Source organism: Mus musculus, chromosome 11 (assembly GCF_000001635.26).
Source record: "Mus musculus strain C57BL/6J chromosome 11, GRCm38.p6 C57BL/6J".
In the NCBI taxonomy this organism is placed as follows: domain Eukaryota; kingdom Metazoa; phylum Chordata; class Mammalia; order Rodentia; family Muridae; genus Mus; species Mus musculus.
In genome coordinates, this window is record NC_000077.6 from 24,221,753 (window position 1) to 24,293,841 (window position 72,089).

The 72,089-nt window shown below is 45.6% G+C and overlaps 2 long non-coding RNA genes across 4 annotated transcripts; both read left to right on the top strand.

Annotated features, from left to right (window-relative positions):
- Positions 1-456: 456 nt before the first annotated feature.
- On the top strand, positions 457-36,886 carry Gm33440. 3 transcript variants are annotated; one of them, XR_381110.2, is made up of 4 exons: positions 457-601; positions 1,394-1,495; positions 35,809-36,226; positions 36,699-36,886. It is a non-coding gene; the product is annotated as a predicted gene, 33440 (long non-coding RNA). The 3 variants fall into 3 exon arrangements; XR_381109.3 differs by having other exon boundaries at positions 35,809-35,910; positions 36,105-36,886; XR_381108.3 differs by having other exon boundaries at positions 35,809-36,886.
- Positions 9,558-12,611, top strand: Gm33379. Its single transcript, XR_381107.2, has 3 exons — positions 9,558-9,705; positions 11,701-11,817; positions 12,482-12,611. It is a non-coding gene; the product is annotated as a predicted gene, 33379 (long non-coding RNA).
- Positions 36,887-72,089: the final 35,203 nt, after the last annotated feature.

A 72,089-nucleotide genomic window follows, 5' to 3' on the forward strand; every position in this document is an offset into this window, starting at 1 on the left:
GGAGATCTTTCAGGCTTCAGGAGGCCATATGGTCTCTGTCACAATTACTCAATTCTGCTCTCTTAGCATGAAACCCATTGGAGAGGATTCATAAATGATTGTGGCTGCCATCCAGCAAAACTTTACATAGAAAGCAGGCAGCAGGCAGACTTAGTCTCTGAGCTGTAGCTTTCTGACCCCCAGCTTGGACCAAGAATCTTTTTGGCTTCAGGGAAGCCCTTCCTGATGGGCAGAGCTGATAAGTCAGCTGATAAGATCGGGCCTGGTAAGTCAAGGTCCCTGAGCTGACACCCCCGGCACTAACTCTGCCTCAGCTGTCTCAGCTTGGGTGCTGCCCTTTAAGCTTCAGCAGAACAAGAGAGCACAGTCAGTCTCGTCTGGAGGCTCTATCATTCCATGGTGTTTTCACAAACCATTGGAACTTTTGTGTCCCTGTAGTTGAATGCTTCAAATTTGTGAGAATGATGTCACAATGCCATCACTTTAGGTGACGGGGGAGGGATTGGTTATTGGAAGGACACACTGGAAATCCCAGCATCCACAGCAGACATTTGCAGAGAGCTAGAACATCAGCTGTGGCCATACGGGACCTAGCAGGAAGGTGTGTGATCTAACGACACAATTTTTTATTATTAAACTGTCTGGGCTCAAATCCCAGTCCTGCCACCCATCACCCTGCCACCCAATTTGGCCTTAGCTTCCCTCCCCACTGTCTTAGTGATGTGATAGTAACTGTGGGGTCTGTGTTTGGGGAGTAATGATGAATCATCAGGATCACATACAATCAGGGTCTACCTCTTTCAGGCACAAGGCCATGCTCAGTCAGGACAATCAATGGTCGCTCCACAGCCCTGCTATTCCAGTGAATAGAGATTACCTGGGCTCCACTCCCCCACCTCCCCCCATCAGCAGCTTCTTTTTGTCTCAGCTGGGAGACTCTTCTGTGGGACTTGCTCCATCAGTTTTCACACACATGGCCATCTTTAGCCCCCTCTCAGCTTCAGAATAAAGCGCTTGTCCAGCTAGCTTGTCCAGGACAGCTCAGAACTCTCTCAGAATGTGGGCAGAAAGAAATTTCCGGATGGAAGTATCCGCAATGGGAGAGTCTTGGGAGCCCTGGTAGCAAGGAGCCTCTCTCTGTCCTCCACTGCAAGGATCTCTTCCTGTTCTCCATCGATTTTGTTTCAGATGACTTCTCGCAGCCTAGAGTAGACATTATCTGTGCTAACTGAAAGTGTTGCTCTCAAAGCAAATGCTGTGGTGCTGACAATGCCACTTGGGGTCTCCTTATGGTAACACTGTAGAGCAATGGGTAAAGATGGAGAAATGTCCCTGTTACCTCCTTAAGGTAGCCTTGACACAAACACCTTCTCTCTGCAAATATCTCCCACAGGAACAGAGGTGAAAAGCTTTTACAGTTTTCCGGACTGGCCTCTTGAAGATGCTTTTGGGAGCTACTTCTGGAAGCTGCGCAGAGGCTCTGGGTGGATTTGAGGTAAGCCATCAGTCAAGGTGCCAGAATCCTTTCCTTGATTCCTTCACAGAGTCCCAGGCCATTGACCCTCGAGTCCCACTGCTGAGCCTGCCTCTGGATTTATCTACCCCACTGGGACCAAATGGCTGACTTGTTAGCCATGCTGAATGCTTTTATTTGTTTTTGTTGTGCATTTCTATCATTTTCCTTCATGTGTCTGGAGGCTTCCCTTACAAAATGATGGATGCGTTTTCATAAATCAAAACATAAATGAGAAAGTATATAAAGGCATAAAATAGACCCATGCCTGGGACTTGCCACTAGGAGCTGCTAGCCATTTTCCAAGGAGAGGACACTTTCTGATTTTACAAGGTCAGATCATGGCTTACTTCACAGAACACAGGTTTTGGAGCATTTCTTAACCATGGTGGTCACAGTGGTGGGGATAACAGTTTCAGCCATGCCTACTGCCAGCCAAAGTACCTCTAATTCATCATCAGATTTAGCTCTGCAATAGTCCGGTGAACCAGAGTCTGTTAGTATCTCCACTGCACAGATGAATAAAGAAAGCTTTAAATGCGTCTGTACTGAAAGTCCATTTCCAGGGTTGTAGGGTATGGGATTCAAATACAGAATGCAAATATGGTTGTTGTTGTTGCTGTTGTTGATGATGTAATGATGATGATGTTCCCCTTCCTCTTCCTCTTCCTCTTCCTCTTCCTCTTCCTCTTCCTCCTCCTCCTCCTCCTCCTCCTCCTCCTCCTCCTCCTCCTCCTCTTCTTCTGCTGCTGCTGCTGCTGCTGCTGCTGCTGCTGCTCCTACTCCTGCTCCTGCTGTTGCGACATTTGGAAAGACAGAGCAGACTCAGGTTTCAGTGCTTACTGTAGGTGCTGAAGTATAGCAGGCATCTCACAGCCTCTGCAGCATGGCAGCTCCAGTTGGAGGGACTGTAGGAGAGAATCTGCTCTTGCCAGCTCTGTTTGAAGACACCTTCTGAGCCAGGACACCAGCCATGTAGGTTGTTGCTTTGGAAAAGGTTTCTCACAGTGTCATGGACAATGTCAGTGTCATCACAGAGATCCCTGCTTTTAGCCTGCTTTCCCTTAGAGTATCCTCCTGGACCTAGCTACAGGGTGGGAGACAGAAACTAACCAGGAGACAACTGATTGAAGTTCATATGTCCCTGATATTAGTTGCAAATCTCCTGGTTGTCAGTGCTAGAATGGCCCCTGGGACGGGCTTAGGAGGAAAGGGGGTTGGGGTGGGGTATTTACTGGTTCACACAGTAGTTCTTCCTCAGGGGAAAGGCTCCTGGCTTCCCTTCTTAGGGATCCCATGTTGATCCTTTAACCAGTCAGAGGGACAAGTAGACTGATGAGCCTAGGCCAGTAGCTCCTCTCTCTACTTGGAAGAGGATGGGTTACTAGGAATGGCAATGGAAGCATGGCATCAGTGCGGGAGAGCAGGCTGCCCGCAGAGAAGGACGCTGCTGTCCTCATGGAGAGCATCTCTCGGCCATTCTTCTTTCCTTCTGGTCTGTCTGCTGTGGTTGGATCTTGAAAGTTTCAGAGGCATTACCTGGAGGTAGTGGAACCTTGATGGGGTGTGGTCTACTGGAAGCAAGTCTGGTCACTGAGCATGCTCTTGAAGGAGTTATTTGGATCCCAGCCCCTTCCTTGTCCTGATTTTGCTCACCATGAGGTGAACAGGTTTCCTCTCCCATATGCTCCTCCCTGTGTTATACAGTGCTCCTTCCCATTCTGTGCAGTGCTCCCCCATGCTGTGCAGTGCTCCTCCCCATTCTGTGCAGTGCTGTGCTGCTGACGGCTCAGAGAAATAGGGCAGGTGACAGTGAATGGAAACCTCCCGACTGAGGGTTAAAATACATGTCTTGGCACATGCCAAGACGCTCAGGGGGCAGATATAGGTGGATTTCTGTGAATATGAGGTCAGAATACTCTACACAGTTAGCTCTGGGCCAGCCAAGGATGTATAGTGAGACCATGTCTTGAAGCAAAACAAAATGATATAAAACCCCCAAACAATCCAATCAAATAATCAACCAACAAAATAAAAAGCCCTCCAAGCCTCCCAAAACAAAATCACCACCACAAAACCCATCTCTTTCTTTGAGTTGGCCACCACAAGAATTTTGTCACAGTGATAGAATCAACACACACCTCCTCTCTGTCTGGGCTAAGCCAAGGCTGATGCACATCTCTGCTGAGCTTCTGAACAATTCCACTCCTGTTCTTTCCCCAAGTTGTCTTCTTTTTGGATGCATCATTCATCCAGCTGTTTCTGCAGTAGGTCCTTGTGTCTAAATGCCCAGTCACTGTATTTTGCACAAGCTTGAGATCCCAAGGGGTGTCCTTAGTGCCATGCCTGTTGGAGAGGGGCTTGAAGCCCAGAGAGTGCTAACTGGTTATGTCGGGAATGTTCCATTTGGCAGACATCTACTATGAACCTCTGGTTGGATCTGCATCTGCCCTGATTTTGTGTCCCTTTTCAGACTTTTGAACAGCTACAGCGTTTGTAGTTTGAGTGCGTAGAAATGGGCTAATTAGCCCACTTGCCTACTAGTTCTCTGTTTGTGTGGCACCACCTGGCCCAGAGTGTGTCACCCCTTCAGAGTTCCAGACAATGAGACAGGGCAAATGATTACATACCAAGACTTGCAATTAGAAATTTCAAAATGTTGCCCTGGAGCTGGCAAGTAACCCTCTGCTTGACAGGAAAAGTGAAGGCCCCGGGAATTTCCTAAGTAAAATATATTTTTTTAAGGCAACTCCAAAAGAGCAACTTCCAGAACCCAGCATGTATTTTTATGGTCAATGATCATCACACTTCCTACCTGGTGACCCCATAACTCAGTGGTCTATCGGCTCTCCTTTCTACCCCCAAAGCTGTTCAGCCTTTGCCAGAGCCCCTCTTGTGTTGTTCCAATTTGTTTCTCATGGTTGAACTTACCTCGCTAATGTCATAAACTCTGAGGATAGGAAGCTGGACTATCTTTGTATTTCTTTGCCAGGCATGTGGTAGATGTTGCTAAGTTTTTCTTTGCTGAGGTGTTCATGTGTGCGTGTGCGTGCGTGCGTGTGTGTGTGTGTGTGTGTGTGTGTGTGTGTCTGTTCAGGGTGTGGATGGGGTGGCAAGAACATATGAGGCCTCTGAGGGCTTTGTGACTCTGCTGGGGACACCTTAATGGCATGTACAAAAATTTTTATTCTTGAAGTTGCTGCTTTTTTACGGTTCCAATTTCTGACTGACACTTTCCCTTGATTGCTGGATCAATGCATGCTCTTAGCTGTAAGTTGGAGATGTCACCATTTTCTGTTAGAATTACACATTTACATGGGACAGACCTGAAGGCCACACACTTCCAGTACTTATTCAAAACCCCAGAAGCTCCCAGGGGCCTCCTGAGGTAAGGGATACCTAGAATGTTCTGGCTTTTCTGGAGACACGTTGGCTACTCTTCTGTTTATTTGGAATCCATCTGCTGATGGCTGTTGCAGGGAGTGTGTGAGGAGGGCTAGGGGCAGGGTTAGGGAAGGAGGCAGAAGGGAAGGGGAGGGATCTTGCCCTGACAGTGCTCCAGCCAGCTTTCTTCTGAGACTGAATGGGTTTCTGGAATCTGATGTGGCTACATGAATAACTTGTCTTCAGAAGCAAACACCATCAGCCTTTTGAGACTTCCGTTGAGGAGGGTGGGAAAGCCGTGGTCACTGGCTGTTCTTAGCTCAGGCAGGGGGAAAGGGAAGCACATGTGAACCTCTGATAATTCTCCTTGCTTTCTTCCCTTCTGTTCTTCAATAAATCACTCAGGACAACCTGTTTCTCTTTAGTGGTGTGTTTTTCTAGGGTTCAGCCTTTGTTCGAAATTCTAGACTGAGAATATTCCAGTAAACATGGTCAACCTATGTGTAATTATACTGGTATGTCAACTTTGTCCCTCAGAACTGGGCTTGCTCTGGTTAACCAGAGCTCCCCCACCCCCACTCAGAAATAAGACCTCCTGAGGAACCTAGTGGAGGGCCTACCAGCCAAAGCCCTGCATCTGAAGGGAGTAAAAAGCCCATAATTACTCCTTGTTTAGGTCGGCGCTCAGGAGGGTTTACATTCAAGACCTCAGCTGGCTCACACAGCACACCAGTCTACGGAAAAATGAGCCTGCTCCTGGGTTCCAATGTTGCTTGTCCAAGGGTTTTTGGTTTCACAGGCGTCTTCTGGGACTCAACTTTGTGACTACTGATTAGAGAGTGGGGTTCCTCAGTTGTGAGAGGTGTCTCAGCCCTGAGGTTTGGAAGTTGTACCTTTTGAGAAACACAGAGTGTAGGTCTCTGGAAGGATCTAGAGACGTTGGGCAGAGAGTGTTTTGTGAATCACATTCCCAGGAACCATCTGGGCATCTTGTCCTGATGCAGAACTGAATGTAGCGGCTGTCATGGGCCCAAAGCACATTTCTAAAACACTCCCAGAAGGTGTTCTTGCCATAGTCATTGGGCCACACCCTAAGCAGCAAGATTCTACACCAAACTTTATTTTGTGAAGAGTAAAAGGGAGACCCAACTGTTGGAGAGCCTGCTGGGTAGAATAGAGATAGCCTTCTTGGCTGTGGTGTTGTCTTGGCTGTGCCAGTGTTGTTAACAGGAATGATGTGAGTCTCTTTGGAGGCAATCCTCTTGTGAACACATCTACAATCCTGGAGTAGGTAACTCTTTCCCTGACACTCAGGGGTGGACTTGGAACCCCAGAGGCCTTAGGAGAAATCCATAGGTGTCCATAGATTGGAGTCTGGATGAGAATTTCTTTCTTACAATCACTAAAGGGTGGAGGGAAGAAAGGATATATATTGAGCCACTGACTGCCTATTGAGAGACACAGATAGTTCCTAACCCCAGCCTAATAGGTGATCAGTTTGTGGAAACATTCAGGAAGACAAGTAGGATTTGGGGTCAATATATGGGGCACCGTGTGTGTTCTTAGTAAGAAGCATAGGCTCCCAGGTTTTCTCCTTAGCCTGTACTCACCTTCATGAAACTTTTGACAAATTTTCTAGACCCTAAGTGAAACAAGTACAGAATATTATCTAACTGAACACAGGGATTAAGCCATATGGCCCTTTTACATTTATTTTTACACTGTTAGAAGTTTGTCTTTTTCTCTTCCGGGAGCCAGGACCACAGGGCAGTCAAACAATATGACTAATGACAGGCGCTTTTGAATACACATTGGTTATATGTTTTGGAGGAACTGGGGACCAAGAGTATTGGCCTGAATCTCCATTGCCAGTTGGAGACTAAAAGGCAAGCATTTGGGTTCTCCCAGATTTAGCCCCAATCAAATCTCTGGTGCCTGAAGACGTGCATGAGCCTCCGTGATTGGCAGCCATACATTTTGGTGAGGAGTAGCTGACATATGATGGCCTGGGCAGAATGAAGCCAAGAACCTGCCAGCTAGAACCTGCCAGCTAGAACCTGCCAGCTAGAACCTGCCAGCTAGAACCTACCAGCTAGTCTCCCTGACCCTTCCTGGCTCTTCCCTTGGATGATTCATATTCACATTATTTTGCTATACTAAAACTTACCCTAACTATAGTGCTTTCTTGAGGTCTGTGTGCATCTAGTGAATTACTAAAGTATTTGTGGGGAGCCTCCAAATTTGTAGCCACTTGTGATATGTGATCGTCCTACATGTCCCTACGTATGCTGTTAATGTGTGAAGCCAGGGTGATCTTGTGGAGACTCTTCCCACAGACTTTGAAGTTAGCTGAACTCATAACAGCAATAGCATGCTGATTTAGCAAATAATCTTAGGTAAATAAGAAAAACAGCTCCTTTGATGTAAGCCTTCTGGGTGGTAGAGTAGATTAAAGTCCAGGGCAGGATTTAAGAGTGCATTTTGGAGAAAGACATGTCTCATGATGGAGTCAGGCACCACTACTTTCTGACCAGTTTGTTCATGCTGCTTACCACTTTCTCAAAGCATAAGACATTTGTATGATGTGCTAGCCTTGAATGTGAGCAGAGAAACTAGCATGGTGTCACATGTGCAAAGCACAGGCATAGCGCACACATTCTGTACATTGCTGCCTGGCTGTTGCTGTTCTCATCATCTGTGGCTTTGTTGTTAGTGTTCTTTCTCTACTTACTTACTTTAATACTTTGTCTTTTTCAAATAGGCCTTTTAGTGGTCCAGACTAATGTGACTATAATAGTCTACTAAAATAAACTGCCAGGAGCAGGGACTTTAGGATTGGGTGTTAGGCAACGCTAGAAGAGGAATGACTGGGGTGCCCTGTCTCCAGAGTCTCTGTGGGGCTGCTGTGGCAAAGAGAAAGGTAGAAAGATTGGGCTGGGTCATCTATAGTTAAGAGAACTGTTACTGCTATGTGATGCCTTTATACTGGGATAAGAAATAGTCTAGGGAGAGGGCGAAGAGATAAAAAGGACAGCAACTTGCAGGCCCGAGCAGAGGAGAGGCAGGCCTTGATCTCTGGGTGTGATTCACTCATCGCTACATCCTCACTGGTCCCTACTTAGCAGAATGTTCACTCATGGAATGTGTCCCACACTGGAAAGCGCTGGGGCAGGAGTGCAGGTGGAATCTGTTCTGCTCTTCCATCCACACATGCTCTCCCTCTTAGTGCCTCCGAGGTTTTCCGAGGTGCTCCTGAGCCAGCTGTCCTCTGTGTCTCCTCTTTTCTGCTAGCACTTTAATAATAATAAGTGTTATAGATGTTGCACTCAAAGAAGACTATCTTTTCACTATAGAGCCTTCTGGAGCTCTGAGAACAAAGCTGTATTGATGAGCTATGGTGCTGAACAACATAATAAGCAATGACACTTTAAAAATATCATACAGAACAAACAATGTCTTGTCTTCCAACCTCCAGTGAGATACTTACATTCTTGTCACCTACCTTTGAGCACTCCAGCATCCCAAGCTCAAAGCAGGAAACCAAATTGTATCTTCAAGTCCAAATCATGGTTCTGACTTTGACCTCAGTTTCTTCAAGTCCCCAGGCATTAGCAGGGTTCTCTATCAGGCAGGGATACCTATGGTTCTTACCTCGTGGGGATCTAGCAAAGAGTGAATTGCTTCCAAATATAAAAAATCATGAGACAAATAGACTTCGTGTTAGGGCACCCACGCTCCTGATCCCATAGTGCTTGGATTGCACAAGCTGACCACTGGCATCTTGGGATTCCTCAGAGTTTAAACTAGTGGTCTGAGAATCAGGCAGAACAGATAAAGACATGGAAAACAATCGTTTTTCATGATTCACCAAATCTGATTTATGGTTGGAATGTGCATGGCACAGATCCTCTTTGGCTAAATAATGAAAACCAACATTCTCTTGAGCTTGAAGCATTTTTTGAACTTGATCTTCTATGGCTGGATCTTGAACCAGAACACATTTGAAAGAATGTAGTGGAGAAAGCTGGGATCAACCAAGTTATGGGACTTTAGATTCCTTATAACTATGGTGAGCCTCGGTTTCTCCATTTTTTGTTTGTTCTCAAGACAAGGTTTTTCTGTGTAGCCTTGGCTGCCCTGGAACTCACCATGTATACTAGGTTGGCCTCAAACTTACAGAGCTCCGCCTGCCTCTGCCTTCTGAGTGCTGGGACTAAAGGCATGCACCACCACTGCCTACATGTATGTATTGTCATAGTGCTTCCAAGTGAACTGAGTGTTGTGATGCATTTGAAATGTTTTGGAAATGCGTGGAGTCAGACCATTGTTTCTAGAGGATGTGATAGGTTCAACACCTTGCCTGAGGTGAATTAGAGGAAGCATGTGAGTGCCTCGGGGCTACTAGTGAACTAGCTCATCAAGCACCCCTACCCTCGCAGGTCCAATTGTCTTTGGAGCAGGAGCAGACATGTGTCTTTAGCGTGTGGATTTTTGTTTTCTCTGCTTGGTCAAGTCTAAGGCTCCGGGCTGCAGGCTGGCTTTGGTGCAGTTCCACGTTCAGTAAATAAAGGATTGGTTTTGTGACTCAAGCCAAGCACATCTCATGTATTTGAGAAATGGGTATTCTATAATTTGTCTGGAAGGAAATTTTGAAAATCAAGACTACTAAAGGCTTGAGAACAAAGCAGGACAGCAGGGGACAAAGACCGCTCACTCCTGGGCTGACAGCTACACCAGCCAACGCCTTCATCACCACTACCCTCAGTGACACCAGCACCAGCCAAGGCCTCCAGCACCACTGGCCTCAGGTGAGATCACATAAGGAAGCTGATTGCTTGGCTCCATTTCCCTCTTCTGTAAATGGAGGGACAATAAGGAGTTGAGATTCCTGTAAGGATTAGATGAGTTAGGTTAGTAACACAGAGAGCTTCAAAGGTACCCAGTCCTTTTGCTCGGCAGGTGCTTTGACAGGTGATATTCTGGATGTGGCCTTGTATGTAAAGATCTAGTAGGGGAAAGTAGGTGGGCTGTTTGGGATCCTGTCCCCCATCTCTTCTGTATATTTCCTGTAAGTCACTGACTAAGGGACAATTGTCCAAACACCACTAAATTTTTTTAAGTAGCAATTAGACAATAAATACTGGGGAGGATGTGGGTTAGGGTTAAGCCTTAGTCATTGCTGGAAGTAGTAAAGATGAACACAGCCATTGCAGAAGTCAGTTTGGAGGTTTCTCACAAAAGAAGATCGTGTAACCAAATGATCCACAGCTGGGTATATTCCCAGAGAGCTCCATGAGTGGAACCAACATAGATGTCCATCAACAGGTGGACACTGGGTGCATAGATAAAATGGTATATTATTCAGCTCTTTTTTTTAAAAAGTGGAATCATGAAATTTGGAGGAAAATAAGTGTAGTTAAAATATATAACCTTAAGAAATGGTACCCAGTCTCTCTTTCTTCTTCATATATGACTGCAATGTATACATGTAAGCAGACATATAGTATAAAATTTACAAAGGATGATTGTAAATGACAAGGACTGTAGAGTGAGGACAGGTGACCCAGCAGCAATGGTTTTCTAATGTTGATTCAGCCATAGGTTTTGTTTTGTTTTTCAGTCAGTCAGTGTATAAAAATGTAATGGTTAAGGAGGGTGAAAATTCCTGAGTGAAGATCACAGTACAGTGATTTTATTAAGAAAAGCAGTGATGAAGGTGTTCAAGAATACCTCTCCTGGGTATGTATCCAGAAGATGTGTAAGAAGGACACATGCTCCACTATGTTCATAGCAGCCTTATTTATAATAGCCAGAAGCTGGAAAGAACCCAGATGCCCCTCAACAGAGGAATGGATACCAAAAAATGTGGTACATTTACACAATGGAGTATTACTCAGCTATTAAAAAGAATGAATTTATGAAATTCCTAGGCCAATGGATGGACCTGGAGGGCATCATCCTGAGTGAGGTAACCCAATCACAAAAGAACTCACACAATATGTACTCTCTGATAAGTGGATATTAATTAGCCCATAAACTTAGAATACCCAAGATATAAGGTGCAATTTGCAAAACACATGAAACTCAAGAATAATGAAGACCGAAGTGTGGACACTTTGCCCCTTCTTAGAATTGGGAACAAAACACCCATGGAAGGAGTTACAAAGTTTGGAGCTGAGATGAAAGGATGGACCATCTAGAAACTGTCTTATCTGGGGATCCATCCCATAATCAGCTTTCAAACGCTGACACCATTGCATACACTAGCAAGATTTTGCTGAAAGGACCCAGATATAGCTGTCTCTTGTGAGACTATACCGGGGCCTAGCAAACACAGAAGTGGATGCTCACAGTCAGCTATTGGATGGATCACAGGGCCCCCAATGGAGGAGCTAGAGAAAGTAACCAAGGAACTAAAGGGATCTGCAACCCTATAGGTGGAACAACAATATGAACTAACCAGTCCCGTCCCCCCCCCCCCGCCCCCCCGGAGCTTGTGTCTCTAGCTGCATATGTATCAGAAGATGGCCTAATTGGCCATCAGTGGAAAGAGAAGCCCATTGTTCGTGCAAACTTTATATATCGCAGTACAGGGGAACTCCAGGGCCAAGAAGTGGGAGTGGGTGGGTGGGGGAGTGGGTGGGGGAGCATGTGGGAGACTTTTGGGATAGCATTGGAAATGTAAATGAAATAAATACCTAAATAAAAAAAAGAAAGAAAATTACAGCAACAACAATAACAACAACAACAACAAAAGAATAATTTCCGAAACAACTGTTTTCTTCTGGCTGCCTCTTCCCAAGGTCAGGTTGCAGGTCTCAGAGCCCATTAGGTGTGAGTGAACACGTGACTCATTCTTGCGCTGTCAGCATCCGGGTCTCGGCTGTGTTCTAGGGCACAAGGCCACACTGTGCGTCAAGGTGCGTCAAGTGGCTCAGACTTTGTCTCTACTCCACCTTCTCAGTACTGTAGGGAACTTGCCTCTCTTCTGTCTTGTTCTTCAGAGCTCACTATAGGCCAGTAGCTTCCGGTTTCTCTTAGATTGACACCCCGGCCCCAGCCCTGTTTGTTTATTGATCATTATCATCGCTGATACCAATAACGGCTTGCACTATGTTGAGAGCAGGCAGAGCAATCTTGCGGTCTTCTTGCTTTGGTGATCCCACTTGGAAAGACTTTGGAGGGTTTCCCAGGAAAGCATGTTGGTCTAGTTTGGAAAGTTCGGCTATTGCTTATTATGATTCATTTGCCGGACAATTCAATCATCGTGGCACTTCAGACACAGCATTCCGCCTCCCAATCAGTACTGATGTTAGATTCCGAGGCATTGGATTTCAAGAGCTTAGTGTAGATGCCCGGAGGCCCAGCCTTTGCTGGAACTGAGCATCCTGACTGACCCGGGAGCCATGCCTCAGAGCCCTGGGTCTGTGCAGCTGCTGCCAGTGCCCCGAAGGTGTGACCTAACAGCAGCGAGGTTTCTAGGAAAGCTTTGCTCTGTACTCTCCTCTCTCTCAGAACTGTTTTTATAGTACTTCACTAAGAAAATAAAGATTGTTTTGTTTTTCCCTCTCTCCAAACACGCAGCTGAGGTTTGTCCAGTGGAGTTCCACCCCCATGCCAGAGAGAAGGGAAATGCCATCCTAGTGACTTCGTATTGGCAACTGCAGTGGGTTGGATGAGGTTGCTCAGGTATAGTACAGCATATTCTTAAAAGCTGGGGACATTCAGTCTGAGTCTCAGCATTTCAGACGTGGAAGCTGTGTCAACATTGAGGTGGCTTTTGACAAGTCTCCCAGCCCCTTTGCTTCTCAAACTTTCTAGAAAAGATGTATTTTCTGAGACAATGTTCAAACTGTCTGAGGACCCTGTAGTATAAACAGCACTCAGCTCCCCCACTTCAAGATTCAGATACTCACACCTAGCCAGCAGTGCTGCTGCCAACCACTCCTGCTGTGCTTTCCCCACAACCAGCCCTGGCAGAGGGAAGTGGCCTGAACCGATCGTGCGCCCTCTGCTAGAAGGCAAGCTGTATCCAATTGATGTGGATACAGGAAAGCAGGCTCCATGGCCTTTATGTGGGGCAGTTTAGGAGGACATCTCCCTTGCAATCCCAGTGGGACTGTCTGAAGCCTTTGTTACAAAGTTACCACACAGTTCACCTTCCCTGCCCTGCCCTTCCTGCAAGCCCGTCTTCTCACGGAGCTTTCCCAAAGAGTGCTGCTTCCTCACTCCCGTGGGACACTGAAGTGACAGTCCCGAACAGAGGCTGGAGGGGCAAGGGGAGACATTTGACTAGTGAGACCAAAGGTAAGTTCTTGTGTTTTGCCCCTATCTACTGCTCTTTGGGGTTCAACTGGGAGGCTAATGGATGTGACTGTGTAGAGTAGAATGGATGTTAATTTAAAATAACAAGAAATAAAAAATATCATTTACTTACTTTAAATAAACAACTTCTTGGAGGTCAGATGCTATAATGGAACCATCCTGTGATAGGATTTAGAGCGCTGTTTCCAGAATGCTCTGGAAAATGCTACATGTAAAATATGATGCTTTGAAAATAAAGCTTTAAGCATGTGTGCATGTTCATGTGTGTGCATTTATGTGTGTTTGTGTGTGTGCACTTGTGCGTGTTTGCATGTGTGTTTATATGATACGGTAGTTTGGGGAGAAAGTCATGCTTATTTGAGCAAGGAAGGCAGTGAGAGTGAGTTTCTAAGAAGAAAGATTACATAATTTTTCTTGTCTTGTGACAAAGTATCTGGCAGAAGCAACTCAAGGAAGGATTTGTTTTGGCATGTGCTTTCTGAAGTTTTGTCCATCATCAGGCTGAAGGTGTGCTCAGTGGCTTCATCTGTGGTAGTGAGTGAAGCAGAGCTTGTCACGTGGCAGCATACAGGAAGCAGACAGCACAGGATGTAACAGACACTTAACAGGTAACACATTCGAACACACAGACACACACAGACAGACACACACAGAAACACAGACACACACACGTACACACAGACACACACACAGACACATACACATACACGCACACACAGACACACACAGACACACAGACACACACAGACATACACAAACAGACACACACAGAAGCACAGACACAGACACACACACAGACACATACACAGACACACACACACAGACACACAAAGACACACAGACACACACAGACAGACACACTCATGTGAATTCTGGCTGTATTTTCTAGGAACAAGGATACTTTCTTACATAATGACAACATACTTATTATCATGCCTCAAGAAATTAGCATATGCTTTATATCTGAAATTCACTACCTACTGTATTTACAATTCTTCCAAAATTTCTTTGCATTCTTTCTCTCCCTGTCCCCTGCCCTTCCTTTCTTTTCTTTCCTGAAACTCCACCTCCCATCACCCTCTCATTCTGGCATGTCCCTGTTAATTTGATTCCTGCCTTACCCCCTAGTTCACTCTGTTCCACTATTAGACTGTTAGTTCTGGGTCTCAGATCTAGGGCTACCCACACCTTCTCAGGAACCACCCCTCCCCCCATGTCACCATGCTACACTCCAGGTGAACACCATTCGATTAGGTTTGGGTTCTTGTCCTCTCCTGTTTAGTGAGTCGAGTCCTGTGCTTGGGCTTCAGACAAAGTCTTGGGAACACCCAGGGACTTTCTGCCAGATATTTAGAGGTGCAGTTTGCTCCATGGAAAAGAATTTTGTCAGTACAACCCCTGGTCATGCCTGGGGGCATTTGGTAAGGAGCAAGTAGCCTAGGGCAACAGGCTATAGGAAGTTTTTGGAAAGTTTTGTACCTAAACACTTCAACCCCGCCCAGACAAACTGTTGTTTAGGCTACTACTGATGTCATTTCTTAACAGTATGTGTTTGGATGGCTTCGTCTCCTGCTTCCAGTAAGTCCTATAAAGAACAGCTTGAGACTTTACGAGGCTATCAGCCATGAGTTCAGATGTTGTTCAGAAGGAAGAACAAGTTTTCCCTTTAGAGTCTCTAAGACAGCCAACAGCCTCTAAGACCCAAGAACACATTCCAAGCGAAGGGAACTCAGCAGCGAACCCTGAGAACCATGGTGCCTTATGTACCTGTTTCCTTGTAGTCACTGAAATGTCCCTCAGTGGTTTCTTTTGAGAGCTGTCCTTTGAAAGAACACCAGAGATGGGACAGATTTTGTACACACTATCAAGAAGCCAGAGGGTTAAGCAAGCTGGCAGAGCAGGCTGGGGACCCTGGGCAGCCAGTCCAGTCTCACTAGGAATGCCCCAGGAGAGGCCTTGGGTGGCCATGGATAGTGTAGCCCTGGAAGCGGCACTTCTGAGGTCTTCTTAGTGTTGTAGGACAGGAGAAACTGCTCCTAGATTCTGTCACAGAGACTCTCTGACTCCGAGCAGCCGAGAGGAGCCCTCTCATCAGAAGCAGGTGCTCCTTTGTCTTTCCTGGACAAGTGGCTGAGGCAGGACTAGGAAAACTGAGTTCTCCTTACCTGTAAGTCAGAAAGCAGAAGGCTCATTTTCGTGCCCCATATCCGCATTGTGAAAGCAGTGAAACAAAGCATGCCGTGGGATTCCAGTCAGACAGGAGGGCAACTCCTCCTCTTGAAGAAGAGTGGAGCCCCCAACCTTCTTAGAAGCCCCACTCCCACTTCCTTTACCCCTCAATGGCCCTCAAAGGGAGCCTGGTGTTCTACAAATTCCATCTGGAACATGAAAACAAAGGAGTGAAACACTAAACACTCAAACTCAGGCAGAAAATTGATGATTTGGAATCTAGGATAGAAGGCGTTTTGTGAACGCTGGTCAGCAATCAGAGGAAGTGATGTCAGTATCCTGTGTTTGGATAGCTGGGAGCTGAGCCACAGAAAGACCCTGAAATTATGAGGTCTGTTGGGTCTGACTAGGGCTAAGGGGCCTAGAGAAACCTGCGTTCCCTGGTCGTCTGCCTTGACTACGGGAAGACAACGGAGCCAGCGACACCAAGTTGAACACATCCCCTGTGCCTTCTAAAAGGCTTGTTTCTGTTCGGTTTCTATAGGATGCATATGCTTCCTAGAAATCTGTGATTCTGGTTGTTGTGAGAAGTTTCATGCTGTCCAGTTCTCATTTAGAGGACGATCTGCTTGTGCTGTTTCCATGCACATTGTACAAGGAGTGCATGAATATTTGATAGGGCCCAAGACCAGTGGAGAAATTCCTTTGAACTAAAATCAGAAAGATAGGCAGAGTAGATATTGGACTTATTTTTGAGAAGCCTGAGAGATGGCAAGGTTGGAATTTTTATTCACTTATTTATTTTTTTAATCCAGTTGACAGTTTTGTCTGCATAGTGGGCTAGATGCAGCTGTTTCAAGGAATTTTGCTGTTGTGCCTTCTGTGGGCAAAGCTATAGGTGGGGTTGTACAGAATTGGGTTTCTTCTCTGACTTCACCAATGCCTGTTGCAGGTTCCAAATTTCCCTACATAGCTTGAGGCATCCCATCCCATCCAGGCTAACTGGTTTTCTTACAGTTTCATGGTGCAGCAGGATGTAGCGAGAGTCCATAGACATGAACACAACTCATCTCTGTTGCCAATGGGATATGTGTTTTGGGCAATTTTATGGAGTCTCTGCAGCTATTAGATTATATCAGTGCCTTTTCAAAGTGATCTGATAGGACCACTTGTGACATGATAGTGTGTGTGTGTGTGTGTGTGTGTGTGTGTGTTTGTGTGTTTATGCTTTCCATTGATAATCTAAAAACATACTCAGGGTTGGCCACCACTAAATTAGAGACTTCAGTGTCCAAACAACTCCATACCTCCTTTCAACATTCTTGGCCCTGAGTAAGCTTAACTTTTCATAGAGAGGGCTAGCTCTTTATTGGACAATTTAAAATAATTGTGTGGGGGACATGGCAGGTCCATTGGAATCATGAATTAATAGCAGCTGTGGTTACCTGCATAAGATCTGTGCAAGGTGAAGCCAATCAGCATTCCTGTGTAGATGAGGGCAGACACATGAGCTTCCACCCCTAGGAGAGAAGCTGTTGACAGGTGAATGCATAGCCCCATGCCTATGCACGTATGAGGAGCACTAGATAGAGTGAGCAAGCTATTAAATAAAATTAGATGGCTGGGCATGGTGGCGCACACCTTTAATCCCAGCACTCGGGAGGCAGAGGCAGGCAGATTTCTGAGTTGGAGGTCAACCTGGTCTACAGAATGAGTTCCAGGACAGCCAGAGTTATACAGAGAAACTCTGTCTCGAAAAACAGAAACAAACAAAAATTAGATGAAGTTGGGTGGAGTTGGAGTGGGAGAGCAGGTAGACAGGATGACTAAGTATATTATATACATGTGAGAAAGTCTCAAAGAATAAAAAAAATATTTAAAATAAGATTGTTTAGCCTGAGCCTTGTGAAACCATGAGAGTCCAAGAGAGATTTCAGTGTAGGTGGTGCAGGCTCATATAAAAGTGATGTGGTCGTGCATGTTTTTAATTCCAGCACCTGGGAGGAAGCAACAGGTGGATCTCTGTGGTTGGAGGCCAGCCTGGCTACATAGCAAGTTCCAGGACAGCAAGAGCTACAGAGAGAAAGAGCTTGTCTCAAAAACTCCAACAAATGAAAAGCCATCCTGTGCACCAGTTCCTCAAAATGTCATCTCTTGCTTTCGTGTGACACTGGGGATCCAATCCAGGGTTTGGTCTCTGCTAGGCAAGTGCTGAAACACTGAGCGGGGTTCCCAGCCATTGGATGTCAGTTCTTGTCAAACAAAAGTGTGATGACTGGCGACCGTCTGAGAACAATTTTTACCTTTGTTAACGACAAAACACATCGCCGTTTCAGGGAGACAACTCCTTCTGTTTATTTTCCTCTGTCTAGTTCTCCATGATGTAAGCATGGTCTAGATCTTTCTCTCAGGGGGAACTTCTCTCTTCCATTTACCTGAGAAGAATATGGCTGAGACAGTTTACACTGCCCACCAAAGAACTAAAGAGCGAAAGCCCTGAGATTGGAGAGAGGACAGAAAAAGTCGTGCTTGAAAACCTGTGCTGTGCTTCAAATAATTGTGTTGTGCTAAGATATTTCACTTTACTATGTAAAGTGTACGTTCCAAACCGAATGCTATTGTGGTAGTGTTCTGTACTCAGGTTGCTTATCAAAATAGTTTCAAGTACTTTTGCTGGGAGAAGCCATGTGAGCCAGTGCTGGACGATGTATGCCTATGAGCTGGAATGTCAGGGCTGATAACGTCAGTAAGTGTTCCATAGTAGAAAACCTGTTCCTAAGAGGAAGTTACTGCCTTCAGAATTATTAGCATTTATAACAAGCTAGGACTATAATTTCTGGTCATCCAAGGCCACAGGGAAGATGGTTTTGTGATACAGAAAGTTGGAACCTGAAATTTTTCCTGTGAAGCCCAGAAAGTGCTGCCGAGTGAGTGGGACACCTGTGGGAGCGACTGTTGGTGGCCCCCAAGTCTCTGTGTCTGACTGTGACATTTACCTGAGAGTGAGCCTCTGCAAGTTATCACCGTAAAAGCCAGTTTTAGGTCAATCTTTCTATGCAGGCTCCAAAGACAATGGCTTAGAGGTCGGTTCTGGCCAAGAAATGAAAGTGTTCTGCCTAGACAATGGGAGACACTTTGGAATGACGAAACAAAATTGCTTTTCAACAATGTCTCCAGTTTTATTGACATCTGTGAATTGTACAAGTTTGATGATGTTCAGTGAGCTATTACCACACATGTACACAGAGTACACTGATCAAATCTAAATTATTTTTTTTTACCTTCCTTCCCCTTTCCAACCTCTAGAAATTACGATTTTATTTTCACATCTACTTTTGTGAATGTCTACTTGCCTTTCAGTGTCTAGTTTATTTAACTCAGTGTGATATCCTTTAGTTCCATCCATTTTGCCTCAAATGACGGGATCTTATTCTTTATGGCTAGATAATTGCCCTTACAGATACAGCACATTTTCCTTCTCCATTTACGGTTGATGGACATCTAGGCAGAGTATGCAGCTTAGCTATTGTGTAACCCCCAATGTCCTGATTCTTTTCTTCCCATTCTAGTTTTACATTCATTGACTTACATATTGATTTAGACATTTATTTATTTATTTATTTATTTATTATGTGCATGAGTGTGCACATACCGTGGAATATATGTGGAGGTCGGAGGACAATTACAGAAGTCGGTTCTCCCCCTCAGTGTGGGTTGCAGGATAAAATTCAGGCAGCCAGTCTTGGTAGCAAGTGCCTTTATCCTCTGTGTCATTACACATTTTTTAATTCCTCAAAGATCACACAGAGAAGGTTTCAGGACAAAACTTAAGATTGTTTCAGTGTTCTGGAATCTCCCATAATAGGCCCAAGGTGAGTCAAGCTTATGGTACACTGTAGGCTTGTTCTTCCATCTCCTTTCTTCCCACATATGGCTGCTCCAGTGTCTGTCCACTGCCGCTGTCAACAGCTAGCCTATTATCAACTGCCCCTGTGAGTCAGAGGATGTCTGACCTTCAGGCCTCACCTAAGTGCCATTGCTACTTGCCCTCCCCAATACCATGGCAGTGAAGTAAAGTATTTAGGCAAAATGGAACAGTTTGGAAAGAGGCCTGAAGCATGGAGTCAATGCAAATATGCAGAAGTGGAAATTTGTACCTGTTTGTGCCATGAGCAGTATGGAGGGGAAGTGCTTGTCCTGTAAGCTAACTCTGCGTGGAACATCTTCATCTGGGTGCACTATAGTTAGAATAGCTTCATATTACTGTTCTCTCTCTCTCTCTCTCTCTCTCTCTCTCTCTCCCTCCCTCCCTCCCTCCCTCCCTCCCTCCCTTCCTTCCTTCCTTTCCTTCTTTCATAATTAACCATTTTAACCAGAGATAGCTGTTTTAAAAGTTAATAGGTTTTCCATTTGTTTTAAATCTACAAGACACATATACACACAATATTGATATTGTGAGGTGTGAAGACAGACGAATATCATTCATCATCCCTCACACAATTGTTCGTTTATCCCCTTAAAGTCCTTTCATCTAGCTGAGGGCACAGTGCCTCACAATTTCTATTTCTTTCCACACTTAGCCTGTGTCTGTTTCTCTGTGTCACCACCTGTGCTTTGTCCTCAGAATTCAGCATGGAGGCCTCTTGCCATGTATCATAGTTTACTTAGCTGCTTACCTGCTTATCCCCATTTCGGCTGCTTCCAGTTTCATACCATAATAAATTATATTTTTTTGAAGTGTCTTTGTGAAAATTATTTGTCATGTTTTTAAAAACATCATTTAGAAACTAAGGTATTTGCTTCTCTGTGTGTGCTGCATTTGAAGATAATGAGAAAATGGGGAATTTAAGGAAGAGTTTACCTTGAATGATAATAGAAGGATACTTTAATGCTCTCTGTTTCTCTCAACCCATGGAATAAAAAAGGTTTTCCATTAAAAATAGTAAAGTATTCGTGCACTCATAGGTGTTCAGATGCCCCACAACTCCCTCTACTCTTCTCCTAGCCTTCAAGTGTTATTTGGACCCTTCTTCTTAGCAGCATGAACAGGCTCTGTGGTGTGGGGTTTTATTGATGTGTAGGGGGTGTGTGTCAGGGTGTGGCCAGAGGCAGTGTGAATGGTCTTTGGTCAGCACCTCTAGCAAGGACATCGGTGGAACCTACTCACGTGAGGTGTGGCTTTTGTAGTTGTAAATCTACATACTTGTCTTGTTCCGTGTTAGTAGCATGGTACACTGTGAGTGTCAAAGAGAAGGCTGTGATCCTCTGTGTCATACTCAGGAGGCATTAATGTTTTAGTCATTCATATGCCAAGTGCAGGCTTGCTGTTATGAAACAGTCTCTGTCTGTCTGTCTGTCTCAGGTCGAAAGGGCCCATTGGAGACATCTTTAAGATTAACAGGAACAGAAGCCTCTCTTTCTATCTTTTATTTTTTCAGTTGTACCCTATTCACTCCGTGAATTTGAAAGACTGAGTCTGCAGAGGCCAGCACCTGGGGTGCCCAGTAGTGGGTCTCTGTGGATAAATATCAGGGAAGGAAAATAAGCATTGCATTTTTTTTTAATGGGGGAAAAATCAGGAAAAAGGCATGCATAAAGGATTTATCCTTTCCATGAAAACATTGATTAATGAAATCTAGTATGAACGGGTGTCATGGCCTTTAGATATTAGATTTCATTGCTTGGTGGATGACAGGCTTCTGAAAGGGGATTTTTTTTTTTAGCACTTGTAGCCTCTTGATAGATACAATTGTCCCTTGCCTTTCCAGTGATCAAAGATGCAAATGCCTTTGGTCACTGACTCACTGGACAGGGTAAAAGACTGTGCTGGACAAATGTGCTGTCAGGGAAGGGCCTTTGCTGATAAAAGGGCAGCTGCCCTCAGGTTGGGGGCTGAGAGGAGCCCAGCAAGGGGGAAGGAAGTATGCACGGGAAGGTGACCAAACCACACAAAGTGAACCTCTTGGGCCCCCAGCTGGGAAACTCCACTAGCTTGCTAGCTCTTCCTGTTCTAGCAAGCTGGCCAGACATCTGGCCCCTGTTCTAATTAAAGTGGGCAACCAATTTGGTGGCTACAGTGGAGAAAACGTCAGGGAAATTCTGAAGGCTGCAGGGTGACACTGAGGTCCTACACAACTCTCAGACAAAGGCTTTGCCAAGTGATTTCCATCTTGCAAGGGCCATTCAGTCCCACTTAGACTTAGTGAGTTCCAACTGTATCCAAGAGCTGGATCCTGGCTTCCAGGATTCTCCTGTCTATGGGGAAACAGACAAGAGGCAGCTGACTGCACAAGAACGAATGGGTTAAGTGCATGGTCCAGACCCATGAAAAGTTCTATAGGGTGGTAAGAGAGAACAAATTACTCTCATGGAGGAAGACCAGAGCAGCCTCCTGTGCTGTTAGCAACTGCTCTGAACCTTGACTTTTGAAGTCATGTTCACAGCTGACATTCTGAGGACTCTCCATCAGTTTTGGCAGAATTTTCTACCTTGAATTCCTTGAGACAAGAGGCTTATTCTACTGCAGTGCCAGGACAGTCACCAGGGTCCCCTAAGACAAGCAAGTCGGGAGCCTGGCTTCCCACCCCACGTGAACTTTTTGAGAGGGATCTGTTTGGCTTCTGCTGGTGGTTCAAACTGCGTACATGGTATCTTGTTCCTTGAGGGACAGTTCAGTCCCAACACAGCCCGTTGTGCCTTGCTAAGTGGCCAGCCTGCGCTTGCCCTGCTGTGTCAGTGACTACTGGCAGTGTGAGGTCTGCTTCCCTGTAAATGAGAGTCCACAGAGCTTGTTAACAGGAACCACAGTCCTCCCTCCATGTACCTCAATTGCCAAATGATTGCTTGGCAAGACTGGGCCAGGGATTGAGAAAAACCCCAGTTTACATCTCTGTTACTGAAGGCAAAAATGATCTGCTGTGTATATTTTATAAGAAAATGTGTTTAGTTTATAGCTGTACAGCCAGCCTTCCTCTTCCACTCCCTAATAAGCTCATGTCAGAACTCTGAAGCGAGTTTGCTGTAATGGTAGCCTAAAGGACATACTCTGTAAAAATGAAAAATGAACATATTATTCATATATCAATAGTATAAAAAGCATTGATCAATGCAAGTTCCCTGATGTTTTGTCTATTTCCTTTTCAAGCCTGTTTATTTATCCTTGTTTGGAGCCCCCTCCCTTCTTGCTCCAGGTGCCCTGACACTCCCGCCATTTAGAAAGCTGGTTCTTGTTGTGTGTCCTGGTCAGTTTGTGCTGGGATTCAGTCTTTACTATGGAGTCTTCAAAGGCTGAGCCTCCAAAATGACTCTCTGACAGTCAGCCATTAATTACCATCAGCCACATCCAATTCATTCATCCCTCTTCGGCTCATGGAGAGGGACAGCTAGGGCTGAGGGCACTCAGGGAAATGTAGGCATGATTCCATGTTCTTTATGCAGAGAAGGCTGCCGGAGACTTTGTTGGATGCAGGGGCTTTAATTGAATTGGCTTGCCAATAAAGCTGTTGTCATTCAGTAAGTGAATTTGTTGTACTACTCGAAGCACAGCTGTGTAGACAGCCTGGAATTTCCTGAAGGCAAGCCAGGCCCTGGGCTTGCCTGGGTTCAGCCTTGCTATCGATCCTGAAGGCCATGTTAAGAGTCTCCCTTTATAGCTTGGACATGGTACTTCTTTGGGTGCCAGTGTGTTGCAGCAGGAGCTGGGACTTAGCAGGAGCTTGGCAAGCTAGCAGGGATATGACCTCAGGACAAGTTTTGGGAAAATGGAGCCCATGAGAATGCTAGTGAGTGTAGGTGGAGAACAGGCCAGCCTCATCTAACACAACTGGGAGTTTTTCAGTTTCTAGACTGATGCTGCCCTTGGCTACATGGAGCTGGTCATAAGAGAATATTACTCTCCATTATAAAAAAGGAAATTGAGAATGTGGCAGTTAATATATTTGAAGAGCCTTGTTTAAGGGGCCAAGCAGTACTGAGGCCCAGTAGCTTTAGAACTGGCATTTGCTACTTGGAGATGGTGGGCCAGAGACGCTCAAATTCTCCCTGCAGGTTATAAAACACAGCAAGATTGGCAGGTGGTGTGATTTATGATGGCTTTAAAGTAACATCAAGATTAAGGACACATTTTCAAGGGGTTGCTTGGCCATTTTGATTTTCTGCAACGAGCACGTGAGTGCAGTGGACTTGGGTGAGTGACAGGAAGTTGGGGGCAGAGTTCCAGATTTGGGGTGTTTGTACACGTCCCACAAATGTGCATTTCTCGCTGAACTCTGGGTTCCAAGGAACTTTCTTTTCTTGTGGCAGTTTGAAAGTAATAAGCAGTGCCCAAGCCTCTTCAGAGAGCTCCGCTCTGCTCGTATGGAGGGCTCATGAGACAGAAGAATGTCTCTCTGCTTTTAATTATTCAGGGGTGGAAGAGTTTCCAGTTTTTGACACCTGTTCTCCATGGTCTGCTGACCTCCTGTTGTTCCCTCCACCAGGAAGCAGGGGGTGGAGGGGAGGTTGGGTGGGTGAGGAGAAGACTCCCTAAGTCAAATGTAGTTTTTGTTTGAATTCTAAAATTCTGACAATCTGGAAAATTTTAAAATTAAGCCTATGTGTTGGCTCTGCTTCTGGTTCTGCAAGTGAGTCTCGAATTGATCTACCATACATGTGCTGTAAGTTTATAGAGGAAATAGGTAATGGAAACACAGGGATGAGAGACTTCGGGACTTGGCATTTGTGACTATCCCAGTGGAATGAGAAAGGGTGATGTGGTGTGTGTATGAGTGTGTGTGTGTGTGTGTGTGTGTGTGTGTATGAGTGCATGTTTGTGAGTGTATGTCTGAATATGTGTGTGAGAGTGTGTGTGTATGAGTGTGTGCATGTGTGAGTATATATGAGCACGTATGTATGTGTGTAATTGTGTGTATGTACGTGTGTGTAGGTATGTGAGTGTATATGAGTGTATGTGTGAGTGTGATTATGTATGTGACGGTGAGTATATGAGTACATGTGAGAGTGAATGTATGTGTGTGAGTGTGCATGTATGTATGAGTATGTATGTGTATGAATGAGTATGTGAGTGTGTGTGTGCTGTTGTTCTGATGACTGACTCTAGAGGGGAATAGACGTGTTCCTTACTCTACCAAATGACTCTTTTGATCCATTTTCCTTGTGTTCAATCTGGCCTTTGTAGCCACTTTCCACAAAACAAGTCATGCAGAAGAGACAAGTGTGGACGGGTACTAATTACTGTTCTGTTTCAAGAAAGTTCAAGTTGAAGGTGATCCACTAAAGTTTGGGCTTAGGTTATTTTTCTTTGTTTCATGCTAGCTCACTTAAAACTCCTGGCCACGTGTAAGTTGCATGAGTTGAAAGTAAGGTTCCTATCTGCCCTTGTCAAGTGAGAAGTTGGTTTGTCCAAACCACAGGTGTTCAGAAACAGTAAGAAAAGAACAAAAACTCTGAGTGGTACAGCGTTGGCCTGGCTTCCTGCTGTGTTGCCTGCTCCATTTTTTTCCAGGGCTCTGCATCTGTCCTGCTATCCCCTCCTCCTTGATTTCCTACACTTCTGGTTTCATTTCCTTCTGGCCTAATCTCATCGTATATCAAATGACATGATGATAATCTGCTTCAGAGTTGTCAAGCCCTCATACACGGTTTTTTCATGGAAACTGCCCCCTTTGGTTACTGAAAATCTTCGTTTGAGTTGGAGGGGTGTGTGCAGGTCAGGCCAATGGAAGGGACTGCAGAGAGATGTTACCTTCCTCTAACTACTGTCAGGTTTCAGAAGGTGTGGCTCTGTGATATCGTCAAGATGATAAATTGAGGTAAATCCAGTTGGGACCAACTCATAATATTTATTTTGGGTTTCTGCATTTCACGAGTGTGCCTTTTGTACTTTGATAAGTAGAATAAATGTCTCATGTGAATGCTAAATTGATGACAGTCCCTTGAGGATTTTGTGTCTCACTCTGACACCTTTGTGACTTCATCAGAATTTAGGTGTATTAAGGGATGATGGCGTTGGGTTTATGAGTATGACATTCTCAAGGTGTTCTGAGAGCTTGCTCTTAAACCACATTTAGATGGTACCTAAGGGAGGAAACTTTCCACAGGCCATAGACATGGTACTTTGTGAAAGCTCCTGAAAAACCTATGGAACACCCAGGTCATTTTCTAGTAGTGGCTGAGTCGTTAGGGCAATGTCCCGGGGACTGGTGTCTCTATGTGTTCTTGTCAGGGGAGGAAGTGGCTAGAGAGATGCTCTGGTGCAAGTGTCTACACTGCTGTCTGGAAGGGCTGCAACTTGGTTCCCAGTACCCAGGTCACGTGGCTCACAACAACCTCTAAATCCAGATCCAGAGGCTCAGGCGCCCTCTTCTGGCCCCTTTAAGTCATGTGTACTAATACACAAAATTAAAAACAAAATTTTAAGATCTTTAAGGAAATAAAATTTTGTTTTCCCTACTTTGGTAAGTATCACTTTCCTTTACAAAGATCAAAATTTCAGTTTCTTTGGCTGTCTGTCCTTCTCTAACTGTCAGGTGAAGTGGTGTGTTAAGGGGACTCTGGGAGTGTAGGGGGCATGTGGTAACTTTCTAGGACCATTTTTTTTTTATTTGGTTTCTTGGCATGTAGCCCTGGCTGTCTTGAAACTCACTTTGCAGACCATACTGGCCTCCAGCTTACAAAGATCTGCCTGCCTTTGCCCCATGAGCAATGGGATTAAAGGCATGTACCACTATACCCATCTCTCTCTCTCTCTCTCTCTCTCTCTCTCTCTCTCTCTCTCTCTCTAATTGAGGATCTTCAAGTAAAATGTAACTGAAGGAAAATTATGATTATGTCACAAACTCACATATAATCAGGAAGCTTCAAGCTTCTTGGAGTTCTCTTCAGCTTCCAGATGTGAGCTTGTGCCCTTTCCTGAGTGGTGGGTGGGTATGACACTTTGAGATCCCGCAAGAGCCAAGAACCCTGTAGAATTTTTTGTCAGAGCTAGGAGACTTGGCTGGCTGGGTATCTTCATATCTCTGAAGCAGGAACTGTTGCTCATGTGATCTCAAATTCAGCCTGCACCCCAAATGGCATCAATCTTACCTGTAATACATCGATAACAAAAGCTTGACTCAACCTCAATTTGTCTTGTTTGTGAATATGCTTAGATGCATATACGGTCAAGCCAAAGTCATTTGAAGACTGGTTGTGTGTGGGGGGCTATCTCAGCCTTTCATGTTCCTGTGTGGGGGCTATCTCAGTCTTTTGTGTTCCAGATTTCAAACTGTCTGCCTTCAGGCATTTCACTACTCCATGAGTTATTTGTGAGGATTTGGAAAGCTACTGGGTTTCAAATGCCAACTCACAAATCATGCTCAGGGGAGACTAAGGCATCCTGTTGAGTTTTACATAGCTTTGACCCAATGTCCCAGGCCACACTCCTGTTGGCATCTTCTGTGCCAAGGCTGGGTGACAGGCTCCTGAAATTCTGCACAGAACATCCCTTGGCCCTTTCATCGTTCTCTGCTCTTGGTCTGCAGCATTACCCCCTTTGAGGTGACAGTAAGCCTGGCCCCAGGGAAATGCTGCATAGGAGGCTAGAGAGTCTTTCTAAGATGCTTTCCAAGGTGCGCTGGACCCACAAGCACTGCCCAGAGAGAGGAGCGAGCAGATAAAGCCCACAGAGCACCACACTCACACCCTCACATTCTCAACCCCTGCTTTTCACAGGGGTAAGATCGGGTGGATCAGGGGGATAATTATGGGAGGGGAAGGACCAGAGGAGGAATACTTAACATTAGGGGGCTCAGGCTTAGCCAGGGATTTGGAGCATGGAACTTAAAAATTTTCTTCTAAGAGAGCAAGAGGCAATTATCTGAAAGCAGCCACTCTCCTCACCTTCTGTACCCTGCTCACTTCTCCTCCTCTTCCTCACTTTATTCTACCTCTTCCTGTTCTCCTTTCTTCCCTTGGTCCCTCCCTCCATCCCTTCTTTCTCTCCTTCCCTTCATTCCCTCCCTCCCTCCTTCCCTCCTTTGTTCCCTCCCTCCTTCCCTCCCTCTCTCCTTCCCTTTCTCTTCCCTATTTCACCCCTTTTCCCTCTTTCACCCCTCCCCCAACTTTTATTCTTGCTTTCGATTCTACTTTTCTCTGTAGTGAACTGGCTGTGGAAGATGAGCTGCTGTCTTGGGAAACATACGATTACCTGTGTGTTTCCTGGAGCCTAGAAGTGATGTTTACACCATTCGCAAGAAAAGGGTTTGCTCAGCAAATTAACAGTGTGAACGAGACTGCAGGAGGGACGCTTATCTACCTGAGAACAAACTGTTGGCTAGCACTTTAGCAGCCCCACTCACATACAATTTTAATGCGCTAATGGCAAGCAATTATTATCTAGTTAGTGAATCTGCTTGAAAGAAATAAAATAGCCCTTACCCTCCCCTAGTTCAGGCATCTCACTACCCCATACCTGCCAGGTGCTCTGAGTTAGAGGTGAGCCCCTTTCTCTGGGGCGTTTGGCACTGAGCACGCATAGGAGCTGACTGCCTTTCTTTTCCCCAGAAGAAAAATAAATGATGACATTCTGTTTGGGGCCTGGAAACTGCAAGACTGAAAACATAAAGGTGACAGCTGTGATATGCTTTTTTAATGAGGGCAGGGATGTCTAGAGAAAGCAGACTTCTAGGAACAAAACATACCTCTATCAGGGCTAGACTTCAGACCTTTCCTTCTCTTGAAATAAGGTCCTGAGAAATAACCAAAAGTTCCATTCTATAGAAGAATGCTCATAGGCCCTCCCCATCAGTATGAATTGTTGTCACTAAGCACAGGGCACCAGCAAGCCCTGCTGACTTTAGAAATTAAAATGGGAATGCTCAAGAAGGTTTTCAAAGAATTATATAGGATGTTAGCCAACTGAATGGCTTTCCTTTTAGGGTCAGTGAGAGTATTCTTGTGAAAATGTAGCCCATTACTTTAGAAATAGTTTCCTTAATGTCTTTCCTGTCACCCCTGTTGGGGCTGTACAAGAAATGTAAACCAACATACAATGTGTGTTTATTTTCATGTCTCATTTTATGGGAAATTGGATGGGGTATTCCACTGGGGCTTCAGCTGTGATCTGTTGACAATGTAGGGGCAGCAGGCAGAAGGGAAGGGGATTCTGCAACCTGTGGGAGTTATGGGAGAGCCAGCCCTGCCAGCGAGCTCTGATCCTACTGTGGGGATAAGGAGGGATACATTCCATAATGAAAACGCTGAAGCATTACCCATCCGTTAAATGACATCTTTGCCAGTCACCCCGTTCTAGCACAGGAGGTCTGCATGCCATACCTCATCTTGTGGGGTGTTACAGCAGACACTGTGTGGTCTTCCTGCCTCTGCTGGTCACAGGAAACTCAGGATAGCACACACTCACTCCACAGCACATAAGAGATCTTTAAACAGGCAGGAGCTAGAGTTACTCCCAAGGACCCCTGAGGGACCACGGAGGGTATAGATTACAAAATCATTCTTATCCTAGCCATGTATATGGGTGGCAGTTAAACAGAACCTTTTCCTGAGATTCTACTGGAAAAGCAATTTAAGAAGTGTCTGGGTAGCATGGGGCCTAAACAGAATGTGTGTGTGTGTGTGTGTGTGTGTGCCTGTGTGTTTCTGGTAGAATGTTTGGAGCCTCTGTGTTTGGCCCATCTGTAAGACAGCAGTAGGTGTTGGTGGGAATTTAATTTTTTCCTCTGGAGAAGAAAGGAATCAGTTTGCACTGTGAGCTCATAAACAGCCTCAGCATGGCCCATTCTTGTGGGCACTCTGGATGGAAGGAGCTGAGAACTGCTGCTGGCCAGCATGGTCTGCAGACACAGGCTGGAACACTGCAGCAACTTCCAACTCCATCGGATTGTTTTGTATTGCTAAACAAGTCAATTGAAGAGTCAAATTAATTTTTTAGTCTTGGTCAATTTTTAATTTCAGTTGGCCATCCCAGCCTTGATTTGACCAGGAAGTGGCCAAAGTAGTAACCTAGGTAAATAAATGTGTGTATTTTGCAAATGGATTCAAGATGAAACACTCAGCACTTCCTTCTCCAGGGCATTTCTGTCCCTGCCTGATCATGTTAGCAGCTTGACCACACTAATTCCCTTCTTTTTGTGTAATATTTAAATGGACTTCTGGCGTCTGAGGCATTGCCTGCTGCTCCAATTCCCTAGGAAAGTCATTTAAATAGATTTTGACTATCTTGCATCTACTACTAGAGCCAATCAACTAAAAATCCTGGTCACTTCTCTCTAATTTTAGACAAGCCATGTGGAATTATTGGCTTTTGAGAAATTCATCAGAGCTGAAAGTTTTGGATTTAATTTTTAACAATCTCTTTCTTCTTCTTCTTTTTTGTCCTAGTGAGGAGAAAAGAGAACTAAGAGACAAATAGGAAAGGTTGTGATGAGGAGCCCCGCACTGTCAGTGATGCTGTTTCTGCTTAATAGGGCTCCATGCTAGGTACCCCTCCTCCTCTAACGCAGCACGTGCTTCACCCTCTTTCCTGTGCCCACCCTGGGAAGGAGGAGAAGTCGGGCATGGCCTGCTTTCCAGGAACTCACAGTGCATCTGAGGACACACATAGTGCTGCCCATTTGCATATTGGCTTGGGATTTGGCAGAGCAGGGGACAGAGGGAAAAGGTCCTTACCCAGGGCTCAGGGAGCTAAGCCAACCTGAAGGAACAGTCGGAGAGGTTCATTGTGAGAAGCAAGGGAGAAAGAGCTGTGACTAGGACAGGAATGGGAGCTCCTGGTATGGTGGCTCCAAATGTTAGAGATAGAAAAAATGTGGACTTGGAGGATAGGGACTTATCAAGCCTGACTGCATCTACACACACACACACACTCTGCCACACATAAAAACTCACACATACACACACACACATTCACACACACACTGGCACACACACTCACACATACACTGCCACACATAGAAACTCACACATACACACCCACATTCACACACACACTGGCACAGACACACACACACACTCACACACACACACACTCACACATACACTGCCACACATAGAAACTCACACATACACACACACACACACACATTCACACACACACTGGCACAGACACACACACACTCACACACACATACACTGCCACACATAGAAACTCACACATACACACACACACATTCACACACACACTGGCACAGACAGACAGACACACACTCACACATACACTGCCACGCATAGAAACTCTCACGCACACACATTCACACACACACTGGCACACACACACACTCACACATACACTGCCACACATAAAAACTCTCTCTCTCACACACACACACACACACACACACACACACACACACACACATACACTGCCACACATAGAAACTCACACACACACTGGCACACACACTCACATATATACTGCCACACATAAAAACTCACACATACACACACACACACACACACACACACACACACACACACACTGACACACACAAACTCACGCACACAGACAGACACGCATACACAGACAGGTTGGTGAGACTTAAAACTGTAAAATAGAGCAAGAGAGTGCTAGTGAGTTGGATGAGAACCTGGTGTTGGGTTGTGGTTGCTAGACTGGCTGTGGGGTCAATAGTTACTGTTAACTTGACTCATTTTAGAATCTTTGAGATTAGTGAGGCAAGCCTCTGAATACAGCTTTGAGGGAGTTTTCAGACAGGATTAAGTAAAGGCGAAGACTCCCCTGAATGTGGCCTTGCTGGGGTCCCGGGTGGAGTAAAGCAGACAGTAGGTGAGCACCTGCATTCTCACCTGTCTGCAGCTTGGCCAGTGTCGTAGACTGAGCTGACTCCCGTAGTGTCACTGGAGTAGAAACGGTCCAGAGGCAAGAGCTCAAGGATGCTCTTGGGGTTAGGAGGGAGTGTGCAGACTGGGGCTGCATGGAAGAGTATCCCGGAAGGTAAGGACTTGGAGAGGTGGAGGGAGAACAGGAAGGAGCTGGAGCATAGTGCCATCCTCACAGGAAAATGGTGACTAGAGAAGTATTACACCGTACCTTGGCAGCCGAGGTAAAACACCAAAATCACCACTTCCCCCCAAAAAAACCCATTGCGCAACAAATTTACTTCAGCACCATGGAGGGGCTGCAGAGTGTTGGGGGCAGTGATTCGTAATAACATCTTTGGTTTGATTTTCTAGTTTGGGATGGAATTTGGACCAGGGTATGGGAACAGGGAAGGCTGGCCTGTGGCCCTGCCTCTCAGGTAACAGTTGTCCTTAGGAGTCAAACCTGGCAGCATTCTGGCAGTAGGTGGCATTTTTTGATGTTAGGCAAGCTGGTGTGAGCCAACGGATTTTCCTTCCTCCTGATTTCTTTCCCCAGAAGAGATCATCTATAGCTTGGCTTACGTTCTTTTAGTCTTGTGTCCCTGGCAGATACTAATATTGCAAACAAGCAACTTGGAACTCCTGTTGGTATAGACACCGTAGTGTTTGACATATGCCCTATAAACTCCTTTACTCTGTGTTTCCACCCCAGCAGGTAGGTGCGATTGTGGTCTTCATTTGACACTTGAGCACAACGAGATATTGAGAAGTGGCTTGCTTGAGATCGCATGGGAACCTGAGGGAAGGGCCCTATGGAAGCTCCCTGAGTCTCAAATACGCGACATTTAACTCTACTTCCGTGCCATAAATGGGTTGTTGTAGTATATACAGACATGGTTGTGGATCTAGTCATTAAAAAGGTGAAAATCATAGCACACTTGCTTCAGGCTCCCAAGTGGTGAAATTGTGGCTGTGAGCAACTGGTCATAGATGCTTCTGTAAACCAGAGCTATGCTGCCATCTACTCAGACTGGCAAAGGTAAACACACTTTATTATTATTTAAGTCTTCATAGAATCATACAGATAATCACCATTGAAATCATTTTCCTAATTCTAGACATTTGTTCTGTCTCCAGATTTCCATAAACAATCCTGCAATGCACACTCTAACTACAGTAGTAGCAGTACAGTAACGACTTCCCATGATCTCAAAACTGTGCTTATCAAGTTTAAGGGGCTCGTTCTAAACTTTTCCATGTATGAGCTGGCTCACTTACACAGATGCCACACTGTGTAAGTGAAGTGCTGTTTTTGCACACTAGATGGCTGCCAGTAGGGTTATAAAGTAGAGGCCAAGTGAGTTTAAAAATTGGATTGTAACAGAAGTCTTTTTCTCCAAAAAGGGGGCAAGGATTTGTGGAGTTTGTAAATGCTTGCTTGTCTTAGGAGAGATGGCCTCCAGGAGATCTGCAAGGTTGGACAAGCAAGATGGGTCACAGTTGCTAGGGAACTGTGCAGTCTGGGAGCCCGGCAGAGGTTGAAGGGAGAGGGGGAGTCTCACTGGGGGAGGTTGCAATGAATAGGCTTGGAAGAATGGGAGAACTTGGGAGGGGTGTGTTGGGGAAAGGAATCAGAAGGACAAGCTCTGGGGAGTGATATAGGGTAGACAGTGAATCGGTGGGGCTATGGAGAGTGAGGTAGGATAGACAGTGAATTGGTGGGGCTATGGGGAGTGAGGTAGGGTAGACAGTGAATTGGTGAGGCTATGGCTGTGACAAATATACCCCAAGAAATAGTTAGCCAAGTCATGGCCAGGAGAAGAGCAGAGGAAGAGAAAGAAAAGAAATACACCCTGACATATGCTAAATTATTTCGGTGGGCTGAGGCAGGAGGATGGCAAGTTCAAGGCCTGCCTGATCTACAGAGTTCAAGGCCAAGCCTGGTCAACGGTGTGAGACACTCCTAAAAAGTAAACTTCGAACTGAGTCTTGGACTGAGCCACAGCAGCGGCAGAGTACTTCCTGCCTGCGTGTGTGAGGCTGGCAGCTCAATGCTTGGTTCTACAAAGTAGATGAAAGAAGATTAATAAATAAATAAATAAATAAATAAATAAACAAGAAAGCAAAGGACTGTAATAAATCATAAATCAACATTTTAAGTAAAAAGTGTCACTTGAAATGTTCTCTACTCTGCCTGGACACATGACAGGGACCTGCATGGCTGGGTCAGGAACTCCATGGTCCTATGATACCTCATGATGGTGAATTACCCATCCAGACTGTCATAGAGGTCAAGGCTCATGGCACGGATCTGTTTTGGCACTGGTTTTGTTTTGTTTTTTTGACAGTAGTCACTCTGAGATGCCTTCCTCTCTGGCCAAGGCTGATACTGGCAGATACGGTCGTGCTCACTTTAGCCTAGCAGAAGCCCTTGGGTGCCCCACCACAGAGCTCTGAGACGCCAGTGTCTACCCTGGGGCTGTGCCACTGGAATGCAATTCTCTGCTTCTGCTCTCTGCCCCAAACTAAAGGATTTTCTGCTCTGCAGTGTCCATGGGTCTCTAGATTCTTGCTTCATGAGCAAGACTGGAGTCTTGAGCTCAGTGCTACACGAGGGAAGTGGGGGCTAGCTAAGGTAGAAGCCCAGAACTCGGATGCAAATGACTGAACCATTTATAATCTGTGTGGTATGATCGGCCAGGGGAAGTTGTGAGTTTAAATATAAGCATCCACTTCGAAGGAACTAACGGTAAGAAATGCCTGGTAACACAGCGGTGGTAGGATTTGTGTCTCCCAAAGCCAGGCCATCAGAGTTTCTCACAGTGCTGTTAATGCGCCCGCACCACACCGCGCATGCGTGCAATCCCGCATCATAAATAACGGATTTACAAGCTTAACTCCGACTCAGCAATAGCACACGTGTGGAACGCGGCTGAGTGACTGTCACCATGAGACCCTTAGCTCTGGCCTTGGAGGTTTCCTCAACCTGAGGCTGGGGCTTTGCAGGGTGGGCTGAAGAAAGCCTCTCTGCCTGGGCCTGACGTCTTGCCTAATGAGCAGAAACACCCTTTTGGACTTAAGGATCCTGAGCCCCCTGGCCACAAATCACGAAGCAAAAGAAATCAAGCATTAAGGTTTTCCCCAGATACTTATTGACCGGAATGGACTGGAAATGGTAGGGTCTTTGTAAGTGGTGGCAAGGGTTTTGGTCAGACCTGGGGATACAATGGTGTTTTTTTGTCATTGCTGCTGCTCTTGCTGCTGCTCTTGCTGCTGCTGCTGCTGCGACTTCCATATTTCCTGACCAACTTGCTCTGACCTCTCTCCCAACAGCCTGGTGTGGGGGAGGGGCTCTTACATGATCCCTAGGGGAAATAGTGCTGGCAAGTGATATGTGGTTGATGGGGCAGGGTTTTTACTCAAGTCTATAAAGTCTATAAATGTCCTAATGTGTCCATGGAGGAGGAGCTGAGAGGAGGGTGTATGTATGTGTGAGGAGGCACGATAACCTGTGTGTATGTGTGCATATTTTGTGTGTGTGTGTATGTATTCGTATGTGTGTATGTGTGTATATATGTGTGTGTGTGTGTGTGTGTATGTATATATACACACACACACATATATATATGTGTGTGTATCTATGGATGTGGTATATGTATACATGTATAGGTGTGTATATGTTTGTGTGTCTGTATATATGGGTGTGTGTATACGTATGCATGTATGTGTGTGTATGAGTGTGTGTATATGTGTGAGTATGTATGTATATATATATATATATATATACATATATATGGGTGTGTGTGTGTGTGTGTATGTTTGTGTGTGTGTATGCATGCATGTATGTGTGTGTGTATATGTATGATGTATGGGTGTGTGTGTGTGTGTGTGTGTGTGTGTGTGTGTGTGTGAGTGAGTGACAGAAAGGGATGCAATGTAGGACTTCCTAACAGAGGAAGTAAAGTTGGTAAAGAGGCTAACAAAATGTAGCTCAAGCCTGTCCCCAGACCCTCGAGCCCTGTCAACAGCTCTGCTCCCTTATATTCCTCTCCCTCCTGAATGGTCTGGGTGCTGGGACAGGATCCATGCTTGTGACTGTGTGACGAGCCCTCCTCAGGAGGGAATGAGACAGTGGATCAGCTGGTTACTGTTGCAGGCCTTTCGTGTGTGCATCAGGAGAAGGGCTCTGGGGACAGAGAGGGAAGCAGAACGTTGCGTTCCGGAGGACCTAGCCTTTGGTTATATGCAATAAGCACACGTATGTTCCAGAGAGCAGCCCAGAGTGCCTTGCTCTTTGGTGTCCCCTAAAGGAAATTCATCAAGCTGTTTGGAGCATGGGGACCTCAGTGGAGAAGACTTGCTGAAAGAGACAGCCTTGAGCTGCCTTTCCTAGTAGAGAGAGAATTTAGAGCAGCAGAGAACTGGGGTATCACTCACAGAGAAAGTCAGTAATTTATCTCCTGATGGTTTCTACCCAACAGGGGAGAGGTGGTGGTACCAGCAGGTTTGAGTCTGAATCCAGGTCTGATTCTCCATTCTAAGTTGAATGTTGGTCTATTGAGAACAAAGCTGTAACGTCTCTCTCCCTACTACCTATTCAGCTTACAAAGGTATAGAGAAGTTTGAAGCCAGATAGACAGCCTTCAGCACCTATACAGAGAACTGACCCTCTGACAAAGGATTCTGCTGGAACAAGAGGTCAGGTGAGCCATGTGTAGGCTGTGACTCTGACAGGAGTGGCCCAGGACGTCTGTCTTACTGTGGGTGTGGGTATGAGGCCTCCTGAAGGAGGGATCAAGCCCAGGCTGTCTGTTTTGAGCCTGGCATCCTTGAAGCACAGTAGCTCTCAGGTAGCTGTGTGGCCAGCATGAGTGACTTTTCCCTCTGGACTCTGCAGGCCCATCACTGCAGGCAGAGGCATGCTGGAGGAAGAGGGGCAGAGAAGAATTGACAGAACTTCCCCAGCAGAGGCTGCCAGAGGCCACACAGTTCCTCACACTGGTGTCACCTGCTTTAAGGGTATGGGGACAATGGCTGGTCCTGAAGCTGGAATGGAGGCCCAGCCTGGCCTCCCCATGTGCAGCCCTGGGCCTCCTGGGGTCTGTACCTTGAGAGTCATGGAGTCTATCCAAGTCTCTATGACTATTTGGGGAGAGAGTTGCCACTGAGAAGCCAGCCTGTGGAGCCCCAGGAAACCCACCTCTTACCTTGATATATGATACACTCAGCCTATGGCCGCAGCAAGGGCTTAGCAGTCCCAGTATAGTTCCTGGAACAGCCATGGACTCTCTCATGCTCACAAAGCCTGGAGGCTACCAGCCAAAGCAAGAGAGCCTGAGAGCACTGGCTGTAAGCCCTTGAAAATCACATGGGCCATGTCTTTATCCTATAGAGGAGTGGACTAGGCTCATAGTGACTGAAGACTTGTTGCACGGACAGTTAGGGACACAGCTGCAGCTGACCCCAAGTCTCTTGACTTCTCTCTTGGCAGATGAAGATGCCGAGAGGCAGGCACGTGGCATACCGCAAATGGCAACTTACAGGATGCCCTGGAGACTCAGGTTTTTCTTTAAAAGTGTGTCTGAGGAAGTGAGAGTGTGGCCCCTCCTTACCCGTTGGAACAGTTCTCCTCCAGGCAGGCCCAAGAAAGTTGTGGAAGGGCAGCCAAGCAAGAAACAAGGATTTAAGCATTTTTAAACCAGTCCTATTAGGGTATAAAGGAGCTTTGAAGTCCATTCTCGCATAGCAATTTCACTGCAACTGACCATCCACAGTCTAAACAGCACACCGTAACCCACTTTTAGGAAATAAAACATGAGGACAAAATTCATACTTGCATGAGGGAAATCTGGAAGGCTACACAGTGCTAACAGCTATAGGAGCGGAGGGTTTGCGACTTTGTCCTTTGTAATATTCAATGACAAGATTATTTTGAATTGTGTGAGTACATTGCTTTTGCAAAACATTGAGTATAAAATATTTTTTTTTAAAGAAAGACCACTAAGTACTGAAGGAATTAAAAAAATGTGGAGCTCAGAGAAACCTCTCCAGCCTTCCAGGCTCCTTGAGGGCTGGAACAGGAAGGACCTGTAAGCCATTTTGTTTAACTCCCTCCTCAGTGATGGCCATAACCTTCCAATGCCCCTCACTTGGCAACTCCTAGGTTACATGTCATGGACAGACAGTGCTGATCTAGGAGTTGCAACGGGCAGAAAGAACAGGCTCTGACTTCAACAGCCTCTGAGTGTGTCTTATAGCACCAAGGAAAGTCTATGAGTTCCAGGACAAAACAGGGGCCCGGAATTAGGTAAGTGGCAGAGCTCAAAGAACATTTTCAACCATCCAAGAGGATGGATTATATTAGGACTCCAGGAGGATAGGGTTAACAGACATAGAGGACTCGCATGAAGACCCAGACCTGAGTGTGGAGAATTGCCTGGGTTGGCTGGAGATCAGGGCAGCATAGTGGAATGATGGTGTAAGAATCTGTGTGAGATACTAGTCTAGGGTACTTCTTTTATAATTCAGTAGAAAATAGAGAATGATGAAGCCTCACGGGGGGGGGGGGGGGCTTGATGTATGCATGGTCTCTCTACTGCCCTTAGGAGCCCTTTAGAGTGGCTTCCCGGAAACTGTAGGAAATGAGTTGGACCAGTGCACTCAGAAGAACCTGGAGGCACTCCTGGTGGAGGGGGAAGATAGTGAGGCTGATGTTGGCACTAGGAAGGGCTTTGAATATGGGGGCTGTGTGGACACTGTGCATTGAGAAGATGGCTCTCTCTGCTCTGTTTAGTGTGGTGCCTGGAGCAGGGTTCCAGGTTAGGAGGCCTCCTCCACATCCTCAGCTCAGACTCTACTTGGTCTGCCAGGTGTTTCCCTAGAGTTTCCTCTCTTCTCTGCGCCTCTGGCAGGAGGTGGCAGCTGTGATGCCATTCTTGTTTTACTGTCATGTGAACTTCACGGCTGGTGGAACAAATGTTCCCTTCCTGGGACAGTTCCTGTTAGGGTGAAGGGGAAGGAGCCCAGTATGGGAGGTGGGGTACTAAATTCCTAAGCCCAGCCTTAGTTACAGCCTGACTTGACAGTTACAGAGAGCAGCCCTCAGATTTACAGGACACATTGTGTGAGAATAGGCTTGGAAGCAGAACTTAGTCCTTTGGCCTTTTTCTCTTGATGTACCTCACAGTTTCTGTCAAATAATTCTAATTTTTATTGAGCACATGCTATGTATCCTGTACGGTGTTATTCATGGATATGAGCTTTGGCCTTCAACTAGCCTATGAGGGATGCTACCATTAACTAAGTATATTCAGATGGGAAATTGGTGGTTGGAGAGATCCAACAATTCTTGTAATTCTCACTTAAATTGTTGTTGTAGCATCAGAATGTGACTCTAGGTCAGATAGTACACATCTGTCCAAATATTAGGAGTCCCTTTAAAATTACTTATGAAAATACTCGTTTGGGGGCCAGGTACGGAGATCAGTGGGTAAAAGTGCCAGTCACACAAAGGTGGTGACCTCAGTTCACTCCTCTGAGCCATGTGAAAAGCCAAGTGCAAAGACCCATTGCCTGCAATCCCAGAAATTCTATCTGGAGATGTGGGACTTACCAGAAGATCACAGGTAGCTATCAGAAACAAGAGAGACGCAATCCAATCAAATGGCAAGAAGCTACGTTGTTTTCTGACTTCACACATGTGCCTTGGCACACAGCCATCCCCTCCCTGACTAAATAAATAAATAAATAAATAAATAAATAAATACACATTCTACTTTAATTTTTTTATATGTATGTATGAGTGTTTTGACCACACATGTGTGTGCCATATATATGTGTGTGTGTGTGTGCGCTGGTAACAGAAAGTACAAGCCCAGATCGTTAGTAAGAGTCTCAAGTGCTCTTAAATGCTGAGCCATCTCTCCAGCCCCTCATTCCAGTTTTAGCATCCAGATTTACTTGAGTAGACCTTTAATGAGCTCAGCAGTGCCTTGGAGGGGGCTTGCAGTTTAATAACCAGCATGCATAACATCATGTAAGACAGCTCTCTTGTCAGAAAAGTGTCTGTGTGTGTGTGTGTGTGTGTGTGTGTGTGTGTGTGTGTGTGTGTGTGTGACCTGGTGGGCAGGAATTTCAGACTGGGAAAGGTGACAGGTTAGCTGGCAACTTTAAAAGTACACATAGCAAGCATGTCAGCTCATTGGGGTCATCTTTTAACAGTTTTCAGGTGTCTACTATCACCTGACCTGTGACCCAGCAGCCTACTCCCACTGCCAATCCCAGCCCTCACCCCCACTCTGGCCCAAGCTCCCCTTCGCTTTCTGTTTATACCAGCATGCATGGGCCTGTGGAATCTTGTGTGTACAGTAGCCCATGCCTCCCTTGTATATACAGTAGCTCTTCAGTGCCTCCTGTCAACCCCAGGCGGCTGCACAGCTCTGTTCTTGTTCTCCTTCGCTGTGCTGCTCTGCTTCTGCTCGATGCTGCACCAAAGGCCGGGGGTCTGTAGGAAAGCCTGCAGCTGAGACTGGAGGATGCCTTCTCTTTGTTGGACACATTTTCTAAGGGTGATCCTTGTGATGGCCATTGTTAATGATCAGTTTGACTTTGGGCAAGCCTGTGGAGGATTATCTTGATTGTGTTGATTGTTTGGAAAACCCATCTTAATCGTGAGAGGACCATTCCGTGGGCTGATCTTGGGCTGAATTAAAATGGAAAACACATTGGGTGTGGTGGCTTTCCGTTTACACTCTGAGCAAGAGAGAGTCTAGAATTATAGCCTATAGAGGCTGATTATCTGGCTGTCCCTTCCCCACTATAAGGACTCCTCTTTGCTCTTCCATTTGCCCTAGATCCCAGAGTCTTCAGAGTCCTCTCTCCATTCAGAAGATGGAGGCAGATGCTGTGTATCTGGTGGAAGCTGCAAATACCTGGGAGGGATTTCTTTTGAACCTCCTGTCCCAGTCTAGCCTCAGCCTCTTGGGCTATGCCAGCCATTGGCACAATACTTCTGTGCTCTAGATGCAGATGAAGATTGATGTGGTCTTGCTCTGGGTTCTTCTGGGTCCCATATAAGCAAACCCGCTCTTTGCTGTAAACCTACTAAAGGTTTGGCAGGGTTCTCCTTACCTATCCACTAGTTATCTTTTTCTGCTCCTTTGCCCATGAGAGGAGCATCATGGATCTTCTTGCTGGGAAGTGACAGTGATTTTATTCTGCTTCTAAGTGTCCTTTCCAGTTCTGAAGCTTTGCTGGCCTCCTGTTGTGCAGACTGCTGCAGTCCTTGGGACTTTCCACATCCCAAGGTGAACTTAGTTATAGGCATATATTTTTCTCAACCTACTTTAATAAGTTTTTAACCTCCCCTCTAGCCCACCACCCACCAGAGATAATGGAAAAGAAAGGTTATTAGGATATGGGGGAAGTGGACCTGGGGTGATTCCAATCTTTGTTGTTCTCAGTCCAGTCTACTAGCAAACATCAAAGACATCAGCAGCTGCAGACCAGTCCACTCAGCAGACAGCATGCATGAATCAACAAGAGCAGTTCAATCCAGAAGAAACCCCAAGGCTTGACAATAGGCCCAAGTCAGCAGATGCAGCAAGAAGCCACAGGCACCTCACTTCACGAGAAGTTTCTCTCTATGAAGTCACTACACTCGAAGCTCAGCAACATAATGTAAGGCAATATATGCGTGTCATGTTTTTAGATATTTTCTTCATTTACATTTCAAATGCTACCCCCAAAGCCCCCATACTCCCACCCCGCTCCCCAACCCACCCACTCCTGCTTCCTGGCCCTGGCATTCCCCTATACTGAGACATATGATCTTCACAAGACCAAGGGCCTCTCCTCCCATTGAGGCAATCCTCTGCTACATACGCAACTAGAGACACAGCTCTGGGGGGGCACTGGTGTGTCATCATGGAAGGACTAGCGAGTGAGGTGGAGCAAAGAGAGCCACTCTGCTCAAAGTCTCTGTCTGTGGGGGTCATATTTATACTCCTTCTAATCATCATGTGTCATTTCACATGTTTGCTATAGCCAAACATCCTTTCACCCTTGTCTGCTTCACGAAAACATTCTTTCCCGTGTCTGCTTTAGCAAAACCACTTTCACCTATGTGTCCAGCAAACCATCATTTGACATAACTGCCTTTCCAAAGAAACCAGAAGTTTCCACTTCACTCAGTTCTTGCCATTTTTATTTAAGTTCTCTCTCCAGTGCTCCAATGCTTATTGATGCAGCTGGGCAACATATAGATTTGAGTGATTCTGATTCAAAATCTCCCTTCCTTTCTTGGGATGATGGCTTTTGATTGGGTAAGCTTTAGAGTTTTCAAATCCTTCTCTTAATAGGAGACTCTTCAAAACCCACCACTTGGAGTGCTGTTGGATCTATTTTTTTCAATGTTTCTGAGATGTCAGACTTTTTCTTCCTGTGCTCTCAGGAGCAGCACACATACATTCTCAGTACAGAGAGTATCTTGGACATACTTTAAGAATGTTTTAAAGTCAGTTTCACCAGACTTCCAAAAATAGGAGAGAATACAGGTGAAAGTAGGGAGAGTGTTGGTATGGGGCAGTTAGGGAGCTAGTACCATTCACTTGCTACACAATGGTTTGTATGTGCTTGGTCCAAGGTGTGGCACTATTAGGAGGTGTGGCCTTATTGGAATAGATGTGTCATTGTGGGCGTGGGCTTAAGACCCTTACCCTAGCTACCTGGAAGTCAGTATTCTGCTAGCAGCCGTCAGATGAAGATGTAGAACTTTCAGCTCCTCCTGCACCATGCTTGCCTGAATGCTACCATGTTCCTGCCTTGAGGATAATGAACTGAACCTTTGAACTTGTAAGCCAGCCCCAATTAAATGTTGTCCTTATAAAATTTGCCTTGGTCATAGTGTCTAATCCCAGCAGTAAAACCCTAACAAAGACACTTAGTATCTGCCTTGAGCCAGCCTTTCCAACACTCAATCTTCATGATAATCCCTTTAAGTTTTTAGTTAACATACAAGGAAGCTGAAACTGGAAGAGAAATTGAAGTTACAGATGACTCACTTCAAACAGCAGCTCTCCCCTGGCCCAATCCCCAGAAGGTGGGCCATATGACAGATGGATGCTTCCATGTGGGGTGGGTGACTCTGTAGGCACCTGTACTAGGCTCAGGCTCAGCAGTGGGTTTTCTAGCTTCTAAGGCCCGTGCTGCTCCTATCAAGATGCCCTCCACTCTATGGTCAACCCCTCCACTCCACAGTTAACTTCTTTACTCCACAGTCAACCCCTCACTCCACAACCCCCCACTCCACAGTCAATCCCACTACTTCACAGCCAAACTTTACATTTGATGCTTACCTTACAGACAATTTGCCTGCATCTTCCCCTCCCCAACTTCCCAAACAGCAACAGTTCTTTTAAAACAGAAGTTTCTCCTATCCTTTACAGAACACTCCAGTGAGAGGCTGAGAGCAGCTTTTCCTAGCCTCTTTCCAAGCTGGATTTTTAGAAAGGAACAGAGGGCAGAGAAGAACTCCCACACCCTTCCCAGTGTCCAAATGTTCCATGGCCCACAAATCTTTCTCCAGGTTGGAGGCCACCTCACAGGTGGAGTGGCATCTCCTCCCTGGAACGTGTAGGAGGAGCAGAGCATCACTAGTTAAAGGCATATCTCCTCTGTTAGCCCAAAGGACATTTCAGACTTACAGGAGCTGGTATTGTGGGATTTGTCAGAGTGTTTCGATAGGATGCAACAGAGAGGTGTCAGGTCAAATGGGAGCATATCTTGTCTCATTTAAGTTTTGAGACCCACAGTGACTCTCCAGATTACTGCCTGGCTGGGATGTACTAATACTGGGGAAAGCCAGTAACCCCACTCTCAAACACTGTCTCCTTAATAATAGCTGTGCATCTAAGCTGCTATATCCTCCACTACCACCTCATGAGGCAGATATTATCAGTGGTCTCAATCTTTAGCTAAGGATGCTGAGGGTCAAGCATAGCAAGTGGTACCCGGAACTTGAACCTAAGACTTTGAGGTCTAGGTAGCTAATCACTTCGTCAGAAGTCTTGTCACTCAGCAGCTAGGGTACTGCACCATCAGAGTTGTAGTCAACAACAGCACCCTCTTTCCTTTTCTTACTAGATCTCTTAGACTCTTACTGTGGGTGTGGTCATGAGCACTGGTCAATGCACAGTGAGCAGAAATGTCACTGCTTGCATTCCCTGACTTTTCTGACCTTTTCTCTTTAGGTGGGCTGAACTGGCAGTGATTCCCAGGACAGCTTTGAGACGCAGGTGCCTAGAGCAGCTGGTCTTGAAGATAAAAGGAGTCTGGATCCCCGAGTCACCACTTAGAGGAACATATTCTTACTCTAAACACCTACAGTATGCTCTTATTGGCTTAACATACTTAGATATGAAGGCTGATCAGTTATAACAATTAATGTCATCTTAGGCAATTTAAGTGTTACCTTCCAAGGTGGAATGGAAGGCCACCAAGGAACTGAAGAGGCATCCCTGTGATTAACTGTCCAGAGTGACACATGGGCAAGCCTGGTCTTTGCTGTTCCATGGATTCAGGTTTGGACATGGCCCTCATTATGGCCCACTTGAGAGAGCCAGAGTAACTTCATGGTTTTTTGCTTTGTTTTGTTTTTTGTTTTTCTTTTTGCAAATTAGCTAATTTTCTGGAAGTTAGAATGATGGGTCTTCTTTATGAATTTGGCTCATTTAACAAATTTTATTAAACACTCCATTCTAGTGACTTTTCTAGGTGCCGGGGAGGAAAAAAAACCTCAAAACACCCACAACTTTATGTAGTTGTGGTGATATTTGGTAGTAGTGGCAACAGACTATTCGGTAAGCGATCTATTTCTCAACTAGCAATGCAGAGACTGATAAGCAGAATAAGGTGAGTAGGAATGCCAGGTGGATAGAGGGGGGCACCTCTGATAAAAGACATTTGATTGTAGACTGGAAACTGAGGAGTAACAGTGAGCAGAAAGATGGACAAGTTTTAAGGAGCCTCTGACACACAGGCAGGGCAGAGGTGGCTCTGATGTGGGGAGGGCAGGGAGAGGTAGGGAATAGAGGGCATTCAGCACTTAGCCTGCATGGATGTTAGTGGTCTCCTCTCTCACCCTCCCTGTATCCCCCAACCCCCTCCACGTAGAAAGGATAGGCAATGCCTATAGAGGGACTTAGGAGGAGTCATTCTTGAACAAAAGGCCTAAGTTACCTTATTAGGCCTCAGTTGAGAAAATTATGAAGTGTGGTGGCAGGTCTGGAAATGTCTGTCACCAGTGACCACACGAACAGGGCATGTCAGGGGGTGTGCTGGGTGTACCTTACGTCAGCACGGCCCTTCAGATGCCACGCTACCCTGCAGGAGTACAAGACGTTCTAGGAAAATGATGGGGAGAGCAAGAGGAAAAAAATCATCTCAGTTTGGTTTAATGAGGACTTGCTTACCAAATTATCCCAAGGCTTGCCCAAAGCCACAGCTTAGAGGCGCACAGAATTCTTTCTGAGAAGGTTGGGCTGACAGGAATTAAGGAACAGTTTCCACCAACCCCAAGCTGGACACCAAACAGATGTGAATTTGGTTTCCTTATTCTTTAGAAGGCTCTCCCCATCCCAAGTTAATGAACTGCAACTCCTAAGGACAAAATGGTTGTTGGCTTTTTCTTTCCTTTTTAAACCTGACTTGGTACCATTGAGAAATTATGAATAAATGAACAATACATTGGAACCCCTAGCTTAGGCCATGATACATGAGTCAGAACTCCAAGATGACAAAGCCACAGAGGACTCTGGTGATTCCCAAGTCACTTTCCCACAAAGGGCATGGCTTCTTGCAGGGTGTAGCTGGTTAGAAAGGGCAACATCAGCAGTACCTGATTAGAATGAGCTGTTTGGGGCAGCCCTGCTGACTCTCTGACCTGCCCTTATAGAGCAGTACTTGCTGTTGACTCTGGCTGGCTTGCCACCCATCAGAGCAGGCAAGCTGTTCTCCTCCAGGAAGATTTCTTTCTCATGCAATGCAGCCTGCTGTTAGCTCCACCCTATAGGACAGTCACTCATGGAGTCTGACTTTTAGAATTCTTGGTCCCTGCAAAGTCTGACTTTTTAAAAGGCGTCATTCGGGCTGAGCTCATCCCGGAGCTTGTCTTGCTTTAATTTACCCTGTTTAGTTTCTGTTCTCCAGCAACATATAACCCCCTTTTTCTACCTCACTAACCTCAGTGGTAGCTCTCCCCATGTTAAACAACGGTCTGATTTGGCATGGAGAAAAGCAGTCAGTCGTTTTCTTTAAATCTTAATGTTTTAGGCCCCAGGAACATTTGAAGTACCTATTTAATGAGAAGACTTCTGGAGAAGCCTAGGTAAGATCTTCAAGGCTCTAATTGCTCCCTGGAGAAAGCTGTCAGGCCGCATAGCCTGGCTCAGGTCGTGTCTGCGGAGCACGAAGAGTAAAACCACGGCAGAAGTCGGCAGCAGAGGTTCAGGGGCCGAGATCTCCCAGACCTCTGGGCCTGGAAAGGATTTCTGCAGTAATGCACTGTGTGGTCTCCTGTGTATACCTGCTGGCTTGACCACTATGTCTTCAAATGGGCAAACAAATAACTTGCATTTTCTTGGGTTTGGTTGCCTTATAATAATATAGAACCTAAATTACAGTTCTCCGTTCTCTTTCATTTATATGCAAAACCCAAACGACCCGTACAAAACCCTAAACTCTGCTCTCTTTCCCTTTGAGCCTCCACCAGATCCTTTTGTCTGTTCACTGTTTACTTCTTACCCAGATATTTGAACTGTGTCTCCTGGTTGCAGGCACTCTGCTGGGCACAAGGGTTTCTCCATATTCATACCAGATGGGGAAGCAGGAAAATGAACTCCAGAGAGGAGGAGACAAGAAGCACCATCTCTGCAGACAGAGCCCTTCCTAAAGTGGAAGATTCTAGAAGGCTGACCTCCGGGGCCAAGTCTGGACTGCGCAGGGTAGCCTGGGGAAGCTCTGCCGAACAACAATAACATGCACGGTCTGCCCAAGGCATGTGGAGTGCAAGGCACTCTGAAAATTGGGCTCAAAACAACTTCTTTATTTGAGACAAAAAGCCCTTTGTGTGGGTCTTCCTCCCTCAGCCTACAGAGGATTCGTGTTCAGTGAGGCAGCAGCTCCTGTCTCCCCAGAGCTGCCTCAGGTAGAGACACTGCCTGACTGCCAGTGGCCATGCATCTGTGACCATTACACGGGCCTAAGTGGGTTTGGGAGCTTTACCTTAGGAATTAAGTAAGAAAAATGAAGGCCCAAGCAGGGCACAGTGTAGCTCAGACAATTTTGTCTTCTCTTGATGTGAATGAGACCTAAATTGGGAAGTCTTTGGCCGATGGCGAGGGCAGATAAATGTTATGGATTTGATGTAATCCCAGACCTCAGACTTGAAACTCAGCTTGACCCTTCCCTTTGAGCACAGGGAAGGAAGCAGAGGAGGGAGATCGGCTCAACCATATGTCAAGTCGGGAGAGAAAATGACAGCCAGAGCAAGGTGGAGATGTGCAGAGTCAGGGGTGGAGACAACTAAAGAGAAGTCTGCAAAGTTACATAGATACAATGTGTCCTTCAGGAGACAAACAGGCGGCTGTGAGAAGTGAGGGAAGATACTTCATGATGGGATCTGTGGAGTGGCACTGTGGAGCGGGACTGGAGGCGTCTGCTGCTCAGAAATCCAAATACCCACAAGGCCTGGGATTGAGTGTGCAGCAGTGGCAAGCTGGACTCATGTGCACCAAGTGCTGGGAAAAGGTGTCAGTGGCATGGAGGCAGGAGAGTTCCCACGAGCAGCTCAGAATTGTTTAGCTAGCACTTGGTTTGCAGAAAGTGAAGTGTCTGTGTCCTTTCAAGGGGCTGGTATCATAAATACCCTGGTCACATGTACAGTTGCTGTCTCCCTGGGCCAGTCTCATGGAGGAGGCGTGTGTGTGTGTGTATGTGTGTGTGTGTGTGTGTGTGTGTGTGTGTGTGTGTGTGTGTGTGTGTGTGTGTGAATATTCCTTTTGTGAGCACTTACCTCCAGCCTTACCTGTGTGAAAACCTTTTCCCTGCTTTAGAGATGGCAATCCTGAATTGCTGAGGTTGAGGTATTTGCTCGAGGCCACCCAACTAGTAAATAGTAGACTTGAGCTGCAGCTCAGTGGTCTCACAGAAATACCTGACTATTCCACTCTAACACATGGCTCCTGCTGCCTCCTGCAACTGGCCAGAACAGGTTAGTGCTGGGCTCCTGTGTTCTGCAGGCTCCCAAGAGCTCCTGGCATGCCTGCCAGACCAATGTGTGGATCTGCCTTTTCCTGCACAGAGTGGACAACTGGCACTGAATACCCGTCCTCCACTTGCTCCCAGAAGTGAGAATTACCCAAGGTTGTCCCAGCATTCTTAGCAGGTAAAGGCAGGAATGTGGTGGACAGTCAAGATGTCTACCTCTCAGTCTGATAGTTTCCTGGTCCCTTGTCCTCACCCTTCCATTTCCACAGGCAGCGCACATTTTCATAAGCCTCCTGCTGTCTTCTCTTTTTGCTCTATTTTCCTTCTTGCCCCTGGGGTTGTATGACTTGTATGGTTCTTCTGTGCTCTATCGTCTAGACACTTTAGCATCACGTAAGGGGAAAGAATGGACCACCAGCTCACCCTTACTAAGTCCCTTCTGAGCCTCTGCATCTGTCAGGGCTTTCCAGAGAAGCAGGACAAGAAGCGACAGGTCCCAGCCCCCAAGGGTAGGTTGGCAGGCTCTGTCTCTGTGTCTCTCTGTTCCTGTCTGTCTCTCTGTCTTTGTCTCTGTATGTCTCTCTGTCTTTGTCTCTGTCTGTCTCTCTGTCTTTGTCTGTCTGTCTCTCTGTCTTTGTCTCTGTCTGTCTCTCTGTCTTTGTCTCTGTCTGTCTCTCTGTCTTTGTCTCTGTCTGTCTCTCTGTCTTTGTCTGTCTGTCTCTCTGTCTTTGTCTCTGTCTGTCTCTCTGTCTTTGTCTCTGTCTGTCTCTCTGTCTTTGTCTCTGTCTGTCTCTCTGTCTTTGTCTCTGTCTCTGTGTCTCTCTGTTCCTGTCTGTCTCTCTGTCTTTGTCCCTGTCTATCTCTCTGTCTTTGTCTCTGTCTGTCTCTCTGTCTTTGTCTCTGTCTCTCTGTCTTTGTCTCTGTCTCTGTGTCTCTCTGTTCCTGTCTGTCTCTCTGTCTTTGTCCCTGTCTGTCTCTCTGTCTTTGTCTCTGTCTGTCTTTCTGTCTTTGTCTCTGTTTTTCTGTCTCTCTGTGTCTCTCTGTCTCTGTCTGTGTAGGAACGAGGGGCCGATTTTTTTCTTTTCCAATGAAGCCTTTGAACCTCTATAGCCTTTGTGCTGGCTGGATGAAGCCTGTCCAGTATGGAGGATGGTTTCTTTTTACTTAAAATGAGCTGGGTACAGGCATCAGTACACCGCAAACATCTATAAGCCTTGCTGGCTGACTAACAAACAGGGTAGCCCAGTAGTATACCTGCCATGCTGCTGTTCAGCTCTCCCAGCCTCCGTGGCTCTGGTCCTCTCAAGTTGTCCCTCCTTTGCCTGGTCTTTCCTTTCCTTTACCTCTGTAAGCTCAATCACTGGTACTTTGTTCATGATAGAAGCTGCCACTCCAGCCATCTTTACTTCCCTGACATGGCTCGATGCACAGCTGTCCAATTTGTGTTTCCAGAAGCCATTGAACATGACTGTGGAACGACCAGCCTCTACTTTATTTCTCCCCTAACCTGTCCACATTGCTGAGTCCTGTCTACACTGCTGAGTCCTGTCTACATTGCTGAGTCCTGTCTTTCTACACTGCTGAGTCCTGTCTGTCCACACTGCTGAGTCCTGTCTGTCCACAGTGCTGAGTCCTGTCTGTCCATAGTGCTGAGTCCTGTCTGTCTACACTGCTGAGTCCTGTTTGTCCACACTGCTGAGTCCTGTCCACACTGCTTAGTCGTATCCACACTGCTTAGTCTTGTCCACACTGCTAAGTCCCACCTTATTTGTTCACTTTGTCACCTCAACCTGAAACCTAGCAGCCCCCTCCTCTCATTACCCCCTCACAGAGATCGTCCCCCATTTCTCCCTCCTCCATTGTGAAGGGGGAGCCCCCCTCTAGGTGTCACTCCCCTCATTACCCCCACTCCACCCAGCAAATCAAGTCACTGAGGCCAGATAAGGTAGCCCAGTTAGGGGAATGGGATCTATAGGCAGGCAACAGATTCAGGGACATCAGGGTTTTCAATGCTGTTGAACTGGTTAGCTGGCTTTCTCATGGAGACAGTTCCTGCGTGAGAGCAGACAAGGGACCATGATTTCAGGACACAAGGACACAGGCTGCAGAAAAGAATCTTCTTTCAGTCCAGAGGCTGGAAGACCATGATCATAGTGCCCACAGCTGGTTTCTCCTGAGACCTCTCTCAAGGCTTGTGGAAGGCCCTCTTCTTGTTGACCTTGCAGGGCCTCTGTAATGAAAACGCACCAGTGTCTCTCTTCCTATCAGAACACCGCCATTACTGTTAAAGTTCCATCCTAAAGCCTTCATTTCAACTTCATCATCAAACAGCAATTATCCAGATAGTTATGTTGTGAGGATGTGAAGTTGCTGGTGACAACGCATAAGGACCTTCTGAGGGATACAGATCAGCCCATAGAACTTAGTCTTCTACTACCACATTGCCAGTGACTTCCCCCACTTCAAGTGTGACAACCATCAGAACTTGCTAGGCATTGTTGAATGTCCCTGGGAGCAAAACAGCCCAGATCAAAACAATAGGAGGAGTTTGAATGCTGACTGCACATTGAAGTTACTAGAGAAATTAGACCCAAATCCCCAAAAGGACCGCAGAGACTCTGATTCAAATGAATTTGGGGTAAAGATATTTTGTTAAAGTGTTTCCAAAGTTTCTAACTTGTAGAAATCCAGGGAGTGCGCCAGTGAATAAGACAGATATTAAGCAACAAATTTTATGATTAACATTTTCAAATGGGTCATATATATTATTTTGCAACATATTCTTTAATAGTTACCTGGAACGTTTTTCCGCACCATGAGATAATGTATAATAAAATTTTTAATGAGTGTTGAAAATGTTGTAGGTTATGTAATCAAGGTCCTGGTATATATCCTAGAGAAAGAAGACTCCTCAAGTGGCCCAGGAAGGCACAGTCTTCAGAAGGAGCCTGTCTTTCAAGACTGTGGTCAGTTTCTTAGGCTAAAGTTTAAAAGGTGGGAACCAGAGTCAAAAGGGGGAGTGTGGGCTGACAAGGTGGCGCAGTGAGTAAAGGCACTTGCGGCTCCAGCCTGAAGATCTGAGTTCACTACTCAAAACCCATAGAAAGGGGAAAGGAGAGAGCTATGTCCTTAAAGTTGTCCTTGCCCTCCACATGTCCTCTGTGGCATACCCACCCACCCACCCACATCATTCAACCACTAAATAATGATAACAAAATGAGGTTTTAAAAGGCTATACATATTTTATGGGTTTTGAAGCCTATTCCAGTGTAGTTACTCAGAACTGTTGTATCAATCTGTAGTTTAATCTTTGAGTATTTCAGTTTTTGAGATTACATGAGTGTGGTACCTTGTCTAAACTTGAATTTCCTTGGTTATTAAAACTGAATGTTCCCTTAATCACTGCATTACTTGCTCTTCACCCTTTGTGGATTGTTGGCTTGTGACATTTGTTCTTTCGTGAAACAATACTTTAATTTTTCTTACAGATTTGTTAGAGCTTGTTGTGAGGATATAATTATCTGTTGCAGGTTGTAGATGGGTTTTATGCAGTTATTATTCCTCTTTACTATTTAGATGGATTTGTTTCTAGAAGTATCCTTGAGTGTGGTTCCCCCCCAATTCCCCGCATCTCTCCTCTCACACCCCCACTCCTCCCTCCCTTCCTTTCCATTTTATTCTAGGAAACATCTTCATAAACTTTTTTATTCCATGATGAGATCAACATTTGTCCATATTTTATTTTATTATTTTTTAAAAATTAATTTTTAAAAAATGTACAGGTGCCCAGAGGCCAGAGGAACTGACTCTTCGAGGAGCTGGCGTGACAGGCAGCTGAGAGTCACCTCATGTGGGTGCTAGGAGCTGAATTCAAGCCCTCTGGAAGAGCAGTACATGCTCTTAGCCCCTGAGCCACCGCTCCAGCCCCTACACTTATATTATTATTATTATTATTACTATTATTAAACATTTGGTTTTCTACTCTGTTTAGAATGACATGTCACTAAGGACTGAAGTTGCATTTTATTCCAGACAGTTACACAGTTGATCAGGAACTTAACTGTTTTATTTTATTCTGTAAATTTGAAATGCCACTTTTCTAGCCTAAATTCTAATCTGATTGCTAGGCCTGTTTAGGTACTTTTTAATTCTACCTATTGACTGACTTACTAGTTTTACAATTTGTTTAAGCAGTTGAGGTTCAAATTCACTTTATTCTTGATCTTTTTCAAAAGAATTTTTGAATTCAAAACCTTTTTTTTTAATTTTAAAATTTTCAATTGTTCAACAGCAAAATAGATTTGTGAGTGGAAGTCCATCGACTCAGGTGGGACTTGCAGCTTCCCCACACTGACCCTCACCATTCAGACGTGGGCTGGCCCGTCTGCACTTTCTCCATGGTCCCTGCAAACCGGGATATTTTCCACGTGAACGTCCTGTATGTAGTTCTTAGGAATGGAACTGTTTCCGTGTGACACTCACTAGGATGTACATCCGTGCTTCTGTTCAGAAGGAGGACACTCTAGCTCTCTGCTGTGAAGTCGGATTATTCATTTCAGCTCTTGGCTATCCTCACTTCTCTCGTCGTTACAGGTTATTCGAGTGAGGTTAACTTGGTTACCTTTGCCTCCCTTGAGTTCTTGTTTCTTCTCCTCTTTCTGAACTGGACAACTGTCTAGAAAAAACTTATCTGCAGGAGAAGTAGTAAGCACTCTTTGGCTGACTGGTAAGTTTGGACCTTTTTATCTGTTCTAATATGAGACCGGCCAAAGTTCCAACGGACAACCGAGTTCTCCTGACCTGCTCAGACTTTTGTTTTGAAATCGTACAGATTCACATAACAATCATGGGAATTCTCACTAAAGTTATGTAATTTGGAAAGTTTAAAATAACAGTAGTATGGCTTTGTTGTTTTGTTTGAGAGAATCTTTCCATTGAAATGTCTTGGTTCAATCAATCTCTTAACAGTCTTTTTCAGTTTCTTCTGTGAAATTCATTTGTTCAGCTTCTGGGTATAATTTTGACAACTTAGACTTTCATAAAAAATGATTTTCAGAAATATTTTTTATTTGTCTAAATAAATGTACACTGTGCCTGTGGATTACGTACCCTTTTTTACTCCAAATTTTGAATATTTTTGTATTAAGTTTATTTATGAATTCTATTCTTTTCTTTATAAATTCTTTGATGTGTTTTATTTTTGTCAATTATTTTTTACTTTTCAAAAAGTATATCATTTCAAATTTTAGTTTATTTCTTAAACAAATATTGTCAAGATCATCAGGAGTTATAGTTTGTTCCTCTAACTCAAGACTACAGAATCTCATCTCATAAGTTCACGTGCAAGTTTCTCTAAAGTCGAGGTTGGGAACACGATAATTTTTATTAATAATTTGTAGATTTGTTATAAAATACATATAAAATAGTTTCTAAATTCCTTCTAGGGTGAAGACACATTTAAATGCTCTTAATTTTTTGAACTAATTCTGCTTTTATTTCCTTGTTATAAGGGCTCGAGAGGTTGCTTACGAGCTTTTCCACGGGATCCAACTTTGATTCCTATGACCCATATCATGTGGCTCACAGCTCTGTTACTCCAGCCCTTCAGGGACCCCAGTTCTCTGGTTGCTGGGGGCACCTGTATTCATATGAGTGCATGAGCATACACACAGGTATTTAAAGGGGTGTGTGAAGAAATGGCTCAGGTTGGGTTTCTAACACTTCATAGTGGTGTACAACTCCAGTTCTACTGAATCCAAGGGCACCAGGCATACACGGGGGTGCAGGCAAAATACTCACACACATAAACAAATTAAAAAAAATACCAAACAGAAAAAGCAAAGCAAAACAAAACGACTGGTAGTACAAAACGAACAATAAACAAACACAAAACAAAACAAAACCCAATCCAAATAAATGATAATACTTGCTTTCTTAGATTAAATTTCTCTGACTGGTCTTCCTCACTGTCTTCAGACCCAACTTTAACATTGCAAAAACAAGTCTTTCAGAATGAGTGTTTCTAACTTTGTAAGCAGTTTGCCCAGTGCCAGTTAGCCCTCACACTCTCCTGCTGACTTACGGTCCAGTATGGTCCAATGTGGAAGCTCCTGCTCTGGGCCTCCACCTGCAGGCCCCTCAAAATTAGCGTCTAACGTTTTTGTTACACTGACATGTCTGTCTGGTGTCTATTGTACCATTTGCCAATGAACTCTCTGGGGTCTTGGTCTTTTTGAGAGCTGTGCTTAGTATATACCAGTCACCGTGAATGTTGGCTGAATTAACGTTGACTGACAATGAGAACATGACATAAGCTTCACCAGCTAAGGGGGCTAACACTGCACATCCCATCTTTAGGTAAGTGCTGCGGTTGACATCATTGATCCCCAGCAGAACTTCAGATACAAAGGAACATTTGTAAAGCAGGTGGAGTCCCCGTTCTGCTTGTAGCCAGTTACAGATGGCAAGTTGTAGCAGGAATACTTTACGTACAGCTAGGGGAGAAGCAGTCTGGATGTGGCAATAGTAGATCCTGATGATGCGTCTAAGACCTCTGCCATGCCATCACAAAGGCTCTTGGGCTCTCAGCTTCACAGCAGTTGGGAAAGGACACTGGTATTCTAATGGCAAAAAACAAAAACAAACCAAAAAAAAAAAACCCAAAACCAAAAAACCAAAACCAAAACCAAAACCAAACCAAACCAAACCAAACCACCACCACCACCACCAACAACAACAACAAAAACCCCCAAACCAAAAAAGGTATTGTTGATACATGACAAGGAAAGGATAATTCCCAACATAAAAACTTCTTTATATTTTAGGATTAATTTTAAACTACTTAGCTGCCTGAAATTGGATGCAGAGGTTCCTATGTTACACATTTGGTTTTTCCTTCAGTGAAGATCTAATTAAATTTTCAAAATTTTTGTGATCCAGAAAAACTTTGGAAGGACTCTTAACCTCAGGGTTGTGTGTCCTTATGGAAAAGGAAGAGCTTTGCTCCCTTGCAAGGGTTGGCCAACTGGGTACAGAGTAGTATCTCTGTTGAAGGTATTGCACTCTTCAATAAGAGTGAGCTGAAGAGAACATGGCCATGACTTTTAAAAACTAAAAACATAACTGACTATAGATATATATATATATGAGAGAAACTGAAAGATTCAAATAAGGTATGCAAATGTGATCAGAATTCTGGACCAATACAAGTAGGTTGTCCAGAGCCTGAGGTTTCCTTTTCTATCTATAGGATAGTAGAAAAAACATTTCATGAGCACAATGCCATCCTTACAACAAAGGAGGCCATTTCTATTTAGGAGATGAAGACTTTTCCATAAAACAGCTCAACACATGACCCTCGCTGAGGTATGCAGGCCTTAGCTGGGAGGCCTGTGGGGAAAGGAAGAGGAACTGGACTGAGGGCCAGGCTAGAATCTCCTCACACAGTCAGCCTGCTGAGGAAACAAACAATCCTTGGTAAAGATGGGAAAGGATCGCAGAAACACCCTGCTCGCATGGCCAGGGTTAAAGTACCAGCCTTGAGAGTGAATCCCACACTAAAGCTGGACACGATGATTTTTCTAAAAAATTCTACATCATGAAAGTCAAATGGGAAGCTTAAAAATTAGATAGACCAATGTGAAAGAAAAAAAAAATAACTGAAGAGTCTGGAAACGGGGTTTAAATTTGATCTAAGTGTTTCCAATAAAAAGAAAGAGCTGAAACAAAAACAGAAAACAGTGAAACAGGAACAGCTGAAAAGATCAGAAACCTCAACCATGAAGAAATAATTACCAGAATAAAAGACAAGCGGGCTAGGGTGTTTAATTGACAATTCATGCAATAAACAAACAACATAAAATAACGAATATATTATTTTGCCATTGTGTCAAGAGTGTAGGCATTGATTAACTGGTTTATTTCAGTTCAGTGTCTCCAGGAGGTTGGAGTTAAGACATCAACCAGATCTTTGAATCTGAAGACACTGCTTCTAATTTGCATAGCTGGCAACAACCAAAACCAAAACCAACTAACTAACCAACCAAACAAACAAAAAACTCAGCTTCCCCCCAGGTAAGTCTCTCCATAGCACAATCTGGTGTGCTCTTCAATTGCAGTTGTTGGCTTCCTCTACAATAGGTGACTGTAGAGATAGTCAGGAGCATGGTGGCTTCAATATGCTGCTAACGAGCTCTTCAAGCTTATGTACTGTCACCTCTAAAATGGTCTATTCACTAAATGAGACTCAATAAAATTAGCCTTGAGAGGAGAGGAATTTGATTCCATCTCTTGAAGGAAAGGTCATCAGAGACTTTATAGGTGTATTTTAAAATTTTACAATGGTCCAGGGAGCAAAGGAATTAGGAAAGTGGAAGAATGAGGTGAAAATAGTCCAAAATGTAATAGAAAATTCTAAAGAGATGAAAAACCATGAAGAGAAAGTTATGAGACCTGAAGAAACATCAGAGAATTCCAACACATGCATAACAGGAGCCCTAAGAGGACATAGGAAGGGAGATGCTGAAGCAGCATTTGAGTGTATGTCTTTGAGAATTCCCTAAGATGAGATGTTACGTTCTAAATCAAAAATGCTCACAAAGCAGAACAGAACAGATACCCACTCTCCACCTTAACTGGGTGCTCACATGGGCACTGGAATGGTGAAAAAGAGCTTTGAGAGAGTAACAGGTAAGACATTGCTACAACTAGCATGGTCAGAAAATACTATTGGCATTAGGAGGATGTAGTGGGGGGTTCTAGGCATAGAGGAAAAACATCATCATTTAGTGCTTTGTAAAAGGGACCAGCTGTGTTGGGCAACTCTGCTGTTCCATACACTCTCTACCCATCTTCCAAGGATCCTGAGACAACTACCTCCCTAACTCTCCTGAGCAAAACCCTCACAAGGCTGGTAGAGGCAGCCCTGGGACTTGGAAACCCAGGGTCTAATGGTCAGACCTGAGGACCCCATGCTTGGTTCCCTGAACTGTAGAGTGAGGGCTATTATGGTTGGAAAGGCCAAATGGAAGCCTTTAGAGTTGCCTCTGCCAAAGAAAATAGTGAATCAAAAACAGTATCGTATTCCTGGAGGAATTGCAGAAATTACTGCCACTATCAAGGACTTGAAAGATGCAGGGGTGGTGGTTCCCACCACATCTCCGTTTAACTCTCCTATCTGGCCAGTGCAGAAAACAGATGGATCATGGAGAATGACAGTTGATTATCGAAAACTAAATCAGGTGGTAACTCCAATTGCAGCTGCTGTACCAGATGTAGTTTCGTTACTTGAGCAAATTAACACATCTCCTGGCACCTGGTATGCGGCTATTGATCTGGCAAATGCCTTCTTCTCAGTACCTGTCCATAAGGACCACCAGAAGCAATTTGCTTTCAGTTGGCAAGGCCAACAGTACAGGTGAGGCTCCTTTCTGCCCAGGCTTCTCTCTCCCAGCTCTTAGGCCCTAAATATCAAAGTGCTGCGGCCAAATGAAGACATTCTTTTCTTCAGCACCAAGGCCTCAACTTGCCACATGCCTGTTTATTTTCAAGCTCCAAACTGTAATTAGTAGCCAGGCTTGGTTTCCCTATAGACTCGGAGACAGGAGTAAGTGTTAATTTGAACATTTGCAACTAGCAAATGCCTTCCCATTGGCCACACACAACCTGGCAGTTTAGAGAGCTGCTGGATCCCTTGAGCAAGGTGGAGGTGGCAGGGAGCTGGGCTGCCACTATCAGTTGACATCATCACTAGGGAAGACCTTAGTACAAGATAGAAGTGGTGGGAGGCAGACAGGCCTGAGGCCATCAGAGGGAACAACCACTCCTTGAGTGAGAATAAAAAGAATTGGGGGCGGGGAGGGTGTGGATCATATGCATTCACAGAGAGAGCATCAGGAAAAAAATTCTCACGCAGGGTGTGAGCCAAGTGCCCGAGAATGTTTCTTACAGTCATACCTTGGCCTTCATGTCCTGATCTCCTCCTGCTCCAGGCTGAGGCTGCCTGAGCTGTGTCTGTGTGCTGCAGCTATTGTCTAAGGTTCAGTGAAGGGGGAATTTAGGGGAAGAAGTTTAGGGGAGGAAAGGAGACAGTGGCATGGAGAAAGGCAAGCAGCCACGTTGATCCAATTTGCTGCGTGGACTTCCCCTGTGGATTTGCAGTCTGCTCACTGTTCCTCCTGTTGCTGTGGCTGTTTTCTTGGTCTGCATAGTTTTTGAATAATAATAATAATAATAATATATTTATTAATTTACTTCTTTATATTATTTATTTACTTTTAGCTCCTTTCAAGCTGTTTACAAATTGGATAAAGATAAGGATACCATAGACTTCCTCTCGAGGCAAGGGCAAAACCACCTTTGATTTATGCGTCTTGGTTTCCATTCTCCAGGCTTACTGAAGGAGGGCGCTGGCTTTGCCTTTGTCTAATGATCACGTGTTCTGTCTGTCACTGCCCCTCTGCCCCATTCTCTCTGTGTCTGTTTCCTCTGTGTAATGGTGTCTTTGTCAGCAAGTCTTTCTGTAACCAACCCTCACCCTCACCAGTGTGCACCCAGGCTAGCCGCATTCCAACACCATGCACAACGGTCACGTCCTGGCACACCGAGGAGTGCGTTTTCTGCTCCCTCAGGTTCTGAGGAACTTTGCTTGTTTCAACCATCTGGGTGATGCTATTTTTCTGACTCTGGGCAGAAGACCACAGATCAGGCTGCTGTGGATGCAGAGGGGTTCCTGGCCTCTTCATGTAGGTATATTGAGGGCCAGTCTGTAGGAGAGCTTGCTTTTGGGGCCATATGAAATAATATGAAAGCTTACAAACAAGCAAGCAAGCAAACACACAACACTATTGTTTCCTTTTTGGTGAGAGAACAAAACTGGAAGTGCTTCCAGAAACTGTAGGGAGGTCTTCACTGGGTGTGTGGTTAGGGAAGAGCCAAGCCTTTAGATGCCATGATGTGGAGAGGAGATTCATAAATGTTGGGTTTTGGGTAAAGGAATTGGTTCACAAGAGGATTGGTCCCACACGTGAGGGGCACAAACATCATGGTGGCAGGGAGGCTGACGGACTCTTTTCTCTGGTACCTGGCTATAGCTTCACAATCATGTGAGAACAAGACAGGTTTGTTTGTGGCTCAAGACCTCCCAAACACTGAGGGAACACTCACCGCACTGGAGTGAAAAATCTGTGGCTCCCTTTAATGCTGTTGGGGTGAAGGCAGGTTTTGCTGTGTGACTGTCACCCTGGGGTTTTCAAGAAAGAATTTCTATCTACAACTTACTAGGCTTTCTCTATAATGGAGAATGGATTGACATGCCTGGTATTTGCCATACTACAAAGCATTTTGGGATAACAGGCAATGAAGGACGAGACGAGCTGCCTACAGGTTGTCTTCTGTCTCTAGCAGAGTTACAGAGCGAACTTACCCTGGGACCCAGACTCATTAGCACCTGAGCAAAAACAGGGATCTGGCAGTTCTTCCATCATGTTTAGCAGTAAGTCAGATGGCAGTTCTTGCCTTGCGTTTAACAGTAACTCAAATGGCAGTTCTTGCCTTGTGTTTAATAGTAACTCAGAGTATTGACCTCACACCACAAGTATGTGCAGGATTCAGACCAGTAGCTTCAGTTCTCCCAGAATTCTAAAGGTGCCTACTAGGCACCTCAGCTCCTTCCACTTGCTTAAGCCCCAAACTACTCTACTGCCTCTCTCTCTCCTCTCTCTCTCTCTCTCACTCCCTCTTCCTCCTCTTCCTCCTCTTTCTCCTCTTCCTCCTCTTTCTCCTCTTTCTCCTCTTTCTCTTCTCCTCCCCTCCCTTCCAAATCCCTTACCTCCTATTGTCCATTCAGCCTGGTGTCTTACGTTCTTTTCTTTTATCCCAGGAACCTAATGAACAAGGCTCTCAGTCACTCACATCTTTGTGATTCTCTCTCTCTCTCTCTCTCTCTCTCTCTCTCTCTCTCTCTCTCTCTCTCTCTCTTCCTGCATCCCTGCTTGCATCTCTTTGTGTTCTGGAAGGCTTTGTCTTCCATGGAAGGATAGCATGTAAATTTCATGGAGACTGGCACTTTTGTTTGCTGGGTTTATTGTCAAATCCCCAAGTCTAGAACTGTGTCTAGAATAGGGCTGTGGATCAATTATTTTATTATTTAATATCTATAATTTTGAGTGAATGAGTCAACTAAATTCAAAGATTGGTGAGTTGTAAAACATACTTTATCTCTGTGGTAGGAAGTGGCTGGAGCTAGAGCATCAAGACCCCACCCGCTCCCTGCCACCCAAGTCTCACACATAGGTCATTATCTCCTTATGCCCAGGAAAGGCAAATCCCTTAAGTAACTTTTAAAGATGTAGTTTTTTTTCGTCAGGCTCTCTGGGATCCTAAAATACCCTGTTTTGGCTCTTGGGAAAGTTGCCATACTTTCAGGATAAACATGATTTCTTTCCCTGTTCTCCCAGGCCCTCAGCTTCATTATGGTGACCTCTTGAGACATGGTGGTCAGCCGCTCACATTCATTCGACCCTGGGAGATAAGAAAGCTGCATCCACCATATCCACACGGCATCTTCCCTTCTGCAAACCTCCCTCACCAGGCTGCCGTTGCATGACTCACGGCCTCATCATGAGACCCAGCTGCTCCAGGTTGGAGATGTCAGGCCTGGTGACATGGTCTTCCACAAAGCATGCTTGTGAAGAAGGACAGTTGTCTAGAGCTGTCCCTCTCTGAGGACTATCCCTTGTTAAGGTATGAGATGGAAAGAAGACAACAGAAACAAAATTCTTTGGGTTGTCTGGAGGGCTATTTTTACCACATGCAGGAGATGTAGTATTCCTTGTTTAGAACATCTTCAGTTTGCCAGGGGCCCTGTGAGTGGAAAATGTGAGGCAAAGACCTGAGGTGGAGAGGGAGCATAAACTATCTGGACATGTACTGCTGTTCCAAACTGCTTGTGTACAAGAGATGCGTGTTTCAGGGGAGACTCTGGGACTTCTAGACAGTTTCTTCCATCTTTCAGTGGGTGTAAACACCCGTGGGCAGCCTGGTCGGCAGGCCCATTCCAAACCAGCTCTGCCATCCATAGCACGAGGGCTACACAATGCCTGCTGCTGAGGGGATGGTGGCTCCTGTGGCAGGAAGAGAGCTCGAGAGGTACTGTGAGGGAGCCGGCAGCTCCTGACTGGCCGGCTCGCTTATAAAATCATAAATCAAACCTGCATTTCTCTGAAAGCAAGAAAAATCACCCGCCCACCTTTTGATTACACTTTTACACAAATTAAAGTCATTTTCCTTTCCGACAGTATTGACTGCAGGGTTCAATTTAGTCCGGCAGGTGCTGGGTAACGGAAGCATGCTAAGAGCAGCCGAGATAACTGCATCCCTCTCCAGAAAGAGGATTCTCTGAGGAGAGTGAGAGGAAGGAGGGAGAAGAAGATAAAGAGGGGAGACCACCCCCACCCCCCAACACACGCAACTCCTTGCAAACACATCTCAGCCCTGTGTGGTGCTGCTGCAGCTGCTGTGGCTGCTGCTTGGATCGTGGAAGATGGCACCTTGGTGCCCTGCCACATTCGGTCTCCTTGGTACCGAAGCAGTGCTCAGCTTCTTGTCACTGAGTGGATGATGATTATCTGCACCAGGGTCTCAAGGGTGCTCAAGCTTTGCTGGCGATTGGAGCTGCGATGCTTCAGCTGAAGGATTTTAAAAGCTATCCGAGGCCAAAGAACCATTACCAGTCACTTGCTGTGTGATGCCTGTTGAAGAGGGGCTGGTGTGGAAGGAGGGGTGCAGGGGGAGGTGGGGAGGGCATGATATCTTCATCCCCCATTCCTCTCATGCCCCGCCTCCCACATATCTGCCTCCTCGCGCCTTTTTTTAGCCACTGTACCCTTGCTGAGGCATGACAAGGTTATGTCAGCGTGGTCTGAGAATCTATTGATCACAGCCATCAAAGATCTTTGCAGGAGTTTAGGGATTTGGTGCTTTGCATACTCCCCCCCACCCCCCATTTCAGTTAACTCCTCCAGTCCTGGCCTGGGCTCTCATTGCCTCGGAGCTGAGCTGTTGACAAAACTTGCTAATTTCTGTGACAGCTGCTTTCTGAACTATACTCTAAAGGCTGTCAAATCAATTGTAATTCCTACTATAACAGAGCTCAGGTGTGTGACCTGGACCATGAAGAGGGGAGGGATTGGCTGAGAGAGACATAGCAAAGGGCAAAACGCCGGTATCTGGTATCTAGATACTAGTTTTCAACACCACTTGGGTGCATGTACATATACCTGTGCCCTTACACACACACACACACACACACACACACACACACACACACACACACACACACACACACACAAAACCTTGTCTTCCCCTTGAAGCACTATAGAAGAAAGACCTGGTGAACAAAAAGCGTCTTGTTCTACTCAATTGAGTTTTCTCTTCACTGATGAGAATGAAAAAGAAAGTGCTAGAAACAAGTGAAGTCCACATTTACTCTGTGACCTCAACTCTTCCATGCTAGTTGCATGCAGACTGTGAACCAGCCCTGTTGTAGGTGCCCAGGCAGGGCAGGCAACAGAATAGAAAAGAATCCAGCCCCCCAGGACAGCTCTCAGACACACAGGCCTAGACAGCTGGAAGGTACTAACACCTTCCTCTGTGCCACGCAGGCCATGGCTGAAGCAACATTTCCCTGGTGTAGTCTGCAGAAGCATTACATACACATAACGCAACGACCACTGTAAGCTTGAATAGTACACCAGTAAGAAGATGAATGGAACATTTCTCCTTGGAATAGGGAAGCAGAAATAGAAGAAGGAAAAAAAAAGGACACTCTCCTCAGTCACTAGGCTCGAAGGAAACAGACTTGTTTTCCAGCTCAAAGTTCCCTTGCTCTCTGTGTCACCTAGTCCTGTCTGTCTGCAAAGAAAATGACAGGGAGATGCCCAGGGAAACGCCCAATGAGTGAGGGGTGACAGCTCCCTTGAAAGCACACCCTGGTTTGTTCAGGAACCTCTCAGGGATGGAGGCATCATCACACCCTGATATTGTGGCCAGGGTGTGTTTCTAGAGAGAACTCATCTGAAGCAGATAGAATCCTGGGCTGCCCAGGGACCAGGATGCACTCTGCTGGCAGCAGGTGATTTGCTTAACCTCTGACCACATCTGGAAAGCAGAGATGTCTCTGCTCTTCCTTGGCCTTTATCCATAGGGCCCTCTTCGGGGAAGTGGTGTCTTTGATCCTCTAGGGGCACAGCATGAGTCACCTGGCTGGGGAGAGAGAGAGAGAGAGAGAGAGAGAGAGAGAGAGAGAGAGAGAGCAGCCCGAGCTCAGAGGTCCCCAAACCCTCCAGTAGCTCTTTTCTGTTACTGACCTGAAGGCCCTTAGGTGTGGAAGGATGTGAAGCCTCTCCACTAAGCCCTAGGCATCTTAGCATTATTAAGTTGCCTTTGGACAGGCTCTAGGGCTCCAGCTGGAATCCCAGAGGGGTAGAGTTGGCATATATGACCAGGAGAGTGACTTCCTCGGAGGAGGAGGAAATGTGAAACAGTCTGTATATGGGCAACAGGGATCAACTGGAGCCTTCCCTGTCACCTCTCACTAGGCTGGGAGCCTTCAGAAGGCCGAGGAAGGCATAGCCCTTTGCCAGTATTTGCATGGGAGGATGGAAGGCATTTTTTTCCTCACTAGCCTCTTTTCCTGGCTATCCCTTTCTTTCTCCTTTCCTGCTTTCTCTCCTTGTCTCAGTCTTTCATTTCTTCAATACTGGGAGAACAGATTTGTCCAATTCTCCCCAAGTGTCTCAGATGACCATCTGCACTCCAGCATATTCTTGAGTCACACACTGACTTTATATGCACAAGGTAGCTTCAGTCCACGATAAAATCCTGACCAGCCAAGCCCCAAACCAGGAAGCCTATCCTTTTCCTCCATAAAAAGAGATTTTATGTTTGCTGTGTTACTATAAACTTGAACTTGGATTTTGTGATATGTAACAGACATAAGTATGAAAACTGTCTCCAAACTCCAGTGCCATCTCCAGGAGGTCTGATCTCTTCCCTCCTCCCCGCCCCCTCCTCCTCTCCTTCCTCCTTCCCTCCTTTTTCTCCCACTCCTCTCTCTCCTCCTCCCTCTCCCAGTGCCCCCTCCTCCTGCCTGGTGCCAGACAGTTTCAGTTCTACCAGTTTTCCTGTCATTTCTCCTTTAGGTGCCAGTGCCTCTCTACTACCTTTATAGTAAGGAGCCGGCTGCCTCCCCGGCTCTCCTTGCCCCTGCTGTTTTGTGATCTTGTCATTTTAATGAGAGCCCGTCAATAACTATGGGGGTTGCTGACGACATCACAAAGGAACTCACTTTTAACAAGTCAACTGTAGATGAATGAGGTGCCAACAGGATGGACAAGAGGATTAAAGTATTTGTGCCAAAATATTAGAAACACACACAGAATTAGCTCTCCTCAGGTTAGATATTTCTCTCTGGGCAAGTCTGCATTTAAAACCTTTATCCTTGCTTTGCTTAAAGTATTACAATAAACTTGTCTTTTTCACAGTTACACATGTATATTTTCACAGTTGTTTTAATCAGAAAAAAATTAATGTGCTTTTGATAGCTCAGAATTCTATCACTGGGAAAAACCTTGCAAAAATGTGCTCAGGAGCAAAGTAGAATCCTCAATATCATATATTTCCTGGCTATTTGAGAATCGTGGAGTTCCCCCTAAATATTTTCTTTAACAGTTCTTGCCTAAATCAGTCTAACAGCTCCGGCGACTTCTTTGATAATCTCTTTTGAATGGACATGTGGCTTGCTATTGTTAACCCAATGTGAACTGTCTGTTACTGGGGCAGAATGCAACCACTGTTTTTGCTCATACTGGAAGTATTTCTTCAAATAAAATACACCACATAATGGGTGTGTGGGACGGACACTTCCCTGATGGCTTTATGTATGTGGCCAAGATCCTCCGAATGCTCACAGGCAGTGTGAAGAAGGGACTTCACTCCTGTCTCTTCAGGTCTCAGCCTTGCACACAGAGGCTCTGCAGCTTAGGTGGGATGAGCCCAGAGGCTTTGGGGTCCAAATGCTGTGCGTAGTGACAGAAAGCAATCAAGGGCAAAGCTGCTTCTCCCCCCTACCCCCAAGCAACATGTAACTAGAGGAGGGGAAATAGGCAGGGACAGAAGAGAGCAACAAAAGTCTCCATTTGCCCCTATTTGCCTGGCCAAAAGAGGCAGATTCGAAGTCGAAGGGCTCAGTGGATTAATGCGAACCTTAATACTGAAGCAATGTGTGTTTATTGCTGGTGACCACAAGACATAAATCTTGCTAGCACAATATACAATACAACTCGGCCCCCATTTTTTCCCCCTTCTTCAGTCTCAATTTGTGTATGTATGTGTTAAGTGCCGTTGAAAAATAGTGACCTTTAATAAAGGATTGTATCCTACGACTATTTTCCCAGACACACAGTGACCTTTCAAACCAGACTGAGGTGAGGGGGGTGTGGAGTTTGGACTTTGAACCGGTCAGACCCTGCTGTGCTCCTCTGTGAGCCTGGCCACTTTTTATTGTGTCACCAGGGAGCGTTCTGTATGCAAAGCAGGCCGGGCTGGCAGCCTGGACCTTTGCAAATCAATTTGTCTGTGAAGGCGAGTCCACTGGAGTGAAAGATGGTCTAACAGGGCACACTGCCCCCTCTCTTTGTGACATCATCGCCAATGGTACTCTTGTCAGTCACGTCTGCCCCAAAGGACTGGGGGTGGGCACGGAGCTAGGGTGGGGGTGGGGCGAGGACTCTTCCTGAGCCAACCCTGGCCTGAGATGAGGGGACAAAGCTGAGGATGGGAGATCCGCCTGGCTGGGAGGGTGATGGGGGAAGGGTACCACTGATCTGCGAAGGGCGGGTGCTGTCTGGCTGTGGTAGCTAACCCCACCAACTCCTTTTCCTAGGGGGTTTGGGCTCTTTATGAAGACTTAGAGTTCTCAGGAAATGTGAAGGGTCAAGAGCATTCAGCTTCCACCAACGAAACTGGCATCTGTAAACTTTAACCTTGGACATAAAAACTCTAGTTATAATTCCTCCTGATAGCAAACTTTATATAAGGGCTAATAAGTCTATTGTTTTCTTAAGTCTTCCCCAAACCCACAACTCAACATATAGCAATAGCTGAAAATGCCAGAAAAATAGAAAAATAAAATTAATGTGTTTCCCAATTCTAGTGTCTTGAAGTCCTTCTAAAGACAGAACAATCCTGCATTTTTCATATTATGGAAACTGGACCAATTTCTGTCTAAGCAATTGGTCTTATACTTCACAAAAGGCAGAGGGCAAAGTCTGACCTAGTGACATGGCCTAATGGGTGTCTCCTGGGAACTCTGGTGGTGGGAGGCTCAGTTTCTGATGTGTGTGCCAGTTAGCCACATTATCTGTGGGACTGTGAACCATCTGTAGGGCTTGTTACCATGGCACACTCCAGGTGGATGGGTAGGTATGTCCTAAGCTTTGCTCTGTACCTCTTGTCTAGTTAATAGGACTGGGCTGGTCACCAAAGCTCTATACGCTTTGGTTTCTGCATCTATAGAATGAGGTGAGGAAGATCTGCCTATTTTGGTACCTAATTAGCCATCAACAGGCACAAGCCCCGGGATGAGGAGGAGTGAGCAGACGTGACTTCTACAAATGGATGCAGTAGAATTTGAATGGTGGTTTTTGTTTTTGTTGTTTTGTTCTCTGTTTTGCTTGAAACGTGCTCTTCCCATGAAGCTCAGGCAGGACCGGAAGCTCCAGCTTTCCCAAGTGCTGGGATTACAAACAAGCACTCCACACCTTGGCCTTTCATGAAACACTTATTTCATGTTTAAGATCTTTAGACATTTGTGTTTTCTTTTTAAAATTACTCTATTATATCTAAGATTGTTGACTGATTTATCATATATGTAGTATTATACATACACATACAAACTATATATTTGTGTGATGTATCAATTTTTTCTGACTACCACTGTATTTTCAGTTGTAACCCGGAGCATAGGACACTAAAATTTATTTGTGTATCATGTCCGTTCTCCGTGGGGATCACAGGATGATTTACAGTCGATGTTGAGCTGACAGGGAGAAAATGTTCTTGGGAGCAAGATTTGGAAATGGAAGTCACTGAGAGGCTAGAGTATCCATCCCTTTGTAAAGCTCACAGACATGCTTGGCATGCGCTCAAGTCTGAAACAAGAGTTTTCAAAAACTGCCTAATCTTTATGTTGAGTCTTAAGTGGAGTTTTTACCATGGAAATGGTGACAAAAGTTGATTGAATGTACCTGATATAAAGAAAACAATTTTACTGACCCTTTTATTCAGGAATTTACTACAGTAATGAATGATTTCAGGAATGATATGAACGTAGGGATTTCAGAGAGATACAAGGCGGCACTGAGGATTAGGGATAACTAATAGCTAAGAGTTAGGTGAGATGTCAGAAGCTGGAGGCTAAGTAAGAGTCCCAGGTCTTCTTAAGCAGTGATGGCAAAGCCTAACACATAAACAGACTGCTATGAAGCTATAGGGAAAAACAGCCTTTTTTACTTAAAAATAATTATATCTATTTAATACACATGTGTTTATTTTTCATGTGTGTGCATATGTACCCTGGTGCATGTATGGCGGTCACAAAACAACTTTGCGGGAGTGGAGTTTATTTCCTCCTTCCACCATGTGAGTCCTAGGGGTTGAGATAGGGCTGTCAAGGTTGGTTATAAGTTTTAATTCACTGAGCTATCTAGCTGCCAGCAAAAAAAACATTTTTTTTTAAAAAAAATCACAAATTAGTGCTGTAGAATGAAAGTTTTGGAGATGCAGGCTTTAAAAGGAGGAGGGGTTACATTAATTATCATTGGTGAAACACTAAGAGTTTGGGATTGAAAGTGGGTATCATGCTTGTGGTGGAGTCAACTAATGGCATATCCCTTGAATGAAAACCTACACAGGAGAAGTGTGGGGGAGGCTCCATAAGACCTTATTTATTTGCTTCAAAGGTGTCAGGCCACACCATGGACCATTAGACTTCTTGACTCCCAGAGCTTGATCAAACTCAAACAACAGTGAAAGAAGTCAGCTTGAGGTTTCCCCTCATCATAAAGAATTCTATCGTACTCACTAAATGGGAGCTGAGTCAAGTCATCTCATCTGGAGCTCTGAGAGACTAAGGTGCAGATACAGGGCCAAGGACAGAAAATTCTTGGAACTGGATTTCTTAGGAAGGCTGTTATGCTACTGTCCCTGGAAGTGCGTGGGCATGATGTCTCAAGACCAGCCAGAGGCAGAGCTGAGAAAGGCCTCAGAGGAAAATGAGAGCAGCCAGAGGCAGAGCTGAGAAAGGCTTCAGAGGAAACTGAGAGCAGCACGGCTGACTTGTCCTTGCTCTTTTTGGATTTGCTCACTTTTGGCCTTGCAAAGGCCTCCTTGAATTCTTTCCTTCTATGGCTTATCTACGTTATCTGAGAAGCTCACTTCTACAGAGGAAGGGAATTGGGGTGCCAGTGCCCAAGGTAGAGGCAAGAGGCAGAGGGCAGGAGAGAGAGAGAGGTGGGAGAGGGCAGGGGAGAGAGGTGGGAGAGGGCAGGGGAGAGAGGTGGGAGAGGGCAGGGGAGAGAGAGGTGGGAGAAGGCAGGGGAGAGAGGTGGGAGAGGGCAGGGGAGAGAGAGAGAGGTGGGAGAGGGCAGGGGAGAGAGAGAGAGGTGGGAGAGGGCAGGAGAGAAAGGTAGGAGAGGGAAGGAGAGGTGGGAGAAGGCGGGGCCTTGGAATTCTCATATGTAAAATAGGTAACTTGCCAAGAAGATAGTGTCTCCCTGGACACCTCTGACAGCAGTGTGGGAGCTCCTGGTGTTATTTCCAGTTGCCTGGACCATTGCAGATGCCTATGAGAGTGAACTGTGGGAAGGAGGCTAGCACGGTGCATAGAGGATGATGTCCAGTAAGAGGGAACAGTTGCACTGTGTGCTCATACTTACATGAGATCTCTCTTCAGTTACAAAGAGAAGCCTTGCAGCAGGTCACGTTCTTCAGAATCTAATCTAAGCAAGTTCCCCACAGTGGAAAACCAGACATTAGATGGAGTGGTGGGGGGAAGAGTTCTAGAGAAGACTCTCTGACTACTGGGAGGGAGATCTTTTGGTGGTAAAGACACCATAAAGAGGTTAGTTAATATAATTTTTATGTCTTCTCGTTGTGTGTGAATGTACACACACATGTATGAGGGATTCACCAGGCACAGTGCTAGACACTTTAGCACCTCTGCAAGTCACCCCTATTCTTGATGATAGGAGGATCTGCTTCTCCCATCTCCTTTTCAGACAGGCCCTCACGGTGTAGCACTGGCTGTTCTGAAACTCACTCTGTAGACCAGGCTGGCTTCACAGAGATCTGCTTATCTCTGCCTCCCACGTGCTGGGATTAAAGACCCACTACGCACCACTACACACGCTATATTTCTAATACAGCGCTGCTAACCCTAGGTGTTGTGCAATGGACCTCTCAGACGTCTTTTCCACGCATGCGTGCATGCGTGTCTGAACTGTGAGCCTTTGGATCAATACTCCCCTCCTCATTCCTCCTGGCCCCTGCTAACCATCATCCTGCTCTCCATCTTTATGCCTTTGAGAATTTTAAATTCCTCATGTAAGTGAATGCCTGGCTTTCTTTGAAATACATTCACAAATTTGATCTCCAGGTTGGGTCAGTAATATAAGACTCAGGTCACAGCACTGCGTTTGCATTTTAGACAGACAAAAAATAGTTGTGAAATATATATGTATAGTATGTCCCAAATATTTTCTGATTCCTAAATCTTCTAGTTCTATGTCCAGAGCAGACAGTACAGCATCCAAAGCACACACATTGCTGCCATAGGCAAAGCAGGCACTCGTGCATTTGGGTAAACAGTTGAGTTTTTCCTGCTCAGTCTGTGTATGTCGGCCCGGCTGAGTGCTGAGGACTTTGAGATCACATGTGTGCAAGCTCCACACACTATGCATGGGGATAACTTGTACCCATGTCCCTCTCCTCTATCCCTGGATGGATGGAGGCAGCCAGGCACAGCGTCAGCCATGTACCCAGGTGAGGAGACAGAGACGAAGCAGGAAACGTCCAGTGAGCGCATAGGCTTGGGCTTTCTGACGGGGCTGCTAACGCACTGCATTTTCTTTGCTGTCATTTTGCAATGGTACGCAAATTCTACTAAGAATGCACTCCACCTGCACACCAGACCAGTTGCTCCCTCCAAGGTCCAGCCAGAGGTCCAGGAAGACCCTTCTGCCATCAGCACCTGTGGCCAGCTGATGGATGGAAGCCATGCTTCTTTTAGAAACTCTCATGTTTCTTTTAGAGCTCTCATCATGGCTGCAAACCACAGATGGAACACCTGTGCATTTCTTGCTCTACCTTTCCTGTGCTCATTCATGGCCACCAGAGGTCCCATACCACCTGTGCCTCAGTTCTCGTCACCGTATTACCTCCAAGATGGCCCACTCTGTCCTCATTCTTGGCACAAACATACATACCTCTCCTGAGAGGTGTGTTTTTCTCTGTGTGCATTTGGAAGACATTTGGGGGAAAGGTGATTGAACCCTGATTTAAAAAACAGAGAGGACTCAAGAATCCTGTTGCCCATTCTCTGGCTGAACAGTAAAAGGGATGCCCTCCACGAGGGCCAGTGTGGTCAGCTCTCACCGGCTTCACCTCCTGTTTGCCTGCTCTAACCTCAGCTGAGCTCCTTCTCCGGAGGGAAACAGGCAGTTTCCGGCTTTCACATGTACAGCCTTATGACAGGAGACTCTTTGGCCAGTTTATCCCTGAGCCCATCAGTGTGAGCAGAGGGATGCACCGGTCATCCTCGTGGGTAATGGGACAGTCACTGTGGCCAGAGAAATGAGCTCCTCATCATAACCGCTGGGTGCCAGGAAAGGATCTTTCTAGACAATTGGAATGTGGCTCAGTTGTCAGAAAAGGAAAGATGGGTTGATGTGCTTGCCTTTGGAGCATACAGGACAGAGATGTGGGGCTGAGCTGGCCTCTGTGGTCCATGGAAATAAGACTCCACATTTCTTTTTTTTTTCGAGACAGGGTTTCTCTGTATAGCCCTGGCTGTCCTGGAGCTCACTTTGTAGACCAGGCTGGCCTCGAACTCAGAAATCCCCCTGCCTCTGCCTCCCGAGTGCTGGGATTAAAGGCGTGCGCCACCACGCCCGGCAAGACTCCACACTTCTAATTTGGACTCTGTTTGACCAGAGAACATTTTGGTTGAATTGTATGGTAAGGGGCTAGTGGTGCCCTCCGAAGGAAAAGCGGGCATGTGACTTAGAAGGTAGCTGATGCTTCTTGCGTTTCGTAAGTAATGACACCTGAAGACATTCTAACAGACATTTGCTTGATGCCTAGTAAAGTGTTAAGCACTTCAGAAGTTTCTAGAATAACAGGAGACAAGGTCCCAGGCTTGGAGGAATTTGTAATCTCCTTAGGTTGACAAGATGTCCACCTGTGAAACACTTAAGAGAAGTGCTCCTTTGAGCTTGTGCCCAAGGTGTCTGCAGATGAGGCTCAGAGCTGTGTACACAGAAGGGCAGAGAGATGGGGCCTTGGGCTGAAAAGCAAGGGAAAGCTGCCTGGAGGGTTTCGATCTGGGATATGGAGAACAAAGCACATTGCCGGAGCAGGAAGCTGAACTCACAAATAATAATGCTTTTAAAATTTTTATTGTGCCTTAGGAAAAATAAATGAAAATGAGCTTTGTGAAGGGTGTAGCGAGGGTGGATACTGCCTCAGGGTGAAGACTTGGGTTTCTCTTCCCCAGGAATATGAATGTGCTTCATTCCTGGGCTAGAACTTGGGCTTGGCAAAGGACAGCTGGCTTTCTGCAGTCTCTGCTAACACTCCTGGAGGTTCTCAGCTGTGGATCCTGTAAATACCTCAGAAAAGTAAAACCCCTTGAAGTTTTTTACCCTGAGCAAGCTAGGACTTCTTTATGAATGAAGGAACAGGAGACTACTAAAGGCAACTGCAGAGAGCAAGTCAGCCAAGCATTTTAGCAAGAGTCACAAAGGCACAGGAGCAGGCAGCTGTGCCAGGCCAGCAGAGCTCAGTGAGTTACACCTGTGGGGATGGGCTTCAGCACCAAAGCTGTTTCTGGGCCTGCTCTGCCATGGCTCCTATCTAATGCAAACAGAGCAAAGGGGACTGGACGCGTGGTAAAGCAGAGCCTTTGCTCTGTGGGCAGGTGTGAGAGGAAAAACAAGTTCCAAGTGCGCCAAGTTGAACTGCTTGATTGATGTCTTAATGTACAAAAAAGGGGCTTTGTGACCAAGGTTGTGAGGAGAGGAGGTTATGTCATCAAGACTGCCTAGGAAGACAGCCATATACAAATGGCAGACACCACATGTGACCATTCCACTGATTTCAAGATGGGGAGACACTCAAGTACACCCTACCCTGCCTGGTCTTGGTCCCCAGTCCATCAGTCACTGTGGCTTCCCTGCTGGTTTTGTGTGCTGGCTCATGCCACATCTGCTCTTCTCTGATTTTGATTTTACTTCCGGCTTGCATTTTAATTTCTTCATAGCTAAATGTTACCCTCTGACTGAGC